Raw genomic sequence first — 72,089 nt, 5'->3', positions numbered from 1 at the left:
ATTAAACTCGGTTTCGATCAATATTTTAGAGGATAACACCGGTTAAGTCTGGATTAAGTCTGGGTTATGCCCGCATCTGGCTCATTATTTTGCCTTCTTCGGATAGTTGTTGGCCAGACCCTGGGTTTTTTCGGGTTTGAATCACGTAGTAATGTGGTACAACACAGTAACAGTCAATTAAACCTGGATTCGGTCAGTATTTTTGTCGGTAACACCGGTTAGGTCTGGGTTAAGACAGGGTTATGCCCGCATCTGCCTCATTATTTTGCCTTCTTCGGATACTTGTTGGCCAGATCCTGGGTTTTTTCGGGTTTGAATCACGTAGTAGTGTGGAACCACACAGTAACAGGCAATTAAACCTGGATTCGGTCAGTATTTTAGTCGGTAACACCGGTTAGGTCTGGGTTAAGTCTGGGTTATGCCCGCATCTGGCTCATGATTATGGCTCCTTCGGATACTTCTTGGCCAGATCCTGGGTTTTTTCGGGTTTGAATCACGTAGTAATGTGGTACCACATGGAAACAGTCAACTAAACCTGGTTTCGATCCACATTTTAGAGGAAAACAACGGTTAGGTCTGAGTTAGGTCTGGGTTATGCCCGCGTCTGGCTCATGATTTTGCCTTTACGCATTCTTGTTGGCCAGATCCTGGGTTTCTTCAGGTTTGAATCACGTAGTAATGTGGTACAACACAGTAACAGTCAATTAAACCTGGATTCGGTCAGTATTTTAGTCGGTAACACCGGTTAGGTCTGGGTTAAGACAGGGTTATGCCCGCATCTGGCTCATGGTTTTGCCTTCTTCGGATACTTCTTGGCCAGATCCTGGGTTTTTTCGGGTTTGAATCACGTAGTAATGTGGTACCACATGGAAACAGTCAACTAAACCTGGTTTCGATCCACATTTTACAGGTTAACACCGGTTAGGTCTGGGTTAGGTCTGGGTTATGCCCGCATCTGGCTCATGATTTTGCCATCTTCGCATACTTGTTGGCCAGATCCTGGGGTTTTTCGGGTTTGAATCACGTAGCAATGTGGTACCACACAGTAACAGTCAATGAAACCTGGATTAGGTCAGTATTATAGTCGGTAACACCGGTTAGGTCTGGGTTAAGACAGGATTATGCCCGCATCTGGCTCATGATTTTGCCTTCTTCGGATACTTCTTGGCCAGATCCTGGGTTTTTTCGGGTTTGAATCACGTAGTAATGTGGTACCACATGGAAACAGTCAACTAAACCTGGTTTCGATCCACATTTTACAGGTTAACACCGGTTAGGTCTGGGTTAGGTCTGGGTTATGCCCGCATCTGGCTCATGATTTTGTCTTTACGCATTCTTGTTGGCCAGATCCTGGGTTTTTTCGGGTTTGAATCACGTAGCAATGTGGTACCACACAGTAACAGTCAATGAAACCTGGATTCGGTCAGTATTTTTGTCGGTAACACCGGTTAGGTCTGGGTTAAGACAGGGTTATGCCCGCATCTGCCTCATTATTTTGCCTTCTTCGGATACTTGTTGGCCAGATCTTGGGTTTTTTCGGGTTTGAATCACGTAGTAGTGTGGAACCACACAGTAACAGGCAATTAAACCTGGATTCGGTCAGTATTTTAGTCGGTAACACCGGTTAGGTCTGGGTTAAGTCTGGGTTATGCCCGCATCTGGCTCATGATTATGCCTCCTTCGGATACTTCTTGGCCAGATCCTGGGTTTTTTCGGGTTTGAATCACGTAGTAATGTGGTACCACATGGAAACAGTCAACTAAACCTGGTTTCGATCCACATTTTAGAGGAAAACAACGGTTAGGTCTGAGTTAGGTCTGGGTTATGCCCGCGTCTGGCTCATGATTTTGCCTTTACGCATTCTTGTTGGCCAGATCCTGGGTTTCTTCAGGTTTGAATCACGTAGTAATGTGGTACAACACAGTAACAGTCAATTAAACCTGGATTCGGTCAGTATTTTAGTCGGTAACACCGGTTAGGTCTGGGTTAAGACAGGGTTATGCCCGCATCTGGCTCATGGTTTTGCCTTCTTCGGATACTTCTTGGCCAGATCCTGGGTTTTTTCGGGTTTGAATCACGTAGTAATGTGGTACCACATGGAAACAGTCAACTAAACCTGGTTTCGATCCACATTTTACAGGTTAACACCGGTTAGGTCTGGGTTAGGTCTGGGTTATGCCCGCATCTGGCTCATGATTTTGCCATCTTCGCATACTTGTTGGCCAGATCCTGGGGTTCTTCGGGTTTGAATCACGTAGCAATGTGGTACCACACAGTAACAGTCAATGAAACCTGGATTAGGTCAGTATTTTAGTCGGTAACACCGGTTAGGTCTGGGTTAAGACAGGATTATGCCCGCATCTGGCTCATGATTTTGCCTTCTTCGGATACTTCTTGGCCAGATCCTGGGTTTTTTTCGGGTTTGAATCACGTAGTAATGTGGTACCACATGGAAACAGTCAACTAAACCTGGTTTCGATCCACATTTTACAGGTTAACACCGGTTAGGTCTGGGTTAGGTCTGGGTTAGGTCTGGGTTATGCCCGCATCTGGCTCATGATTTTGTCTTTACGCATTCTTGTTGGCCAGATCCTGGGTTTTTTCGGGTTTGAATAACGTAGCAATGTGGTACCACACAGTAACAGTCAATGAAACCTGGATTCGGTCAGTATTTTTGTCGGTAACACCGGTTAGGTCTGGGTTAAGACAGGGTTATGCCCGCATCTGGCTCATGATTTTGCCTTCTTCGGATACTTGTTGGCCAGATCCTGTGTTTTTTCGGGTTTGAATCACGTAGTGATGTGGTACCACAGTGAATCAGACAATTAAACCTGGATTCGGTCAGTATTTTAGTCGGTAACACCGGTTAGGTCTGGGTTACGTCTGGGTTATGCCCGCATCTGGCTCATGATTTTGCCTTCTTCGCATACTTGTTGGCGAGATCCTGGGTTTTTTCGGGTTTGAATCACGTACTAGTGACGTAACACACAGAAACAGTCAATTAAACCTGGTTTCGGTCCACATTATAGAGGAAAACAACGGTTAGGTCTGAGTTAGGTCTGGGTTATGCCCGCGTCTGGCTCATGATTTTGCCTTTACGCATTCTTGTTTGCCAGATCCTGGGTTTCTTCGGGTTTGAATCACGTAGTAATGTGGTACAACACAGTAACAGTCAATTAAACCTGGATTCGGTCAGTATTTTAGTCGGTAACACCGGTTAGGTCTGGGTTAAGACAGGATTATGCCCGCATCTGGCTCATGATTTTGCCTTCTTCGGATACTTCTTGGCCAGATCCTGGGTTTTTTCGGGTTTGAATCACGTAGTAATGTGGTACCACATGGAAACAGTCAACTAAACCTGGTTTCGATCCATATTTTACAGGTTAACACCGGTTAGGTCTGGGTTAGGTCTGGGTTATGCCCGCATCTGGCTCATGATTTTGTCTTTACGCATTCTTGTTGGCCAGATCCTGGGTTTTTTCGGGTTTGAATCACGTAGCAATGTGGTACCACACAGTAACAGTCAATGAAACCTGGATTCGGTCAGTATTTTTGTCGGTAACACCGGTTAGGTCTGGGTTAAGACAGGGTTATGCCCGCATCTGCCTCATTATTTTGCCTTCTTCGGATACTTGTTGGCCAGATCCTGGGTTTTTTCGGGTTTGAATCACGTAGTAGTGTGGAACCACACAGTAACAGGCAATTAAACCTGGATTCGGTCAGTATTTTAGTCGGTAACAACGGTTAGGTCTGGGTTAAGTCTGGGTTATGCCCGCATCTGGCTCATGATTATGCCTTCTTCGGATACTTCTTGGCCAGATCCTGGGTTTTTTCGGGTTTGAATCACGTAGTAATGTGGTACCACATGGAAACAGTCAACTAAACCTGGTTTCGATCCACATTTTAGAGGAAAACAACGGTTAGGTCTGAGTTAGGTCTGGGTTATGCCCGCGTCTGGCTCATGATTTTGCCTTTACGCATTCTTGTTGGCCAGATCCTGGGTTTCTTCAGGTTTGAATCACGTAGTAATGTGGTACAACACAGTAACAGTCAATTAAACCTGGATTCGGTCAGTATTTTAGTCGGTAACACCGGTTAGGTCTGGGTTAAGACAGGGTTATGCCCGCATCTGGCTCATGATTTTGCCTTCTTCGGATACTTCTTGGCCAGATCCTGGGTTTTTTCGGGTTTGAATCACGTAGTAATGTGGTACCACATGGAAACAGTCAACTAAACCTGGTTTCGATCCACATTTTACAGGTTAACACCGGTTAGGTCTGGGTTAGGTCTGGGTTATGCCCGCATCTGGCTCATGATTTTGCCATCTTCGCATACTTGTTGGCCAGATCCTGGGGTTTTTCGGGTTTGAATCACGTAGCAATGTGGTACCACACAGTAACAGTCAATGAAACCTGGATTAGGTCAGTATTTTAGTCGGTAACACCGGTTGGGTCTGGGTTAAGTCTGGGTTATGCCCGCATCTGGTTCATGATTATGCCTTCTTCGCAAACTTGTTGGCCAGATCCTCGGTTTTTTCGGGTTTGAATCACGTAGTAATGTGGTACCACATGGAAACAGTCAACTAAACCTGGTTTCGATCCACATTTTACAGGTTAACACCGGTTAGGTCTGGGTTAGGTCTGGGTTATGCCCGCATCTGGCTCATGATTTTGTCTTTACGCATTCTTGTTGGCCAGATCCTGGGTTTTTTCGGGTTTGAATAACGTAGCAATGTGGTACCACACAGTAACAGTCAATGAAACCTGGATTCGGTCAGTATTTTTGTCGGTAACACCGGTTAGGTCTGGGTTAAGACAGGGTTATGCCCGCATCTGGCTCATGATTTTGCCTTCTTCGGATACTTGTTGGCCAGATCCTGTGTTTTTTCGGGTTTGAATCACGTAGTGATGTGGTACCACAGTGAATCAGACAATTAAACCTGGATTCGGTCAGTATTTTAGTCGGTAACACCGGTTAGGTCTGGGTTACGTCTGGGTTATGCCCGCATCTGGCTCATGATTTTGCCTTCTTCGCATACTTGTTGGCGAGATCCTGGGTTTTTTCGGGTTTGAATCACGTACTAGTGACGTAACACACAGAAACAGTCAATTAAACCTGGTTTCGGTCCACATTATAGAGGAAAACAACGGTTAGGTCTGAGTTAGGTCTGGGTTATGCCCGCGTCTGGCTCATGATTTTGCCTTTACGCATTCTTGTTTGCCAGATCCTGGGTTTCTTCGGTTTTGAATCACGTAGTAATGTGGTACAACACAGTAACAGTCAATTAAACCTGGATTCGGTCAGTATTTTAGTCGGTAACACCGGTTAGGTCTGGGTTAAGACAGGATTATGCCCGCATCTGGCTCATGATTTTGCCTTCTTCGGATACTTCTTGGCCAGATCCTGGGTTTTTTCGGGTTTGAATCACGTAGTAATGTGGTACCACATGGAAACAGTCAACTAAACCTGGTTTCGATCCATATTTTACAGGTTAACACCGGTTAGGTCTGGGTTAGGTCTGGGTTATGCCCGCATCTGGCTCATGATTTTGTCTTTACGCATTCTTGTTGGCCAGATCCTGGGTTTTTTCGGGTTTGAATCACGTAGCAATGTGGTACCACACAGTAACAGTCAATGAAACCTGGATTCGGTCAGTATTTTTGTCGGTAACACCGGTTAGGTCTGGGTTAAGACAGGGTTATGCCCGCATCTGCCTCATTATTTTGCCTTCTTCGAATACTTGTTGGCCAGATCCTGGGTTTTTTCGGGTTTGAATCACGTAGTAGTGTGGAACCACACAGTAACAGGCAATTAAACCTGGATTCGGTCAGTATTTTAGTCGGTAACAACGGTTAGGTCTGGGTTAAGTCTGGGTTATGCCCGCATCTGGCTCATGATTATGCCTTCTTCGGATACTTCTTGGCCAGATCCTGGGTTTTTTCGGGTTTGAATCACGTAGTAATGTGGTACCACATGGAAACAGTCAACTAAACCTGGTTTCGATCCACATTTTAGAGGAAAACAACGGTTAGGTCTGAGTTAGGTCTGGGTTATGCCCGCGTCTGGCTCATGATTTTGCCTTTACGCATTCTTGTTGGCCAGATCCTGGGTTTCTTCAGGTTTGAATCACGTAGTAATGTGGTACAACACAGTAACAGTCAATTAAACCTGGATTCGGTCAGTATTTTAGTCGGTAACACCGGTTAGGTCTGGGTTAAGACAGGGTTATGCCCGCATCTGGCTCATGATTTTGCCTTCTTCGGATACTTCTTGGCCAGATCCTGGGTTTTTTCGGGTTTGAATCACGTAGTAATGTGGTACCACATGGAAACAGTCAACTAAACCTGGTTTCGATCCACATTTTACAGGTTAACACCGGTTAGGTCTGGGTTAGGTCTGGGTTATGCCCGCATCTGGCTCATGATTTTGCCATCTTCGCATACTTGTTGGCCAGATCCTGGGGTTTTTCGGGTTTGAATCACGTAGCAATGTGGTACCACACAGTAACAGTCAATGAAACCTGGATTAGGTCAGTATTTTAGTCGGTAACACCGGTTGGGTCTGGGTTAAGTCTGGGTTATGCCCGCATCTGGTTCATGATTATGCCTTCTTCGCAAACTTGTTGGCCAGATCCTCGGTTTTTTCGGGTTTGAATCACGTACTAGTGACGTAACACACAGAAACAGTCCATTAAACTTGGTTTCGATCAATATCTTAGAGGATAACACCGGCTAGGTCTGGGTTAAGACAGGGTTATGCCCGCATCTGGCTCATGATTTTGCCTTCTTCGCATACTTGTTGGCGAGATCCTGGGTTTTTTCGGGTTTGAATCACGTACTAGTGACGTAACACACAGAAACAGTCAATTAAACCTGGTTTCGATCCACATTATAGAGGAAAACAACGGTTAGGTCTGAGTTAGGTCTGGGTAATGCCCGCGTCTGGCTCATGATTTTGCCTTTACGCATTCTTGTTTGCCAGATCCTGGGTTTCTTCGGGTTTGAATCACGTAGTAATGTGGTACAACACAGTAACAGTCAATTAAACCTGGATTCGGTCAGTATTTTAGTCGGTAACACCGGTTAGGTCTGGGTTAAGACAGGGCTATGCCCGCATCTGGCTCATGATTTTGCCTTCTTCGGATACTTGTTGGCCAGATCCTGTGTTTTTTCGGGTTTGAATCACGTAGTGATGTGGTACCACAGTGAATCAGACAATTAAACCTGGATTCGGTCAGTATTTTAGTCGGTAACACCGGTTAGGTCTGGGTTACGTCTGGGTTATGCCCGCATCTGGCTCATGATTTTGCCTTCTTCGGATACTTCTTGGCCAGATCCTGGGTTTTTTCGGGTTTGAATCACGTAGTAATGTGGTACCACATGGAAACAGTCAACTAAACCTGGTTTCGATCCATATTTTACAGGTTAACACCGGTTAGGTCTGGGTTAGGTCTGGGTTATGCCCGCATCTGGCTCATGATTTTGTCTTTACGCATTCTTGTTGGCCAGATCCTGGGTTTTTTCGGGTTTGAATCACGTAGCAATGTGGTACCACACAGTAACAGTCAATGAAACCTGGATTCGGTCAGTATTTTTGTCGGTAACACCGGTTAGGTCTGGGTTAAGACAGGGTTATGCCCGCATCTGCCTCATTATTTTGCCTTCTTCGAATACTTGTTGGCCAGATCCTGGGTTTTTTCGGGTTTGAATCACGTAGTAGTGTGGAACCACACAGTAACAGGCAATTAAACCTGGATTCGGTCAGTATTTTAGTCGGTAACAACGGTTAGGTCTGGGTTAAGTCTGGGTTATGCCCGCATCTGGCTCATGATTATGCCTTCTTCGGATACTTCTTGGCCAGATCCTGGGTTTTTTCGGGTTTGAATCACGTAGTAATGTGGTACCACATGGAAACAGTCAACTAAACCTGGTTTCGATCCACATTTTAGAGGAAAACAACGGTTAGGTCTGAGTTAGGTCTGGGTTATGCCCGCGTCTGGCTCATGATTTTGCCTTTACGCATTCTTGTTGGCCAGATCCTGGGTTTCTTCAGGTTTGAATCACGTAGTAATGTGGTACAACACAGTAACAGTCAATTAAACCTGGATTCGGTCAGTATTTTAGTCGGTAACACCGGTTAGGTCTGGGTTAAGACAGGGTTATGCCCGCATCTGGCTCATGATTTTGCCTTCTTCGGATACTTCTTGGCCAGATCCTGGGTTTTTTCGGGTTTGAATCACGTAGTAATGTGGTACCACATGGAAACAGTCAACTAAACCTGGTTTCGATCCACATTTTACAGGTTAACACCGGTTAGGTCTGGGTTAGGTCTGGGTTATGCCCGCATCTGGCTCATGATTTTGCCATCTTCGCATACTTGTTGGCCAGATCCTGGGGTTTTTCGGGTTTGAATCACGTAGCAATGTGGTACCACACAGTAACAGTCAATGAAACCTGGATTAGGTCAGTATTTTAGTCGGTAACACCGGTTGGGTCTGGGTTAAGTCTGGGTTATGCCCGCATCTGGTTCATGATTATGCCTTCTTCGCAAACTTGTTGGCCAGATCCTCGGTTTTTTCGGGTTTGAATCACGTACTAGTGACGTAACACACAGAAACAGTCCATTAAACTTGGTTTCGATCAATATCTTAGAGGATAACACCGGCTAGGTCTGGGTTAAGACAGGGTTATGCCCGCATCTGGCTCATGATTTTGCCTTCTTCGCATACTTGTTGGCGAGATCCTGGGTTTTTTCGGGTTTGAATCACGTACTAGTGACGTAACACACAGAAACAGTCAATTAAACCTGGTTTCGATCCACATTATAGAGGAAAACAACGGTTAGGTCTGAGTTAGGTCTGGGTAATGCCCGCGTCTGGCTCATGATTTTGCCTTTACGCATTCTTGTTTGCCAGATCCTGGGTTTCTTCGGGTTTGAATCACGTAGTAATGTGGTACAACACAGTAACAGTCAATTAAACCTGGATTCGGTCAGTATTTTAGTCGGTAACACCGGTTAGGTCTGGGTTAAGACAGGGCTATGCCCGCATCTGGCTCATGATTTTGCCTTCTTCGGATACTTGTTGGCCAGATCCTGTGTTTTTTCGGGTTTGAATCACGTAGTGATGTGGTACCACAGTGAATCAGACAATTAAACCTGGATTCGGTCAGTATTTTAGTCGGTAACACCGGTTAGGTCTGGGTTACGTCTGGGTTATGCCCGCATCTGGCTCATGATTTTGCCTTCTTCGCATACTTGTTGGCGAGATCCTGGGTTTTTTCGGGTTTGAATCACGTACTAGTGACGTAACACACAGAAACAGTCAATTAAACCTGGTTTCGATCCACATTATAGAGGAAAACAACGGTTAGGTCTGAGTTAGGTCTGGGTTATGCCCGCGTCTGGCTCATGATTTTGCCTTTACGCATTCTTGTTTGCCAGATCCTGGGTTTCTTCGGGTTTGAATCACGTAGTAATGTGGTACAACACAGTAACAGTCAATTAAACCTGGATTCGGTCAGTATTTTAGTCGGTAACCCCGGTTAGGTCTGGGTTAAGACAGGATTATGCCCGCATCTGGCTCATGATTTTGCCTTCTTCGGATACTTCTTGGCCAGATCCTGGGTTTTTTCGGGTTTGAATCACGTAGCAATGTGGTACCACACAGTAACAGTCAATGAAACCTGGATTAGGTCAGTATTTTAGTCGGTAACACCGGTTAGGTCTGGGTTAAGTCTGGGTTATGCCCGTATCTGGCTCATGATTATGCCCTCTTCGCAAACTTGTTGGGCAGATCCTGGGTTTTTTCGAATTTGAATCACGTAGTAATGTGGTACGACACAGTAACAGTCAATTAAACCTGGTTTCGATCCACATTTTAGAGGAAAACACCGGTTAGGTCTGGGTTATGCCCGCATCTGGCACATGATTTTGCATTTTCGGCATTCTTGTTCGCCAGATCCTGAGTTTTTTCGGGTTTGAATCACGTAGTAATGTGGTACCACACAGAAACAGTCCATTAAACTCGGTTTCGATCAATATTTTAGAGGATAACACCGGTTAAGTCTGGATTAAGTCTGGGTTATGCCCGCATCTGGCTCATGTTCTTGCCTTCTTCGCATACTTGTTGGCCAGATCCTGGGTTTTTTCGGGTTTGAATCACGTTCTAATGACGTACCACACAGAAACAGTCCATTAAACTTGGTATCGATCAATATTTTAGAGGATAACACCGGTTAGCTCTGGGTTAGGTATGGGTTATGCCCGCATCTGGCTCATGATTTTGCCTTCTTCGCATACTTGTTGGCCAGATCCTGGGTTTTTTCGGGTTTGAATCACGTAGCAATGTGGTACCACACAGTAACAGTCAATGAAACCTGGATTAGGTCAGTATTTTAGTCGGTAACACCGGTTAGGTCTGGGTTAAGTCTGGATTATGCCCGTATCTGGCTCATGATTATGCCTTCTTCGCAAACTTGTTGGCCAGATCCTGGGTTTTTTCGAATTTGAATCACGTAGTAATGTGGTACGACACAGTAACAGTCAATTAAACCTGGTTTCGATTCACATTTTAGAGGAAAACACCGGTTATGTCTGGGTTATGCCCGCATCTGGCACATGATTTTGCATTTTCGGCATTCTTGTTCGCCAGATCCTGAGTTTTTTGGGGTTTGAATCACGTAGTAATGTGGTACCACACAGAAACAGTCCATTAAACTCGGTTTCGATCAATATTTTAGAGGATAACACCGGTTAAGTCTGGATTAAGTCTGGGTTATGCCCGCATCTGGCTCATGATTTTGCCTTCTTCGCATACTTGTTGGCCAGATCCTGGGTTTTTTCGGGTTTGAATCACGTTCTAATGACGTACCACACAGAAATTGTCCATTAAACTTGGTATCGATCAATATTTTAGAGGATAACACCGGTTAGCTCTGGGTTAGGTATGGGTTATGCCCGCATCTGGCTCATGATTTTGCCTTCTTCGCATACTTGTTGGCCAGATCCTGGGTTTTTTCGGGCTTGAATCACGTAGTAGTGTGGAACCACACAGTAACAGGCAATTAAACCTGGATTCGGTCAGTATTTTAGTCGGTGACACCGGTTAGGTCTGGGTTACATCTGGCTCATGATTTTGCCTTCTTCGCATACTTGTTGGCCAGATCCTGGGTTTTTTCGGGTTTGAATCACATACTAGTGACGTACCACACAGAAACAGTCCATTAAACTTGGTATCGATCAATATTTTAGGGGATAACACCGGTTAGCTCTGGGTTAGGTATGGGTTATGCCCGCATCTGGCTCATGATTTTGCCTTCTTTGGATACTTGTTGGCCAGATCCTGGGTATTTTCGGGTTTGAATCACGTAGTAAAGTGGAACCACACAGTAACAGGCAATTAAACCTGGATTCGGTCAGTATTTTAGTCGGTGACACCGGTTAGAACTGGGTTACATCTGGCTCATGATTTTGCCTTCTTCGCAAACTTGTTGGCCAGATCCTGGGTTTTTTCGGGTTTGAATCACATACTAGTGACGTACCACACAGAAACAGTCCATTAAACTTGGTATCGATCAATATCTTAGAGGATAACACCGGTTAGGTCTGGGTTAAGACAGGTTTATGCCCGCATCTGGCTCATGATTTTGCCTTCTTCGGATACTTCCTGGCCAGATCCTGGGTTTTTTCGGGTTTGAATCACGTAGTAATGTGGTACCACACTGATACAGTCAATTAAACTTAGTTTTGATCCACATTTTAGAGGATAAAACCGGTTAGGCCTGGGTTAAGACAGGGTTATGACAGCATCTGGCTCACGATTTTGCCTTCTTCGCATACTTGTTGGCCAGATCCTGGGGTTCTTCGGGTTTGAATCACGTTCTAATGACGTACCACACAGAAACAGTCCATTAAACTTGGTGTCGATCAATATTTTAGGGGATAACACCGGTTAGCTCTGGGTTAGGTATGGGTTATGCCCGCATCTGGCTCATGATTTTGCCTTCTTTGGATACTTGTTGGCCAGATCCTGGGTATTTTCGGGTTTGAATCACGTAGTAAAGTGGTACCACACAGTAACAGTCAATTAAACCTGGATTCGGTGAGTATTTTAGTCGGTAACACCGGTTAGGTCAGGGTGAAGACAGGGTTATGCCCGCATCTGGCTCATGATTTTGCCTTCTTCGCATACTTGTTGGCCAGATCCTGGGTTTTTTCGGTTTTGAGTCACGCAGTAATGTGGTAACGCACTGAAACAGACAATAAAACTTAGTTTCGATCCACATTTTAGAGGATAAAACCGGTTAGCTCTGGATTTGGTCTGGGTTATGCCCGCATCTGGCTCATGATTTTGCCTTCTTCGGATGCTTGTTGGCCAGACCCTGGGTTTTATCAGGTTTGAATCACGTAGTATTGTGGTACAACACAGTGACAGTCAATTAAACCTGGATTCGGTGAGTATTTTAGTCGGTAACACCGGTTAGGTCAGGGTTAAGACAGGGTTATGCCCGCATCTGGCTCATGATTTTGCCTTCTTCGCATACTTGTTGGCCAGATCCTGGGTTTTTTCGGTTTTGAGTCACGCAGTAATGTGGTACCGCACTGAAGCAGACAATTAAACTTAGTTTCGATCCACATTTTAGGGGATAAAACCGGTTAGGTCTGGGTTAAGACAGGGTTATGGCCGCATCTGGCTCACGATTTTGCCTTCTTCGCATACTTGTTGGCCAGATCCTGGGTTTCTTCGGATTTGAATCACGTACTAATGACGTACCACATAGGAACAGTCCATTAAACTTGGTATCGATCAATATTTTTGAGGATAACACCGGTTAGGTCTGGGTTAAGACAGGGTTATGCCCGCATCTGGCTCATGATTTTGCCTACTTCGGATACTTGTTGGCCAGATCCTGTGTTTTTTCGGGTTTGAATCACGTAGTGATGTGGTACCACAGTGAATCAGACAATTAAACCTGGATTCGGTCAGTATTTTAGTTGGTAACACCGGTTAGGTCTGCGTACGTCTGGGTTATGCCCGCATCTGGCTCATGATTTTGCCTTCTTCGCATACTTGTTGGCCAGATCTTGGGTTGAATCACGTAGTAATGTGGTACCACACAGAAACAGTCCATTAAACTTGTTATCGTTCAATATTTTAGAGGATAACACCGGTTAGGTCTGGGTTAGATCTGGGTTATGCCCGCATCTGGCTCATGATTTTGCCTTCTTCGGATACTTCTTGGCCAGATCCTGGGTTTTTTCGGGTTTGAATCACGTAGTAATGTGGTACCACACTGATACAGTCAATTAAACCTGGTTCCGATCCACGTTATAGAGGATAACACCGGTTAGGTCTGGGTTATGTCTGGCTTATGCCCGCATCTTGCTCATGATTTTGCCTTCTTCGCATACTTGTTGGCCAGATCCAGGGTTTCTTCGGGTTTGAATCACGTACTAATGACGTACCACACAGAAACAGTCCATTAAACTTGGTATCGATCAATATTTTAGAGGATAACACCGGTTAGCTCTGGGTTAGGTATGGGTTATGCCCGCATCTGGCTCATGATTTTGCCTACTTCGGATACTTGTTGGCCAGATCCTGTGTTTTTTCGGGTTTGAATCACGTAGTGATGTGGTACCACAGTGAATCAGACAATTAAACCTGGATTCGGTTAGTATTTTAGTCGGTAACACCGGTTAGGTCTGGGTTATGTCTGGGTTATGCCCGCATCTGGCTCATGATTTTGCCTTCTGCAGATACTTCTTGGCCAGATCCTGGGTTTTTTCGGGTTTGAATCACGTAGTAATGTGGTACCACATGGAAACAGTCAACTAAACCTGGTTTCGATCCACATTTTACAGGTTAACACCGGTTAGGTCTGGGTTAGGTCTGGGTTATGCCCGCATCTGGCTCATGATTTTGTCTTTACGCATTCTTGTTGGCCAGATCCTGGGTTTTTTCGGGTTTGAATCACGTAGCATTGTGGTACCACACAGTAACAGTCAATGAAGCCTGGATTAGGTCAGTAGTTTAGTCGGTAACACCGGTTAGGTCTGGGTTAAGTCTGGGATATGCACGTATCTGGCTCATGATTATGCCTTCTTCGCAAACTTGTTGGCCAGATCCTGGGTTTTTTCGAATTTGAATCACGTAGTAATGTGGTACGACACAGTAACAGTCAATTAAACCTGGTTTCGATCCACATTTTAGAGGAAAACACCGGTTAGGTCTGGGTTATGCCCGCATCTGGCACATGATTTTGCATTTTCGGCATTCTTGTTGGCCAGATCCTGAGTTTTTTCGGGTTTGAATCACGTAGTAATGTGGTACCACACAGAAACAGTCCATTAAACTCGGTTTCGATCAATATTTTAGAGGATAGGGCGGTTAAGTCTGGATTAAGTCTGGGTTATGCCCGCATCTGGCTCATGATTATGCCTTCTTCGCATACTTGTTGGCCAGATCCTGGGTTTTTTCGGGTTTCAATCACGTAGTAATGTGGTACAACACAGTAACGGTCAATTAAACCTGGATTCGGTGAGTATTTTAGTCGGTAACACCGCTTAGGTCAGGGTTAAGACAGGGTTATGCTCGCATCTGGCTCATGATTTTGCCTTCTTCGCATACTTGTTGGCCAGATCCTGGGTTTTTTCGGTTTTGAGTCACGTAGTAATGTGGTACCGCACTGAAACAGACAATTAAACTTAGTTTCGATCCACATCTTAGAGGATAAAACCTGTTAGCTCTGGGTTTGGTCTGGGTTATGCCCGCATCTGGCTCATGATTTTGCCTTCTTCGGATGCTTGTTGGCCAGATCCTGGGTTTTTTCAGGTTTGAATCACGTAGTAATGTGGTACCACACAGAAACAGTCCATTAAACTCGGTTTCGATCAATATTTTAGAGGATAACACCGGTTAAGTCTGGATTAAGTCTGGGTTATGCCCGCATCTGGCTCATGATTTTGTCTTTACGCATTCTTGTTGGCCAGATCCTGGGTTTTTTCGGGTTTGAATCACGTAGCAATGTGGTACCACACAGTAACAGTCAATGAAACCTGGATTAGGTGAGTATTTTAGTCGGTAACACCGGTTAGGTCAGGGTTAAGACAGGGTTATGCCCGCATCTGGCTCATGATTTTGCCTTCTTCGCATACTTGTTGGCCAGATCCTGGGTTTTTTCGGTTTTGAGTCACGCAGTAATGTGGTACCGCACTGAAGCAGACAATTCCACTTAGTTTCGATCCACATTTTAGGGGATAAAACCGGTTAGGTCTGGGTTAAGACAGGGTTATGGCCGCATCTGGCTCACGATTTTGCCTTCTTCGCATACTTGTTGGCCAGATCCTGGGTTTCTTCGGATTTGAATCACGTACTAATGACGTACCACATAGGAACAGTCCATTAAACTTGGTATCGATCAATATTTTTGAGGATAACACCGGTTAGGTCTGGGTTAAGACAGGGTTATGCCCGCATCTGGCTCATGATTTTGCCTACTTGGGATACTTGTTGGCCAGATCCTGTGTTTTTTCGGGTTTGAATCACGTAGTGATGTGGTACCACAGTGAATCAGACAATTAAACCTGGATTCGGTCAGTATTTTAGTCGGTAACACTGGTTAGGTCTGCGTACGTCTGGGTTATGCCCGCATCTGGCTCATGATTTTGCCTTCTTCGCATACTTGTTGGCCAGATCCTGGGTTTTTTCGGGTTTGAATGACGTACTAGTGACGTACCACACAGAAACAGTCCATTAAACATGGTATCGATCAATATCTTAGAGGATAACACCGGTTAGGTCTGGGTTAAGACAGGGTTATGCCCGCATCTGGCTCATGATTTTGCCTTCTTCGCATACTTGTTGGCCAGATCTTGGGTTGAATCACGTAGTAATGTGGTACCACACAGAAACAGTCCATTAAACTTGTTATCGTTGAATATTTTACAGGATAACACCGGTTAGGTCTGGGTTAGATCTGGGTTATGCCCGCATCTGGCTCATGATTTTGCCTTCTTCGGATACTTCTTGGCCAGATCCTGGGTTTTTTCGGGTTTGAATCACGTAGTAATGTGGTACCACACTGATACAGTCAATTAAACCTGGTTCCGATCCACGTTATAGAGGATAACACCGGTTAGGTCTGGGTTATGTCTGGCTTATGCCCGCATCTTGCTCATGATTTTGCCTTCTTCGCATACTTGTTGGCCAGATCCAGGGTTTCTTCGGGTTTGAATCACGTACTAATGACGTACCACACAGAAACAGTCCATTAAACTTGGTATCGATCAATATTTTAGAGGATAACACCGGTTAGCTCTGGGTTAGGTATGGGTTATGCCCGCATCTGGCTCATGATTTTGCCTACTTCGGATACTTGTTGGCCAGATCCTGTGTTTTTTCGGGTTTGAATCACGTAGTGATGTGGTACCACAGTGAATCAGACAATTAAACCTGGATTCGGTTAGTATTTTAGTCGGTAACACCGGTTAGGTCTGGGTTATGTCTGGGTTATGCCCGCATCTGGCTCATGATTTTGCCTTCTGCAGATACTTCTTGGCCAGATCCTGGGTTTTTTCGGGTTTGAATCACGTAGTAATGTGGTACCACATGGAAACAGTCAACTAAACCTGGTTTCGATCCACATTTTACAGGTTAACACCGGTTAGGTCTGGGTTAGGTCTGGGTTATGCCCGCATCTGGCTCATGATTTTGTCTTTACGCATTCTTGTTGGCCAGATCCTGGGTTTTTTCGGGTTTGAATCACGTAGCAATGTGGTACCACACAGTAACAGTCAATGAAACCTGGATTAGGTGAGTATTTTAGTCGGTAACACCGGTTAGGTCAGGGTTAAGACAGGGTTATGCCCGCATCTGGCTCATGATTTTGCCTTCTTCGCATACTTGTTGGCCAGATCCTGGGTTTTTTCGGTTTTGAGTCACGCAGTAATGTGGTACCGCACTGAAGCAGACAATTCCACTTAGTTTCGATCCACATTTTAGGGGATAAAACCGGTTAGGTCTGGGTTAAGACAGGGTTATGGCCGCATCTGGCTCACGATTTTGCCTTCTTCGCATACTTGTTGGCCAGATCCTGGGTTTCTTCGGATTTGAATCACGTACTAATGACGTACCACATAGGAACAGTCCATTAAACTTGGTATCGATCAATATTTTTGAGGATAACACCGGTTAGGTCTGGGTTAAGACAGGGTTATGCCCGCATCTGGCTCATGATTTTGCCTACTTGGGATACTTGTTGGCCAGATCCTGTGTTTTTTCGGGTTTGAATCACGTAGTGATGTGGTACCACAGTGAATCAGACAATTAAACCTGGATTCGGTCAGTATTTTAGTCGGTAACACTGGTTAGGTCTGCGTACGTCTGGGTTATGCCCGCATCTGGCTCATGATTTTGCCTTCTTCGCATACTTGTTGGCCAGATCCAGGGTTTCTTCGGGTTTGAATCACGTACTAATGACGTACCACACAGAAGCAGTCCATTAAACTTGGTATCGATCAATATTTTAGAGGATAACACCGGTTAAGTCTGGATTAAGTCTGGGTTATGACCGCATCTGGCTCATGATTATGCCTTCTTCGCATACTTGTTGGCCTGATCCTGGGTTTTTTCGGGTTTCAATCACGTAGTAATGTGGTACAACACAGTAACAGTCAATTAAACCTGGATTCGGTGAGTATTTTAGTCGGTAACACCGGTTAGGTCAGGGTTAAGACAGGGTTATGCTCGCATCTGGCTCATGATTTTGCCTTCTTCGCATACTTGTTGGCCAGATCCTGGGTTTTTTCGGTTTTGAGTCACGTAGTAATGTGGTACCGCACTGAAACAGACAATTAAACTTAGTTTCGATCCACATCTTAGAGGACAAAACCGGTTAGCTCTGGGTTTGGTCTGGGTTATGCCCGCATCTGGCTCATGATTTTGCCTTCTTCGGATGCTTGTTGGCCAGATCCTGGGTTTTTTCAGGTTTGAATCACGTAGTAATGTGGTACCACACAGAAACAGTCCATTAAACTCGGTTTCGATCAATATTTTAGAGGATAACACCGGTTAAGTCTGGATTAAGTCTGGGTTATGCCCGCATCTGGCTCATGATTTTGCCATCTTCGCATACTTGTTGGCCAGATCCTGGGTTTTTTCGGGTTTGAATCACGTTCTAATGACGTACCACACAGAAATAGTCCATTAAACTTGGTATCGATCAATATTTTAGAGGATAACACCGGTTAGCTCTGGGTTAGGTATGGGTTATGCCCGCATCTGGCTCATGATTTTGCCTTCTTCGCATACTTGTTGGCCAGATCCTGGGTTTTTTCGGGCTTGAATCACGTAGTAGTGTGGAACCACACAGTAACAGGCAATTAAACCTGGATTCGGTCAGTATTTTAGTCGGTGACACCGGTTAGGTCTGGGTTACATCTGGCTCATGATTTTGCCTTCTTCGCATACTTGTTGGCCAGATCCTGGGTTTTTTCGGGTTTGAATCACATACTAGTGACGTACCACACAGAAACAGTCCATTAAATTTGGTATCGATCAATATCTTAGAGGATAACACCGGTTAGGTCTGGGTTAAGACAGGTTTATGCCCGCATCTGGCTCATGATTTTGCCTTCTTCGGATACTTCCTGGCCAGATCCTGGGTTTTTTCGGGTTTGAATCACGTAGTAATGTGGTACCACATGGAAACAGTCAACTAAACCTGGTTTCGATCCACATTTTACAGGTTAACACCGGTTAGGTCTGGGTTAGGTCTGGGTTATGCCCGCATGTGGCTCATGATTTTGTCTTTACGCATTCTTGTTGGCCAGATCCTGGGTTTTTTCGGGTTTGAATCACGTAGCAATGTGGTACCACACAGTAACAGTCAATGAAACCTGGATTAGGTGAGTATTTTAGTCGGTAACACCGGTTAGGTCAGGGTTAAGACAGGGTTATGCCCGCATCTGGCTCATGATTTTGCCTTCTTCGCATACTTGTTGGCCAGATCCTGGGTTTCTTCGGATTTGAATCACGTACTAATGACGTACCACACAGGAACAGTCCATTAACCTTGGTATCGATCAATATTTTAGAGGATAACACCGGTTAGGTCTGGGTTAAGACAGGGTTATGCCCGCATCTGGCTCATGATTTTGCCTACTTCGGATACTTGTTGGCCAGATCCTGTGTTTTTTCGGGTTTGAATCACGTAGTGATGTGGTACCACAGTGAATCAGACAATTAAACCTGGATTCGGTCAGTATTTTAGTCGGTAACACCGGTCAGGTCTGCGTACGTCTGGGTTATGCCCGCATCTGGCTCATGATTTTGCCTTCTTCGCATACTTGTTGGCCAGATCCTGGGTTTTTTCGGGTTTGAATGACGTACTAGTGACGTACCACACAGAAACAGTCCATTAAACATGGTATCGATCAATATCTTAGAGGATAACACCGGTTAGGTCTGGGTTAGATCTGGGTTATGCCCGCATCTGGCTCATGATTTTGCCTTCTTCGGATACTTCTTGGCCAGATCCTGGGTTTTTTCGGGTTTGAATCACGTAGTAATGTGGTACCACACTGATACAGTCAATTAAACCTGGTTCCGATCCACGTTATAGAGGATAACACCGGTTAGGGGTGGGTTATGTCTGGCTTATGCCCGCATCTTGCTCATGATTTTGCCTTCTTCGCATACTTGTTGGCCAGATCCAGGGTTTTTTCGGGTTTGTATGACGTAGTAATATGGTACCACACAGTAACAGGCAATTAAACTTAGTTTCGATCCACATTTTAGAGGATAAAACCGGTTGGCTCTGGATTTGGTCTGGGTTATGCCCGCATCTGGCTCATGATTTTGCCTTCTTCGGATGCTTGTTGGCCAGACCCTGGGTTTTTTCGGGTTTGAATGACGTAGTAATATGGTACCACACAGTAACAGGCAATTAAACTTAGTTTCGATCCACATTTTAGAGGATAAAACCGGTTGGCTCTGGATTTGGTCTGGGTTATGCCCGCATCTGGCTCATGATTTTGCCTTCTTCGGATGCTTGTTGGCCAGACCCTGGGTTTTATCGGGTTTGAATCACGTAGTATTGTGGTACGACACAGTAACAGTCAATTAATCCTGGATTCGGTGAGTATTTTAGTCGGTAACACCGGTTAGGTCAGGGTTAAGACAGGGTTATGCCCGCATCTGGCTCATGATTTTGCCTTCTTCGCATACTTGTTGGCCAGACCCTGGGTTTTATCGGGTTGGAATCACGTAGTAATGTGGTATAACACAGTAACAGCCAATTAATCCTGGATTCGGTCAGTATTTTAGTCGGTAACACCAGTTAGATCTGGGATAGGTATGGGTTATGCCCGCATCTGGCTCATGGTTTTGCCTTTACGCATTCTTGTTGGCCAGATCCTGGGTTTTTTTCGGGTTTGAATCACGTAGTAATGTGATAGAACAAAGTAACAGTCAATTAAACCTGGATTCGGTCAGTATTTTCGTCGGTAACACCGGTTAGGCCTGGGTTAAGACTGGGTTATGCCCGCATCTGGCTCATGATTTTGCCTTCTTCGCATACTTGTTGGCCAGATCCTGGGTTTTTTCGGGTTTGAATCACGTAGTAATGTGGTACCACACTGATGCAGTCAATTAGACCTGGTTCCGATCCACGTTATAGAGGATAACACCGGTTAGGTCTGGGTTATGTCTGGGTTATGCCCGCATCTTGCTCATGATTTTGCCTTCTTCGCATACTTGTTGGCCAGATCCAGGGTTTTTTCGGGTTTGAATCACGTAGTAATGTGGTACCACACAGTAACAGGCAATTAAACCTGGATTCGGTCAGCATTTTAGTCGGTAACACCGGTTAGGTCTGGGTTAGGTCTGGGTTATGCCCGCATCTGGCTCATGATTTTGCCTTCTTCGCATACTTGTTGGCCAGATCCTGGGTTTTTTCGGGTTTCAATCACGTAGTAATGTGGTACAACACAGTAACAGTCAATTAAACCTGGATTCGGTGAGTATTTTAGTCGGTAACACCGGTGTGGTCAGGGTTAAGACAGGGTTATGCCCGCATCTGGCTCATGATTTTGCCTTCTTCGCATACTTGTTGGCCAGATCCTGGGTTTTTTCGGTTTTGAGTCACGTAGTAATGTGGTACCGCACTGAAACAGACAATTAAACTTAGTTTCGATCCACATTTTATAGGATAAAACCGGTTAGCTCTGGGTATGGTCTGGGTTATGCCCGCATCTGGTTCATGATTTTGCCTTCATCGGATGCTTGTAGGCCAGACCCTTGGTTTTATCGGGTTTGAATCACGTACTATTGTGGTACGACACAGTAACAGTCAATTAATCCTTGATTCGGTCAGTATTTTAGTCGGTAACACCGGTTGGGTCTGGGTAAGGTCTGGGTTATGCCCGCATCTGGCTCATGATTTTGCCTTCTTCGGATACTTGTTGGCCAGATGCTGGGTTTTTTCGGTTTTGAGTCACGTAGTAATGTGGTACCACATGGAAACAGTCTATTAAATCTGGTTTCGATCCACATTTTAGAGTATAAGACCGGTTAGGTCTGAGTTAGGTCTGGGTTATGCCCGCGTCTGGCTCATGATTTTGCCTTTACGCATTCTAGTTGGCCAGATTCTGGGTTTTTTCGGGTTTGAATCACGTACTAATGACGTACCACACAGAAACAGACCATTAAACTTGGTATCGATCAATATTTTAGAGGATAACACCGGTTAGCTCTGGGTTATGTCTGGATTATGCCCGCATCTGGCTCATGATTTTGCCTTCTTCGCATACCTGTTGGCCAGATCCTGGGTTTTTTCGGGTATGAATCACGTAGTAATATGGTACAACACAGTAACGGTCAATTAAACCTGGATTCGGTCAGTATTATAGTCGGTAACACCGGTTAGGTCTGGGTTAAGACAGGGTTATGCCCGCATCTGGCTCATGATTTTGCCTTCTTCGGATACTTGTTGGCCAGACCCTGGGTTGTATCGGGTTTGAATCACCTAGTAATGTGGTACGACACAGTAACAGCCAATTAATCCTGGATTCGGTCAGCATTTTAGTCGGTAACACCGGTTAGGTCTGGGTTAGGTCTGGGTTATGCCCGCATCTGGTTCATGATTTTGCCTTCTTCGGATGCTTGTTGGCCAGACCCTGGGTTTTATCGGGTTTGAATCACGTAGTATTGTGGTACGACACAGTAACAGTCAATTAATCCTTGATTCGGTCAGTATTTTAGTCGGTAACACCGGTTGGGTCTGGGTAAGGTCTGGGTTATGCCCGCATCTGGCTCATGATTTTGCCTTCTTCGGATACTTGTTGGCCAGATGCTGGGTTTTTTCGGTCTTGAGTCACGTAGTAATGTGGTACCACATGGAAACAGTCTATTAAACCTGGTTTCGATCCACATTTTAGAGTATAAGACCGGTTAGGTCTGAGTTAGGTCTGGGTTATGCCCGCGTCTGGCTCATGATTTTGCCTTTACGCATTCTAGTTGGCCAGATTCTGGGTTTTTTCGGGTTTGAATCACGTACTAATGACGTACCACACAGAAACAGCCCATTAAACTTGGTATCGATCAATATTTTAGAGGATAACACCGGTTAGCTCTGGGTTATGTCTGGATTATGCCCGCATCTGGCACATGATTTTGCCTTCTTCGCATACCTGTTGGCCAGATCCTGGGTTTTTTCGGGTTTGAATCACGTAGTAATGTGGTACAACACAGTAACAGTCAATTAAACCTGGATTCGGTCAGTATTATAGTCGGTAACACCGGTTAGGTCTGGGTTAAGACAGGGTTATGCCCGCATCTGGCTCATGATTTTGCCTTCTTCGGATACTTGTTGGCCAGACCCTGGGTTGTATCGGGTTTGAATCACCTAGTAATGTGGTACGACACAGTAACAGCCAATTAATCCTGGATTCGGTCAGTCTTTTTGTCGGTAACACCGGTTAGATCTGGGATAGGTATGGGTTATGCCCGCATCTGGCTCATGATTTTGCCTTTACGCATTCTTGTTGGCCAGATCCTGGGTTTTTTTCGGGTTTGAATAACGTAGTAATGTGATAGAACAAAGTAACAGTCAATTAAACCTGGATTCGGTCAGTATTTTCGTCGGTAACACCGGTTAGGTCTGGGTTAAGACTGGGTTATGCCCGCATCTGGCTCATGATTTTGCCTTCTTCGCATACTTGTTGGCCAGCTCCTGGGTTTATTCGGGTTTGAATCACGTACTAATGACGTACCACACAGAAACAGTCTATTAAACCTGGATTCGGTCAGTATTTTAGTCGGTATCACCGGTTAGGTCTGGGTTAGGTCTCGTTTATGCCCGCATCTGGCTCATGATTTTGCCTTCATCAGATACTTGTTGGCCAGATCCTGGGTTTTTTCGGGTTTGAATCACGTAGTAATGTGGTACCACACAGAAACAGTCCATTAAACCTGGATTCGGTCAGTATTTTAGTCGGTAACACCGGTTAGGTCTGGGTTAAGTCTGGGTTATGCCCGCATCTGGCTCATGATAATGCCTTCTTCCCAAACTTGTTGGCCAGATCCTGGGTTTTGTCGTTTTTGAGTCACGTAGTAATGTGGTACCACACTGAAACAGACAATTAAACCTGGTTTCGATCCACATTTTAGGGGATAAATCCGGTTAGGTCTGGGTTACGTCTGGGTTATGCCCGCATCTGGCTGATGATTATGCATTCTTCGCATACTTGTTGGTCAGATCCTGGGTTTTTTCGGGTTTGAATCACGTACTAATGTGGTACAACACAGTAACAGTCAATTAAACCTGGATTCGGTCAGTGTTTTAGTCGGTAACACCGGTTAGGTCTGGGTTAAGACAGGGTTATGCCCGCATCTGGCACATGATTTTGCCTTCTTCGGAGACTTGTTGGCAAGATCCTGGGTTTTTTCGGGTTTAAATCACGTAGTAATGTGGTACAACACAGTAACAGTCAATTAAACCTGGATTCGGTCAGTATCTTAGTCGGCAACACCGGTTAGGTCTGGGTTAGGTCTGGGTTATGCCCGCATCTCGCACATGATTTTACCTTCTTCGCATATTTGTTGGCCAGATCCTGGGTTTTTTCTGGTTTGAATCACGTAGTAATGTGGTACCACACAGAAATGGTACATTAAACTTGGTTTCGATCAATATCTTACACGATAAATCCGGTTAGGTCTGGGTTAGGTCTGGGTTATGCCCGCATCTGGCACATGATTTTGCCTTCTTCGCATACTTGCTGGACAGAACCAGGGTTTTTTCGGGTTTGAATGACGTAGTAATGTGGTACCACACAGAAGCAGTCCATTAAACTTGGTTTCGATCAATATTTTAGAGGATGAAACCGGTTGGGTCTGGGTAAGGTCTGGGTTATGCCCGCATCTGGCTCTTGGTTTTGCCTTCTTCGGATACTTCTTGGCCAGATCCTGGGTTTGTTCGGGTTTGAATCACGTAGTAATGTGATACCACATGGAAATAGTCAATTAAACCTGGTTTCGATCCACACTTTAGAGGATAACATTGTTAGATCTGGGTTAGGTCTGGGTTATGCCCGCATCTGGCTCATGATTTTGCCTTTTCCGCATTCTTGTTGGACAGATCCTGGGATTTTTCGGGTTTGAATCACGTAGTAATGTGGTACCACACAGTAGCAGTCAATTAAACCTGGATTCGGTCAGTATTTTAGTCGGTAACACCGGTTAGGTCTGGGTTAAGTCTGGGTTATGCCCTCATCTGGCTCATGATTTTGCCTTCTTCGCATACCTGTTGGACAGAACCTGGGTTTTATCGGGTCTGAATCACGCAGTTATGTGGTACCACACAGTAACAGTCAATTAAACCTGGATTCGGTCAGTATCTTAGTCGGCAACACCGGTTAGGTCTGGGTTAAGTCTGGGTTATGCCCTCATCTGGCTCATGATTTTGCATTCTTCGCATACTTGTTGGACAGAACCTGGGTTTTTTCGGGTTTGAAACACGTAGTAATGAGGTACCACACAGTAACAGTCAATTAAACCTGGTTTCGATACAGATTTTACAGGATAACACCGGTTAGGTCTGAGTTAGGTCTGGGTTATGCCCGCATCTGGCTCATGATTTTGCCTTTACGCATTCTTGTTGGCCAGATCCTGGGTTTTTTCTGGTTTGAATCACGTAGTAATGTGGTACCACACAGAAATGGTACATTAAACTTGGTTTCGAACAATATCTTACACGATAAATCCGGTTAGGTCTGGGTTAGGTCTCGGTTATACCCGCATCTGGCTCATGATTTTGCCTTCTTCGCATACTTGCTGGACAGAACCAGGGTTTTTTCGGGTTTGAATCACGTAGTAATGTGGTACCACAAAGAAATAGTCCATTAAACTTGGTTTCGATGAATATTTTACACGATAAATCCGGTTAGGTCTGGGTTAAGTCTGGGTTATGCCCGCATCTGGCTCTTGATTTTGCCTTCATCAGATACTTCTTGGCCAGATCCTGGGTTTTTTCGGGTTTCAATCACGTAGCAATGTGGTATCACACAGTAGCAGTCCATTAAACTTGGTTTCGATGAATTTTTTAGAGGATAAGACCGGTTTGGTCTGGGTAAGGTCTGGGTTATCCCCGCATCTGGCTTATGATTTTGCCTTCTTCGCATTCTTGTTGGCCAGATCCAGGGTTTTTTCGGGTTTGAATCAAGTAGTAATGTGGACCACACTGTAGCAGTCAATTAAACCTGGATTCGGTCAGTATTTTAGTCGGTAACACCGGTTAGGTCTGGGTTAAGTCTGGGTTATGCCCTCATCTGGCTCATGATTTTGCCTTCTTCGGATACCTGTTGTCCAGATCCTGGGTTTTTTCGGGTTTGAATCACGTAGTAATATGGTACCGCAATGAAACAGTCAATTAAACCTGGTTTCGATACAGATTTTAGAGGATAACACCGGTTAGGACTGAGTTAGGTCTGGGTTATGCCCGCATCTGGCTCATGATTTTACCTTTACGCATTCTTGTTGGCCAGATCCTGGGTTTTTTCGGGTTTGAATCACGTAGTAATGTGGTACAACACAGTAACAGTCAATTAAACCTGGATTCGGTCAGTATTTTAGTCGGTAACACCGGCTAGGTCTGGGTTAAGACAGGGTTATGCCCGCATCTGGCACATGATTTTGCCTTCTTCGGATACTTGTTGGCCAGATCCTGGGTTTTTTCGGGTTTGAATCACGTAGTAATGTGGTACGACACAGTAACAGTCAATTAAACCTGGTTTCGATCCACATTTTAGAGGAAAACACCGGTTAGGTCTGTGATAGGTCTGGGTTATGGCCGCATCTCGCTCATGATTTTACCTTTTCCGCATTCTTGTTGGCCAGATCCTGGGTTTTTTCGGGTTTGAATCACGTAGCAATGTGGTACAACACAGTAACAGCCAATTAATCCTGGATTCGGTCAGTATTTTAGTCGGTAACACCGGTTAGGTCTGGGTTAGGTCTTGCTTATGCCCGCATCTGGCTCATGATTTTGCCTTCATCAGATACTTGTTGGCCAGATCCCGGGTTTTTTCAAGTTTGAATGGCGTAGTAATGTGGTACCACACAGAAGCAGTCCAATAAACTTGGTTTCGATCAATATTTTAGAGGATAACACCGAATAGGTCTGGGTTAGGTCTGGGTTATGGCCGCATCTCGCTCATGATTTTACCTTTTCCGCATTCTTGTTGGCCAGATCCTGGGATTTTTCGGGTTTGAATCACGTAGTAATGTGGTACCACACAGTAACAGTCAATTAAACCTGGATTCGGTCAGTATTTTAGTCGATAACACCGGTTAGGTCTGGGTTAAGTCTGGGTTACGCCCGCATCTGGCTCATGATAATGCCTTCTTCCCAAACTTGTTGGCCAGATCCCGGGTTTTTTCGGGTTTGAATGACGTAGTAATGTGGTACCACACAGAAGCAGTCCATTAAACTTGGTTTCGATCAATATTTTAGAGGATGAAACCGGTTGGGTCTGGGTAAGGTCTGGGTTATGCCCGCATCTGGCTCATGGTTTTGCCTTCTTCGGATACTTCTTGGCCAGATCCTGGGTGTGTTCGGGTTTGAATCACGTAGTAATGTGATACCACATGGAAATAGTCAATTAAACCTGGTTTCGATCCACACTTTAGAGGATAACACGGTTAGATCTGGGTTAGGTCTGGGTTATGCCCGCACCTGGCTCATGATTTTGCCTTTTCCGCATTCTTGTTGGACAGATCCTAGGATTTTTCGGGTTTGAATCACGTAGTAATGTGGTACCTCACAGTAACAGTCAATTAAACCTGGATTCGGTCAGTATGTTAGTCGGTAACACCGGTTAGGTCTGGGTTAAGTCTGGGTTATGCCCGCATCTGGCTCATGATAATGCCTTCTTCCCAAACTTGTTGGCCAGATCCTGGGTTTTTTCGGTTTTGAGTCACGCAGTAATGTGGTACCACACTGAAACAGACAATTAAACCTGGTTTCGATCCACATTTTAGGGGATAAATCCGGTTAGGTCTGGGTTACGTCTGGGTTATGCCCGCATCTGGCTCATGATTTTGCCTTCTTCGCATACTTGTTGGCCAGATCCTGGGTTTTTTCGGGTTTGAATCACGTAGTAATGTGGTACCGCAATGAAACAGTCAATTAAACCTGGTTTCGAGACAGATTTTAGAGGATAACACCGGTTAGGTCTGAGTTAGGTCTGGGTTATGCCCGCATCTGGCTCATGATTTTGCCTTTACGCATTCTTGTTGGCCAGATCCTGGGTTTTTTCGGGTTTGAATCACGTAGTAATGTGGTACAACACAGTAACAGTCAATTAAACCTGGATTCGGTCAGTATTTTAGTCGGTAACACCGGTTAGGTCTGGGTTAAGTCTGGGTTATGCCCGCATCTGGCTCATGATAATGCCTTCTTCCCAAACTTGTTGGCCAGATCCTGGGTTTTGTCGTTTTTGAGTCACGTAGTAATGTGGTACCACACTGAAACAGACAATTAAACCTGGATTCGATCCACATTTTAGGGGATAAATCCGGTTAGGTCTGGGTTACGTCTGGGTTATGCCCGCATCTGGCTCATGATTATGCATTCTTCGCATACTTGTTGGTCAGATCCTGGGTTTTTTCGGGTTTGAATCACGTACTAATGTGGTACAACACAGTAACAGTCAATTAAACCTGGATTCGGTCAGTATTTTAGTCGGTAACACCGGTTAGGTCTGGGTTAAGACAGGCTTATGCCCGCATCTGGCACATGATTTTGCCTTCTTCGGAGACTTGTTGGCAAGATCCTGGGTTTTTTCGGGTTTAAATCACGTAGTAATGTGGTACAACACAGTAACAGTCAATTAAACCTGGATTCGGTCAGTATCTTAGTCGGCAACACCGGTTAGGTCTGGGTTAGGTCTGGGTTATGCCCGCATCTGGCTCATGGTTTTGCCTTCTTCGGATACTTCTTGGCCAGATCCTGGGTGTGTTCGGGTTTGAATCACGTAGTAATGTGATACCACATGGAAATAGTCAATTAAACCTGGTTTCGATCCACACTTTAGAGGATAACACGGTTAGATCTGGGTTAGGTCTGGGTTATGCCCGCACCTGGCTCATGATTTTGCCTTTTCCGCATTCTTGTTGGACAGATCCTAGGATTTTTCGGGTTTGAATCACGTAGTAATGTGGTACCTCACAGTAACAGTCAATTAAACCTGGATTCGGTCAGTATGTTAGTCGGTAACACCGGTTAGGTCTGGGTTAAGTCTGGGTTATGCCCGCATCTGGCTCATGATAATGCCTTCTTCCCAAACTTGTTGGCCAGATCCTGGGTTTTTTCGGTTTTGAGTCACGCAGTAATGTGGTACCACACTGAAACAGACAATTAAACCTGGTTTCGATCCACATTTTAGGGGATAAATCCGGTTAGGTCTGGGTTACGTCTGGGTTATGCCCGCATCTGGCTCATGATTTTGCCTTCTTCGCATACTTGTTGGCCAGATCCTGGGTTTTTTCGGGTTTGAATCACGTAGTAATGTGGTACCGCAATGAAACAGTCAATTAAACCTGGTTTCGAGACAGATTTTAGAGGATAACACCGGTTAGGTCTGAGTTAGGTCTGGGTTATGCCCGCATCTGGCTCATGATTTTGCCTTTACGCATTCTTGTTGGCCAGATCCTGGGTTTTTTCGGGTTTGAATCACGTAGTAATGTGGTACAACACAGTAACAGTCAATTAAACCTGGATTCGGTCAGTATTTTAGTCGGTAACACCGGTTAGGTCTGGGTTAAGTCTGGGTTATGCCCGCATCTGGCTCATGATAATGCCTTCTTCCCAAACTTGTTGGCCAGATCCTGGGTTTTGTCGTTTTTGAGTCACGTAGTAATGTGGTACCACACTGAAACAGACAATTAAACCTGGATTCGATCCACATTTTAGGGGATAAATCCGGTTAGGTCTGGGTTACGTCTGGGTTATGCCCGCATCTGGCTCATGATTATGCATTCTTCGCATACATGTTGGTCAGATCCTGGGTTTTTTCGGGTTTGAATCACGTACTAATGTGGTACAACACAGTAACAGTCAATTAAACCTGGATTCGGTCAGTATTTTAGTCGGTAACACCGGTTAGGTCTGGGTTAAGACAGGGTTATGCCCGCATCTGGCACATGATTTTGCCTTCTTCGGAGACTTGTTGGCAAGATCCTGGGTTTTTTCGGGTTTAAATCACGTAGTAATGTGGTACAACACAGTAACAGTCAATTAAACCTGGATTCGGTCAGTATCTTAGTCGGCAACACCGGTTAGGTCTGGGTTAGGTCTGGGTTATGCCCGCATCTCGCACATGATTTTACCTTCTTCGCATATTTGTTGGCCAGATCCTGGGTTTTTTCTGGTTTGAATCACGTAGTAATGTGGTACCACACAGAAATGGTACATTAAACTTGGTTTCGATCAATATCTTACACGATAAATCCGGTTAGGTCTGGGTTAGGTCTGGGTTATGCCCGCATCTGGCACATGATTTTGCCTTCTTCGCATACTTGCTGGACAGAACCTGGGTTTTTTCGGGTTTGAATGACGTAGTAATGTGGTACCACACAGAAGCAGTCCATTAAACTTGGTTTCGATCAATATTTTAGAGGACGAAACCGGTTGGGTCTGGGTAAGGTCTGGGTTATGCCCGCATCTGGCTCATGGTTTTGCCTTCTTCGGATACTTCTTGGCCAGATCCTGGGTTTGTTCGGGTTTGAATCACGTAGTAATGTGATACCACATGGAAATAGTCAATTAAACCTGGTTTCGATCCACACTTTAGAGGATAACACGGTTAGATCTGGGTTAGGTCTGTGTTATGCCCGCATCTGGCTCATGATTTTGCCTTTTCCGCATTCTTGTTGGACAGATCCTGGGATTTTTCGGGTTTGAATCACGTAGTAATGTGGTACCACACAGTAGCAGTCAATTAAACCTGGATTCGGTCAGTATTTTAGTCGGTAACACCGGTTAGGTCTGGGTTAAGTCTGGGTTATGCCCTCATCTGGCTCATGATTTTGCCTTCTTCGCATACCTGTTGGACAGAACCTGGGTTTTATCGGGTCTGAATCACGCAGTTATGTGGTACCACACAGTAACAGTCAATTAAACCTGGATTCGGTCAGTATCTTAGTCGGCAGCACCGGTTAGGTCTGGGTTAAGTCTGGGTTATGCCCTCATCTGGCTCATGATTTTGCCTTCTTCGCATACTTGTTGGACAGAACCTGGGTTTTTTCGGGTTTGAAACACGTAGTAATGTGGTACCACACAGTAACAGTCAATTAAACCTGGTTTCGATACAGATTTTACAGGATAACACCGGTTAGGTCTGAGTTAGGTCTGGGTTATGCCCGCATCTGGCTCATGATTTTGCCTTTACGCATTCTTGTTGGCCAGATCCTGGGTTTTTTCTGGTTTGAATCACGTAGTAATGTGGTACCACACAGAAATGGTACATTAAACTTGGTTTCGAACAATATCTTACACGATAAATCCGGTTAGGTCTGGGTTAGGTCTGGGTTATACCCGCATCTGGCTCATGATTTTGCCTTCTTCGCATACTTGCTGGACAGAACCAGGGTTTTTTCGGGTTTGAATCACGTAGTAATGTGGTACCACAAAGAAATAGTCCATTAAACTTGGTTTCGATGAATATTTTACACGATAAATCCGGTTAGGTCTGGGTTAAGTCTGGGTTATGCCCGCATCTGGCTCTTGATTTTGCCTTCATCAGATACTTCTTGGCCAGATCCTGGGTTTTTTCGGGTTTGAATCACGTAGCAATGTGGTATCACACAGTAGCAGTCCATTAAACTTGGTTTCGATGAATTTTTTAGAGGATAAGACCGGTTTGGTCTGGGTAAGGTCTGGGTTATCCCCGCATCTGGCTTATGATTTTGCCTTCTTCGCATTCTTGTTGTCCAGATCCAGGGTTTTTTCGGGTTTGAATCAAGTAGTAATGTGGACCACACTGTAGCAGTCAATTAAACCTGGATTCGGTCAGTATTTTAGTCGGTAACACCGGTTAGGTCTGGGTTAAGTCTGGGTTATGCCCTCATCTGGCTCATGATTTTGCCTTCTTCGGATACCTGTTGTCCAGATCCTGGGTTTTTTCGGGTTTGAATCACGTAGTAATATGGTACCGCAATGAAACAGTCAATTAAACCTGGTTTCGATACAGATTTTAGAGGATAACACCGGTTAGGTCTGAGTTAGGTCTGGGTTATGCCCGCATCTGGCTCATGATTTTGCCTTTACGCATTCTTGTTGGCCAGATCCTGGGTTTTTTCGGGTTTGAATCACGTAGTAATGTGGTACAACACAGTAACAGTCAATTAAACCTGGATTCGGTCAGTATTTTAGTCGGTAACACCGGCTAGGTCTGGGTTAAGACAGGGTTATGCCCGCATCTGGCACATGATTTTGCCTTCTTCGGATACTTGTTGGCCAGATCCTGGGTTTTTTCGGGTTTGAATCACGTAGTAATGTGGTACGACACAGTAACAGTCAATTAAACCTGGTTTCGATCCACATTTTAGAGGAAAACACCGGTTAGGTCTGTGATTGGTCTGGGTTATGGCCGCATCTCGCTCATGATTTTACCTTTTCCGCATTCTTGTTGGCCAGATCCTGGGTTTTTTCGGGTTTGAATCACGTAGTAATGTGGTACAACACAGTAACAGCCAATTAATCCTGGATTCGGTCAGTATTTTAGTCGGTAACACCGGTTAGGTCTGGGTTAGGTCTTGCTTATGCCCGCATCTGGCTCATGATTTTGCCTTCATCAGATACTTGTTGGCCAGATGCCGGGTTTTTTCAAGTTTGAATGGCGTAGTAATGTGGTACCACACAGAAGCAGTCCAATAAACTTGGTTTCGATCAATATCTTAGAGGATAACACCGAATAGGTCTGGGTTAGGTCTGGGTTATGGCCGCATCTCGCTCATGATTTTACCTTTTCCGCATTCTTGTTGGCCAGATCCTGGGATTTTTCGGGTTTGAATCACGTAGTAATGTGGTACAACACAGTAACAGTCAATTAAACCTGGATTCGGTCAGTATTTTAGTCGGTAACACCGGTTAGGTCTGGGTTAAGTCTGGGTTACGCCCGCATCTGGCTCATGATAATGCCTTCTTCCCAAACTTGTTGGCCAGATCCCGGGTTTTTTCGGGTTTGAATGACGTAGTAATGTGGTACCACACAGAAGCAGTCCATTAAACTTGGTTTCGATCAATATTTTAGAGGATGAAACCGGTTGGGTCTGGGTAAGGTCTGGGTTATGCCCGCGTCTGGCTCATGGTTTTGCCTTCTTCGGATACTTCTTGGCCAGATCCTGGGTGTGTTCGGGTTTGAATCACGTAGTAATGTGATACCACATGGAAATAGTCAATTAAACCTGGTTTCGATCCACACTTTAGAGGATAACACGGTTAGATCTGGGTTAGGTCTGGGTTATGCCCGCACCTGGCTCATGATTTTGCCTTTTCCGCATTCTTGTTGGACAGATCCTAGGATTTTTCGGGTTTGAATCACGTAGTAATGTGGTACCTCACAGTAACAGTCAATTAAACCTGGATTCGGTCAGTATGTTAGTCGGTAACACCGGTTAGGTCTGGGTTAAGTCTGGGTTATGCCCGCATCTGGCTCATGATAATGCCTTCTTCCCAAACTTGTTGGCCAGATCCTGGGTTTTTTCGGTTTTGAGTCACGCAGTAATGTGGTACCACACTGAAACAGACAATTAAACCTGGTTTCGATCCACATTTTAGGGGATAAATCCGGTTAGGTCTGGGTTACGTCTGGGTTATGCCAGCATCTGGCTCATGATTTTGCCTTCTTCGCATACTTGTTGGCCAGATCCTGGGTTTTTTCGGGTTTGAATCACGTAGTAATGTGGTACCGCAATGAAACAGTCAATTAAACCTGGTTTCGAGACAGATTTTAGAGGATAACACCGGTTAGGTCTGAGTTAGGTCTGGGTTATGCCCGCATCTGGCTCATGATTTTGCCTTTACGCATTCTTGTTGGCCAGATCCTGGGTTTTTTCGGGTTTGAATCACGTAGTAATGTGGTACAACACAGTAACAGTCAATTAAACCTGGATTCGGTCAGTATTTTAGTCGGTAACACCGGTTAGGTCTGGGTTAAGTCTGGGTTATGCCCGCATCTGGCTCATGATAATGCCTTCTTCCCAAACTAGTTGGCCAGTTCCTGGGTTTTGTCGTTTTTGAGTCACGTAGTAATGTGGTACCACACTGAAACAGACAATTAAACCTGGTTTCGATCCACATTTTAGGGGATAAATCCGGTTAGGTCTGGGTTACGTCTGGGTTATGCCCGCATCTGGCTCATGATTATGCATTCTTCGCATACTTGTTGGTCAGATCCTGGGTTTTTTCGGGTTTGAATCACGTACTAATGTGGTACAACACAGTAACAGTCAATTAAACCTGGATTCGGTCAGTATTTTAGTCGGTAACACCGGTTAGGTCTGGGTTAAGACAGGGTTATGCCCGCATCTGGCACATGATTTTGCCTTCTTCGGAGACTTGTTGGCATGATCCTGGGTTTTTTCGGGTTTAAATCACGTAGTAATGTGGTACAACACAGTAACAGTCAATTAAACCTGGATTCGGTCAGTATCTTAGTCGGCAACACCGGTTAGGTCTGGGTTAGGTCTGGGTTATGCCCGCATCTCGCACATGATTTTACCTTCTTCGCATATTTGTTGGCCAGATCCTGGGTTTTTTCTGGTTTGAATCACGTAGTAATGTGGTACCACACAGAAATGGTACATTAAACTTGGTTTCGATCAATATCTTACACGATAAATCCGGTTAGGTCTGGGTTAGGTCTGGGTTATGCCCGCATCTGGCACATGATTTTGCCTTTTCCGCATACTTGCTGGACAGAACCAGGGTTTTTTCGGATTTGAATCACGTAGTAATGTGGTACGACACAGTAACAGTCAATTAAACCTGGATTCGGTCAGTATTTTAGTCGGTAACACCGGCTAGGTCTGGGTTAGGTCTTGGTTATGCCCGTATCTGGCTCATGGTTTTGCCTTCTTCGGATACTTCTTGGCCAGATCCTGGGTTTGTTCGGGTTTGAATCACGTAGTAATGTGATACCACATGGAAATAGTCAATTAAACCTGGTTTCGATCCACACTTTAGAGGATAACACGGTTAGATCTGGGTTAGGTCTGGGTTATGCCCGCATCTGGCTCATGATTTTGCCTTTTCCGCATTCTTGTTGGACAGATCCTGGGATTTTTCGGGTTTGAATCACGTAGTAATGTGGTACCACACAGTAGCAGTCAATTAAACCTGGATTCGGTCAGTATTTTAGTCGGTAACACCGGTTAGGTCTGGGTTAAGTCTGGGTTATGCCCTCATCTGGCTCATGATTTTGCCTTCTTCGCATACCTTTTGGACAGAACCTGGGTTTTATCGGGTCTGAATCACGCAGTTATGTGGTACCACACAGTAACAGTCAATTAAACCTGGATTCGGTCAGTATCTTAGTCGGCAACACCGGTTAGGTCTGGGTTAAGTCTGGGTTATGCCCTCATCTGGCTCATGATTTTGCCTTCTTCGCATACTTGTTGGACAGAACCTGGGTTTTTTCGGGTTTGAAACACGTAGTAATGTGGTACGACACAGTAACAGTCAATTAAACCTGGATTCGGTCAGTATTTTAGTCGGTAACACCGGTTAGGTCTGGGTTAAGTCTGGGTTATGCCCGCATCTGGCTTATGATTTTGCCTTCTTCGCATACCTGTTGGCCAGATCCTGGGTTTTTTCGGGTTTGAATCACGTAGCAATGTGGTATCACACAGTAGCAGTCCATTAAACTTGGTTTCGATCAATTTTTTAGAGGATAAGACCGGTTTGGTCTGGGTAAGTTCTGGGTTATCCCCGCATCTGGCTTATGATTTTGCCTTCTTCGCATTCTTGTTGGCCAGATCCAGGGTTTTTTCGGGTTTGAATCAAGTAGTAATGTGGACCACACTGTAGCAGTCAATTAAACCTGGATTCGGTCAGTATTTTAGTCGGTAACACCGGTTAGGTCTGGGTTAAGTCTGGGTTATGCCCTCATCTGGCTCATGATTTTGCCTTCTTCGGATACCTGTTGTCCAGATCCTGGGTTTTTTCGGGTTTGAATCACGTAGTAATATGGTACCGCAATGAAACAGTCAATTAAACCTGGTTTCGATAAAGATTTTAGAGGATAACACCGGTTAGGTCTGAGTTAGGTCTGGGTTATGCCCGCATCTGGCTCATGATTTTGCCTTTACGCATTCTTGTTGGCCAGATCCTGGGTTTTTTCGGGTTTGAATCACGTAGTAATGTGGTACAACACAGTAACAGTCAATTAAACCTGGATTCGGTCAGTACTTTAGTCGGTAACACCGGCTAGGTCTGGGTTAAGACAGGGTTATGCCCGCATCTGGCACATGATTTTGCCTTCTTCGGATACTTGTTGGCCAGATCCTGGGTTTTTTCGGGTTTGAATCACGTAGTAATGTGGTACGACACAGTAACAGTCAATTAAACCTGGTTTCGATCCACATTTTAGAGGAAAACACCGGTTAGGTCTGTGATAGGTCTGGGTTATGGCCGCATCTCGCTCATGATTTTACCTTTTCCGCATTCTTGTTGGCCAGATCCTGGGTTTTTTCGGGTTTGAATCACGTAGCAATGTGGTACAACACAGTAACAGCCAATTAATCCTGGATTCGGTCAGTATTTTAGTCGGTAACACCGGTTAGGTCTGGGTTAGGTCTTGCTTATGCCCGCATCTGGCTCATGATTTTGCCTTCATCAGATACTTGTTGGCCAGATCCCGGGTTTTTTCAAGTTTGAATGGCGTAGGAATGTGGTACCACACAGAAGCAGTCCAATAAACTTGGTTTCGATCAATATTTTAGAGGATAACACCGAATAGGTCTGGGTTAGATCTGGGTTATGGCCGCATCTCGCTCATGATTTTACCTTTTCCGCATTCTTGTTGGCCAGATCCTGGGATTTTTCGGGTTTGAATCACGTAGTAATGTGGTACCACACAGTAACAGTCAATTAAACCTGGATTCGGTCAGTATTTTAGTCGGTAACACCGGTTAGGTCTGGGTTAAGTCTGGGTTACGCCCGCATCTGGCTCATGATAATGCCTTCTTCCCAAACTTGTTGGCCAGATCCCGGGTTTTTTCGGGTTTGAATGACGTAGTAATGTGGTACCACACAGAAGCAGTCCATTAAACTTGGTTTCGATCAATATTTTAGAGGATGAAACCGGTTGGGTCTGGGTAAGGTCTGGGTTATGCCCGCATCTGGCTCATGGTTTTGCCTTCTTCGGATACTTCTTGGCCAGATCCTGGGTGTGTTCGGGTTTGAATCACGTAGTAATGTGATACCACATGGAAATAGTCAATTAAACCTGGTTTCGATCCACACTTTAGAGGATAACACGGTTAGATCTGGGTTAGGTCTGGGTTATGCCCGCACCTGGCTCATGATTTTGCCTTTTCCGCATTCTTGTTGGACAGATCCTAGGATTTTTCGGGTTTGAATCACGTAGTAATGTGGTACCTCACAGTAACAGTCAATTAAACCTGGATTCGGTCAGTATGTTAGTCGGTAACACCGGTTAGGTCTGGGTTAAGTCTGGGTTATGCCCGCATCTGGCTCATGATAATGCCTTCTTCCCAAACTTGTTGGCCAGATCCTGGGTTTTTTCGGGTTTGAATCACGTAGTAATGTGGTACCGCAATGAAACAGTCAATTAAACCTGGTTTCGAGACAGATTTTAGAGGATAACACCGGTTAGGTCTGAGTTAGGTCTGGGTTATGCCCGCATCTGGCTCATGATTTTGCCTTTACGCATTCTTGTTGGCCAGATCCTGGGTTTTTTCGGGTTTGAATCACGTAGTAATGTGGTACAACACAGTAACAGTCAATTAAACCTGGATTCGGTCAGTATTTTAGTCGGTAACACCGGTTAGGTCTGGGTTAAGTCTGGGTTATGCCCGCATCTGGCTCATGATAATGCCTTCTTCCCAAACTTGTTGCCCAGATCCTGGGTTTTGTCGTTTTTGAGTCACGTAGTAATGTGGTACCACACTGAAACAGACAATTAAACCTGGTTTCGATCCACATTTTAGGGGATAAATCCGGTTAGGTCTGGGTTACGTCTGGGTTATGCCCGCATCTGGCTCATGATTATGCATTCTTCGCATACTTGTTGGTCAGATCCTGGGTTTTTTCGGGTTTGAATCACGTACTAATGTGGTACAACACAGTAACAGTCAATTAAACCTGGATTCGGTCAGTATTTTAGTCGGTAACACCGGTTAGGTCTGGGTTAAGACAGGGTTATGCCCGCATCTGGCACATGATTTTGCCTTCTTCGGAGACTTGTTGGCAAGATCCTGGGTTTTTTCGGGTTTAAATCACGTAGTAATGTGGTACAACACAGTAACAGTCAATTAAACCTGGATTCGGTCAGTATCTTAGTCGGCAACACCGGTTAGGTCTGGGTTAGGTCTGGGTTATGCCCGCATCTCGCACATGATTTTACCTTCTTCGCATATTTGTTGGCCAGATCCTGGGTTTTTTCTGGTTTGAATCACGTAGTAATGTGGTACCACACAGAAATGGTACATTAAACTTGGTTTCGATCAATATCTTACACGATAAATCCGGTTAGGTCTGGGTTAGGTCTGGGTTATGCCCGCATCTGGCACATGATTTTGCCTTTTCCGCATACTTGCTGGACAGAACCAGGGTTTTTTCGGATTTGAATCACGTAGTAATGTGGTACGACACAGTAACAGTCAATTAAACCTGGATTCGGTCAGTATTTTAGTCGGTAACACCGGCTAGGTCTGGGTTAGGTCTTGGTTATGCCCGCATCTGGCTCATGGTTTTGCCTTCTTCGGATACTTCTTGGCCAGATCCTGGGTTTGTTCGGGTTTGAATCACGTAGTAATGTGATACCACATGGAAATAGTCAATTAAACCTGGTTTCGATCCACACTTTAGAGGATAACAGGGTTAGATCTGGGTTAGGTCAGGGTTATGCCCGCATCTGGCTCATGATTTTGCCTTTTCCGCATTCTTGTTGGACAGATCCTGGGATTTTTCGGGTTTGAATCACGTAGTAATGTGGTACCACACAGTAGCAGTCAATTAAACCTGGATTCGGTCAGTATTTTAGTCGGTAACACCGGTTAGGTCTGGGTTAAGTCTGGGTTATGCCCTCATCTGGCTCATGATTTTGCCTTCTTCGCATACCTTTTGGACAGAACCTGGGTTTTATCGGGTCTGAATCACGCAGTTATGTGGTACCACACAGTAACAGTCAATTAAACCTGGATTCGGTCAGTATCTTAGTCGGCAACACCGGTTAGGTCTGGGTTAAGTCTGGGTTATGCCCTCATCTGGCTCATGATTTTGCCTTCTTCGCATACTTGTTGGACAGAACCTGGGTTTTTTCGGGTTTGAAACACGTAGTAATGTGGTACCACACAGTAACAGTCAATTAAACCTGGTTTCGATACAGATTTTACAGGATAACACCGGTTAGGTCTGAGTTAGGTCTGGGTTATGCCCGCATCTGGCTCATGATTTTGCCTTTACGCATTCTTGTTGGCCAGATCCTGGGTTTTTTCTGGTTTGAATCACGTAGTAATGTGGTACCACACAGAAATGGTACATTAAACTTGGTTTCGAACAATATCTTACACGATAAATCCGGTTAGGTCTGGGTTAGGTCTGGGTTATACCCGCATCTGGCTCATGATTTTGCCTTCTTCGCATACTTGCTGGACAGAACCAGGGTTTTTTCGGGTTTGAATCACGTAGTAATGTGGTACCACAAAGAAATAGTCCATTAAACTTGGTTTCGATGAATATTTTACACGATAAATCCGGTTAGGTCTGGGTTAAGTCTGGGTTATGCCCCCATCTGGCTCTTGATTTTGCCTTCATCAGATACTTCTTGGCCAGATCCTGGGTTTTTTCGGGTTTGAATCACGTAGCAATGTGGTATCACACAGTAGCAGTCCATTAAACTTGGTTTCGATGAATTTTTTAGAGGATAAGACCGGTTTGGTCTGGGTAAGTTCTGGGTTATGCCCGCATCTGGCTCATGATTTTGCCTTTACGCATTCTTGTTGGCCAGATCCTGGGTTTTTTCGGGTTTGAATCACGTAGTAATGTGGTACAACACAGTAACAGTCAATTAAACCTGGATTCGGTCAGTATTTTAGTCGGTAACACCGGCTAGGTCTGGGTTAAGACAGGGTTATGCCCGCATCTGGCACATGATTTTGCCTTCTTCGGATACTTGTTGGCCAGATCCTGGGTTTTTTCGGGTTTGAATCACGTAGTAATGTGGTACGACACAGTAACAGTCAATTAAACCTGGATTCGGTCAGTATTTTAGTCGGTAACACCGGTTAGGTCTGGGTTAGGTCTTGCTTATGCCCGCATCTGGCTCATGATTTTGCCTTCATCAGATACTTGTTGGCCAGATCCCGGGTTTTTTCAAGTTTGAATGGCGTAGTAATGTGGTACCACACAGAAGCAGTCCAATAAACTTGGTTTCGATCAATATTTTAGAGGATAACACCGAATAGGTCTGGGTTAGATCTGGGTTATGGCCGCATCTCGCTCATGATTTTACCTTTTCCGCATTCTTGTTGGCCAGATCCTGGGATTTTTCGGGTTTGAATCACGTAGTAATGTGGTACCACACAGTAACAGTCAATTAAACCTGGATTCGGTCAGTATTTTAGTCGGTAACACCGGTTAGGTCTGGGTTAAGTCTGGGTTACGCCCGCATCTGGCTCATGATAATGCCTTCTTCCCAAACTTGTTGGCCAGATCCCGGGTTTTTTCGGGTTTGAATGACGTAGTAATGTGGTACCACACAGAAGCAGTCCATTAAACTTGGTTTCGATCAATATTTTAGAGGATGAAACCGGTTGGGTCTGGGTAAGGTCTGGGTTATGCCCGCATCTGGCTCATGGTTTTGCCTTCTTCGGATACTTCTTGGCCAGATCCTGGGTGTGTTCGGGTTTGAATCACGTAGTAATGTGATACCACATGGAAATAGTCAATTAAACCTGGTTTCGATCCACACTTTAGAGGATAACACGGTTAGATCTGGGTTAGGTCTGGGTTATGCCCGCACCTGGCTCATGATTTTGCCTTTTCCGCATTCTTGTTGGACAGATCCTAGGATTTTTCGGGTTTGAATCACGTAGTAATGTGGTACAACACAGTAACAGTCAATTAAACCTGGATTCGGTCAGTATTTTAGTCGGTAACACCGGTTAGGTCTGGGTTAAGTCTGGGTTATGCCCGCATCTGGCTCATGATAATGCCTTCTTCCCAAACTTGTTGCCCAGATCCTGGGTTTTGTCGTTTTTGAGTCACGTAGTAATGTGGTACCACACTGAAACAGACAATTAAACCTGGTTTCGATCCACATTTTAGGGGATAAATCCGGTTAGGTCTGGGTTACGTCTGGGTTATGCCCGCATCTGGCTCATGATTATGCATTCTTCGCATACTTGTTGGTCAGATCCTGGGTTTTTTCGGGTTTGAATCACGTACTAATGTGGTACAACACAGTAACAGTCAATTAAACCTGGATTCGGTCAGTATTTTAGTCGGTAACACCGGTTAGGTCTGGGTTACGACAGGGTTATGCCCGCATCTGGCACATGATTTTGCCTTCTTCGGAGACTTGTTGGCAAGATCCTGGGTTTTTTCGGGTTTAAATCACGTAGTAATGTGGTACAACACAGTAACAGTCAATTAAACCTGGATTCGGTCAGTATCTTAGTCGGCAACACCGGTTAGGTCTGGGTTAGGTCTGGGTTATGCCCGCATCTCGCAAATGATTTTACCTTCTTCGCATATTTGTTGGCCAGATCCTGGGTTTTTTCTGGTTTGAATCACGTAGTAATGTGGTACCACACAGAAATGGTACATTAAACTTGGTTTCGATCAATATCTTACACGATAAATCCGGTTAGGTCTGGGTTAGGTCTGGGTTATGCCCGCATCTGGCACATGATTTTGCCTTCTTCGCATACTTGCTGGACAGAACCAGGGTTTTTTCGGATTTGAATCACGTAGTAATGTGGTACGACACAGTAACAGTCAATTAAACCTGGATTCGGTCAGTATTTTAGTCGGTAACACCGGCTAGGTCTGGGTTAGGTCTTGGTTATGCCCGCATCTGGCTCATGATTTTGCCTTTTCCGCATTCTTGTTGGCCAGATCCCGGGTTTTTTCGGGTTTGAATCACGTAGTAATGTGGTACCACACAGAAGCAGTCCATTAAACTTGGTTTCGATGAATATTTTAGAGTATGAAACCGGTTGGGTCTGGGTAAGGTCTGGGTTATGCCCGCATCTGGCTCATGATAATGCCTTCTTCCCAAACTTGTTGGCCAGATCCTGGGTGTTTTCTGGTTTGAATCACGTAGTAATGTGGTACCACACAGAAATAGTACATTAAACTTGGTTTCGATCAATATCTTACACGATAAATCCGGTTAGGTCTGGGTTAGGTCTGGGTTATGCCCGCATCTGGCTCTTGATTTTGCCTTCATGAGATACTTCTTGGCCAGATCCTGGGTTTTTTCGGGTTTGAATCACGTAGCAATGTGGTATCACACAGTAGCAGTCCATTAAACTTGGTTTCGATCAATTTTTTAGAGGATAAGACCGGTTTGGTCTGGGTAAGGTCTGGGTTATCCCCGCATCTGGCTCATGATTTTGCCTTCTCCGCATACTTGTTGGCCAGATCCAGGGTTTTTTCGAGTTTGAATCAAGTAGTAATGTGGTACCACACTGATACAGTCATTTAAACCTGGTTTCGATCCACATTTTAGAGGATAAATCCGGTTAGGTCTGGGTTACGACTGGGTTATGCCCGCATCTGGCTCATGATTTTGCCTTTACGCATTCTTGTTGTCCAGATCCTGGGTTTTTTCGGGTTTGAATCACGTAGCAATGTGGTACAACACAGTAACAGTCAATTAAACCTGGATTCGATCAGTATTTTAGTCGGTAACACCGGTTAGGTCTGGGTTAAGTCTGGGTTATGCCCACATCTGGCTCATGATTTTGCCTTGTTCGGATACCTGTTGTCCAGATCCTGGGTTTTTTCGGGTTTGAATCACGTAGCAATGTGGTACAACACAGTAACAGTCAATTAAACCTGGTTTCGATACAGATTTTAGAGGATAACACCGGGTAGGTCTGGGTTAAGTCTGGGTTATGCCCGCATCTGGCACATGATTTTGCCTTCTTCGGATACTTGTTGTCCAGATCCTGGGTTTTTTCGGTTTTGATTCACGTAGTAATGTGGTACGACACAGTAACAGCCAATTAATCCTGGATTCGGTCAGTATTTTAGTCGGTAACACCGGTTAGGTCTGGGTTAGGTCTTGGTTATGCCCGCATCTGGCTTATGATTTTGCCTTCACCAGATACTTGTTGGCCAGATCCCGGGTTTTTTCGGGTTTGAATCACGTAGTAATGTGGTACAACACAGTAACAGTCAATTAAACCTGGATTCGGTCAGTATTTTAGTCGGTAACACCGGCTAGGTCTGGGTTAAGACAGGGTTATGCCCGCATCTGGCACATGATTTTGCCTTCTTCGGAGACTTGTTGGCAAGATCCTGGGTTTTTTCGGGTTTGAATCACGTAGCAATGTGGTACAACACAGTAACAGTCAATTAAACCTGGATTCGGTCAGTATCTTAGTCGGCAACACCGGTTTGGTCTGGGTTAGGTCTGGGTTATGCCCCCATCTCGCACATGATTTTACCTTCTTCGCATACTTGTTGGCCAGATCCTGGGTTTTTTCTGGTTTGAATCACGTAGTAATGTGGTACCACACAGAAATGGTACATTAAACTTGGTTTCGATCAATATCTTACACGATAAATCCGGTTAGGTCTGGGTTAGGTCTGGGTTATGCCCGCATCTGGCTCATGATTTTGCCTTCTTCGCATACTTGCTGGACAGAACCAGGGTTTTTTCGGGTTTGAATCACGTAGTAATGTGGTACCACACAGAAATAGTCCATTAAACTTGGTTTCGATGAATATTTTACACGATAAATCCGGTTAGGTCTGGGTTAAGTCTGGGTTAAGTCTGGGTTATGCCCGCATCTGGCTCTTGATTTTGCCTTCATCAGATACTTCTTGGCCAGATCCTGGGTTTTTTCGGGTTTGAATCACGTAGCAATGTGGTATCTCACAGTAGCAGTCCATTAAACTTGGTTTCGATCAATTTTTTAGAGGATAAGACCGGTTTGGTCTGGGTAAGGTCTGGGTTATCCCCGCATCTGGCTTATGATTTTGCCTTCTTCGCATTCTTGTTGGCCAGATCCTGGGTTTTTTCGGGTTTGAATCACGTAACAATGTGATACCACATGGAAACAGTCAATTAAACCTGGTTTCGATTACATTTTAGAGGATAACACGGTTAGATCAAGGTTAGGTCTGGGTTATGCCCGCATCTGGCTTATGATTTTGCCTTTTCCGCATTCTTGTTGGCCAGATCCTGGGATTTTTCGGGTTTGAATCACGTAGTAATGTGGTACCACACAGTAACAGTCAATTAAACCTGGATTCGGTCAGTATTTTAGTCGGAAACACCGGTTAGGTCTGGGTTAAGTCTGGGTTATGCCCGCATCTGGCTCATGATAATGCCTTCCTCCCAAACTTGTTGGCCAGATCCTGGGTTTTGTCGGTTTTCAGTCACGTAGTAATGTGGTACCGCAATGAAACAGTCAATTAAACCTGGTTTCGATACAGATTTTAGAGGATAACACCGGTTAGGTCTGAGTTAGGTCTGGGTTATGCCCGCATCTGGCTCATGATTTTGCCTTTACGCATTCTTGTTGGCCAGATCCTGGGTTTTTTCGGGTTTGAATCACGTAGTAATGTGGTACAACACAGTAACAGTCAATTAAACCTGGATTCGGTCAGTATTTTAGTCGATAACACCGGTTAGGTCTGGGTTAAGACAGGGTTCTGCCCGCATCTAGCACATGATTTTGCCTTCTTCGGAGACTTGTTGGCAAGATCCTGGGTTTTTTCGGGTTTGAATCACGTAGTAATGTGGTACAACACAGTAACAGTCAATTAAACCTGGATTCGGTCAGTATTTTAGTCGGTAACACCGGCTAGGTCTGGGTTAGGTCTTGGTTATGCCCGCATCTGGCTCATGATTTTGCCTTTTCCGCATTCTTGTTGGCCAGATCCCGGGTTTTTTCGGGTTTGAATCACGTAGTAATGTGGTACCACACAGAAGCAGTCCATTAAACTTGGTTTCGATGAATATTTTAGAGTATGAAACCGGTTGGGTCTGGGTAAGGTCTGGGTTATGCCCGCATCTGGCTCATGATAATGCCTTCTTCCCAAACTTGTTGGCCAGATCCTGGGTGTTTTCTGGTTTGAATCACGTAGTAATGTGGTACCACACAGAAATAGTACATTAAACTTGGTTTCGATCAATATCTTACACGATAAATCCGGTTAGGTCTGGGTTAGGTCTGGGTTATGCCCGCATCTGGCTCTTGATTTTGCCTTCATGAGATACTTCTTGGCCAGATCCTGGGTTTTTTCGGGTTTGAATCACGTAGCAATGTGGTATCACACAGTAGCAGTCCATTAAACTTGGTTTCGATCAATTTTTTAGAGGATAAGACCGGTTTGGTCTGGGTAAGGTCTGGGTTATCCCCGCATCTGGCTCATGATTTTGCCTTCTCCGCATACTTGTTGGCCAGATCCAGGGTTTTTTCGAGTTTGAATCAAGTAGTAATGTGGTACCACACTGATACAGTCATTTAAACCTGGTTTCGATCCACATTTTAGAGGATAAATCCGGTTAGGTCTGGGTTACGACTGGGTTATGCCCGCATCTGGCTCATGATTTTGCCTTTACGCATTCTTGTTGTCCAGATCCTGGGTTTTTTCGGGTTTGAATCACGTAGTAATGTGGTACCGCAATGAAACAGTCAATTAAACCTGGTTTCGAGACAGATTTTAGAGGATAACACCGGTTAGGTCTGAGTTAGGTCTGGGTTATGCCCGCATCTGGCTCATGATTTTGCCTTTACGCATTCTTGTTGGCCAGATCCTGGGTTTTTTCGGGTTTGAATCACGTAGTAATGTGGTACAACACAGTAACAGTCAATTAAACCTGGATTCGGTCAGTATTTTAGTCGGTAACACCGGTTAGGTCTGGGTTAAGTCTGGGTTATGCCCGCATCTGGCTCATGATAATGCCTTCTTCCCAAACTTGTTGCCCAGATCCTGGGTTTTGTCGTTTTTGAGTCACGTAGTAATGTGGTACCACACTGAAACAGACAATTAAACCTGGTTTCGATCCACATTTTAGGGGATAAATCCGGTTAGGTCTGGGTTACGTCTGGGTTATGCCCGCATCTGGCTCATGATTATGCATTCTTCGCATACTTGTTGGTCAGATCCTGGGTTTTTTCGGGTTTGAATCACGTACTAATGTGGTACAACACAGTAACAGTCAATTAAACCTGGATTCGGTCAGTATTTTAGTCGGTAACACCGGTTAGGTCTGGGTTAAGACAGGGTTATGCCCGCATCTGGCACATGATTTTGCCTTCTTCGGAGACTTGTTGGCAAGATCCTGGGTTTTTTCGGGTTTAAATCACGTAGTAATGTGGTACAACACAGTAACAGTCAATTAAACCTGGATTCGGTCAGTATCTTAGTCGGCAACACCGGTTAGGTCTGGGTTAGGTCTGGGTTATGCCCGCATCTCGCACATGATTTTACCTTCTTCGCATATTTGTTGGCCAGATCCTGGGTTTTTTCTGGTTTGAATCACGTAGTAATGTGGTACCACACAGAAATGGTACATTAAACTTGGTTTCGATCAATATCTTACACGATAAATCCGGTTAGGTCTGGGTTAGGTCTGGGTTATGCCCGCATCTGGCACATGATTTTGCCTTTTCCGCATACTTGCTGGACAGAACCAGGGTTTTTTCGGATTTGAATCACGTAGTAATGTGGTACGACACAGTAACAGTCAATTAAACCTGGATTCGGTCAGTATTTTAGTCGGTAACACCGGCTAGGTCTGGGTTAGGTCTTGGTTATGCCCGCATCTGGCTCATGGTTTTGCCTTCTTCGGATACTTCTTGGCCAGATCCTGGGTTTGTTCGGGTTTGAATCACGTAGTAATGTGATACCACATGGAAATAGTCAATTAAACCTGGTTTCGATCCACACTTTAGAGGATAACAGGGTTAGATCTGGGTTAGGTCAGGGTTATGCCCGCATCTGGCTCATGATTTTGCCTTTTCCGCATTCTTGTTGGACAGATCCTGGGATTTTTCGGGTTTGAATCACGTAGTAATGTGGTACCACACAGTAGCAGTCAATTAAACCTGGATTCGGTCAGTATTTTAGTCGGTAACACCGGTTAGGTCTGGGTTAAGTCTGGGTTATGCCCTCATCTGGCTCATGATTTTGCCTTCTTCGCATACCTTTTGGACAGAACCTGGGTTTTATCGGGTCTGAATCACGCAGTTATGTGGTACCACACAGTAACAGTCAATTAAACCTGGATTCGGTCAGTATCTTAGTCGGCAACACCGGTTAGGTCTGGGTTAAGTCTGGGTTATGCCCTCATCTGGCTCATGATTTTGCCTTCTTCGCATACTTGTTGGACAGAACCTGGGTTTTTTCGGGTTTGAAACACGTAGTAATGTGGTACCACACAGTAACAGTCAATTAAACCTGGTTTCGATACAGATTTTACAGGATAACACCGGTTAGGTCTGAGTTAGGTCTGGGTTATGCCCGCATCTGGCTCATGATTTTGCCTTTACGCATTCTTGTTGGCCAGATCCTGGGTTTTTTCTGGTTTGAATCACGTAGTAATGTGGTACCACACAGAAATGGTACATTAAACTTGGTTTCGAACAATATCTTACACGATAAATCCGGTTAGGTCTGGGTTAGGTCTGGGTTATACCCGCATCTGGCTCATGATTTTGCCTTCTTCGCATACTTGCTGGACAGAACCAGGGTTTTTTCGGGTTTGAATCACGTAGTAATGTGGTACCACAAAGAAATAGTCCATTAAACTTGGTTTCGATGAATATTTTACACGATAAATCCGGTTAGGTCTGGGTTAAGTCTGGGTTATGCCCCCATCTGGCTCTTGATTTTGCCTTCATCAGATACTTCTTGGCCAGATCCTGGGTTTTTTCGGGTTTGAATCACGTAGCAATGTGGTATCACACAGTAGCAGTCCATTAAACTTGGTTTCGATGAATTTTTTAGAGGATAAGACCGGTTTGGTCTGGGTAAGTTCTGGGTTATGCCCGCATCTGGCTCATGATTTTGCCTTTACGCATTCTTGTTGGCCAGATCCTGGGTTTTTTCGGGTTTGAATCACGTAGTAATGTGGTACAACACAGTAACAGTCAATTAAACCTGGATTCGGTCAGTATTTTAGTCGGTAACACCGGCTAGGTCTGGGTTAAGACAGGGTTATGCCCGCATCTGGCACATGATTTTGCCTTCTTCGGATACTTGTTGGCCAGATCCTGGGTTTTTTCGGGTTTGAATCACGTAGTAATGTGGTACGACACAGTAACAGTCAATTAAACCTGGATTCGGTCAGTATTTTAGTCGGTAACACCGGTTAGGTCTGGGTTAGGTCTTGCTTATGCCCGCATCTGGCTCATGATTTTGCCTTCATCAGATACTTGTTGGCCAGATCCCGGGTTTTTTCAAGTTTGAATGGCGTAGTAATGTGGTACCACACAGAAGCAGTCCAATAAACTTGGTTTCGATCAATATTTTAGAGGATAACACCGAATAGGTCTGGGTTAGATCTGGGTTATGGCCGCATCTCGCTCATGATTTTACCTTTTCCGCATTCTTGTTGGCCAGATCCTGGGATTTTTCGGGTTTGAATCACGTAGTAATGTGGTACCACACAGTAACAGTCAATTAAACCTGGATTCGGTCAGTATTTTAGTCGGTAACACCGGTTAGGTCTGGGTTAAGTCTGGGTTACGCCCGCATCTGGCTCATGATAATGCCTTCTTCCCAAACTTGTTGGCCAGATCCCGGGTTTTTTCGGGTTTGAATGACGTAGTAATGTGGTACCACACAGAAGCAGTCCATTAAACTTGGTTTCGATCAATATTTTAGAGGATGAAACCGGTTGGGTCTGGGTAAGGTCTGGGTTATGCCCGCATCTGGCTCATGGTTTTGCCTTCTTCGGATACTTCTTGGCCAGATCCTGGGTGTGTTCGGGTTTGAATCACGTAGTAATGTGATACCACATGGAAATAGTCAATTAAACCTGGTTTCGATCCACACTTTAGAGGATAACACGGTTAGATCTGGGTTAGGTCTGGGTTATGCCCGCACCTGGCTCATGATTTTGCCTTTTCCGCATTCTTGTTGGACAGATCCTAGGATTTTTCGGGTTTGAATCACGTAGTAATGTGGTACAACACAGTAACAGTCAATTAAACCTGGATTCGGTCAGTATTTTAGTCGGTAACACCGGTTAGGTCTGGGTTAAGTCTGGGTTATGCCCGCATCTGGCTCATGATAATGCCTTCTTCCCAAACTTGTTGCCCAGATCCTGGGTTTTGTCGTTTTTGAGTCACGTAGTAATGTGGTACCACACTGAAACAGACAATTAAACCTGGTTTCGATCCACATTTTAGGGGATAAATCCGGTTAGGTCTGGGTTACGTCTGGGTTATGCCCGCATCTGGCTCATGATTATGCATTCTTCGCATACTTGTTGGTCAGATCCTGGGTTTTTTCGGGTTTGAATCACGTACTAATGTGGTACAACACAGTAACAGTCAATTAAACCTGGATTCGGTCAGTATTTTAGTCGGTAACACCGGTTAGGTCTGGGTTACGACAGGGTTATGCCCGCATCTGGCACATGATTTTGCCTTCTTCGGAGACTTGTTGGCAAGATCCTGGGTTTTTTCGGGTTTAAATCACGTAGTAATGTGGTACAACACAGTAACAGTCAATTAAACCTGGATTCGGTCAGTATCTTAGTCGGCAACACCGGTTAGGTCTGGGTTAGGTCTGGGTTATGCCCGCATCTCGCAAATGATTTTACCTTCTTCGCATATTTGTTGGCCAGATCCTGGGTTTTTTCTGGTTTGAATCACGTAGTAATGTGGTACCACACAGAAATGGTACATTAAACTTGGTTTCGATCAATATCTTACACGATAAATCCGGTTAGGTCTGGGTTAGGTCTGGGTTATGCCCGCATCTGGCACATGATTTTGCCTTCTTCGCATACTTGCTGGACAGAACCAGGGTTTTTTCGGATTTGAATCACGTAGTAATGTGGTACGACACAGTAACAGTCAATTAAACCTGGATTCGGTCAGTATTTTAGTCGGTAACACCGGCTAGGTCTGGGTTAGGTCTTGGTTATGCCCGCATCTGGCTCATGATTTTGCCTTTTCCGCATTCTTGTTGGCCAGATCCCGGGTTTTTTCGGGTTTGAATCACGTAGTAATGTGGTACCACACAGAAGCAGTCCATTAAACTTGGTTTCGATGAATATTTTAGAGTATGAAACCGGTTGGGTCTGGGTAAGGTCTGGGTTATGCCCGCATCTGGCTCATGATAATGCCTTCTTCCCAAACTTGTTGGCCAGATCCTGGGTGTTTTCTGGTTTGAATCACGTAGTAATGTGGTACCACACAGAAATAGTACATTAAACTTGGTTTCGATCAATATCTTACACGATAAATCCGGTTAGGTCTGGGTTAGGTCTGGGTTATGCCCGCATCTGGCTCTTGATTTTGCCTTCATGAGATACTTCTTGGCCAGATCCTGGGTTTTTTCGGGTTTGAATCACGTAGCAATGTGGTATCACACAGTAGCAGTCCATTAAACTTGGTTTCGATCAATTTTTTAGAGGATAAGACCGGTTTGGTCTGGGTAAGGTCTGGGTTATCCCCGCATCTGGCTCATGATTTTGCCTTCTCCGCATACTTGTTGGCCAGATCCAGGGTTTTTTCGAGTTTGAATCAAGTAGTAATGTGGTACCACACTGATACAGTCATTTAAACCTGGTTTCGATCCACATTTTAGAGGATAAATCCGGTTAGGTCTGGGTTACGACTGGGTTATGCCCGCATCTGGCTCATGATTTTGCCTTTACGCATTCTTGTTGTCCAGATCCTGGGTTTTTTCGGGTTTGAATCACGTAGCAATGTGGTACAACACAGTAACAGTCAATTAAACCTGGATTCGATCAGTATTTTAGTCGGTAACACCGGTTAGGTCTGGGTTAAGTCTGGGTTATGCCCACATCTGGCTCATGATTTTGCCTTGTTCGGATACCTGTTGTCCAGATCCTGGGTTTTTTCGGGTTTGAATCACGTAGCAATGTGGTACAACACAGTAACAGTCAATTAAACCTGGTTTCGATACAGATTTTAGAGGATAACACCGGGTAGGTCTGGGTTAAGTCTGGGTTATGCCCGCATCTGGCACATGATTTTGCCTTCTTCGGATACTTGTTGTCCAGATCCTGGGTTTTTTCGGTTTTGATTCACGTAGTAATGTGGTACGACACAGTAACAGCCAATTAATCCTGGATTCGGTCAGTATTTTAGTCGGTAACACCGGTTAGGTCTGGGTTAGGTCTTGGTTATGCCCGCATCTGGCTTATGATTTTGCCTTCACCAGATACTTGTTGGCCAGATCCCGGGTTTTTTCGGGTTTGAATCACGTAGTAATGTGGTACAACACAGTAACAGTCAATTAAACCTGGATTCGGTCAGTATTTTAGTCGGTAACACCGGCTAGGTCTGGGTTAAGACAGGGTTATGCCCGCATCTGGCACATGATTTTGCCTTCTTCGGAGACTTGTTGGCAAGATCCTGGGTTTTTTCGGGTTTGAATCACGTAGCAATGTGGTACAACACAGTAACAGTCAATTAAACCTGGATTCGGTCAGTATCTTAGTCGGCAACACCGGTTTGGTCTGGGTTAGGTCTGGGTTATGCCCCCATCTCGCACATGATTTTACCTTCTTCGCATACTTGTTGGCCAGATCCTGGGTTTTTTCTGGTTTGAATCACGTAGTAATGTGGTACCACACAGAAATGGTACATTAAACTTGGTTTCGATCAATATCTTACACGATAAATCCGGTTAGGTCTGGGTTAGGTCTGGGTTATGCCCGCATCTGGCTCATGATTTTGCCTTCTTCGCATACTTGCTGGACAGAACCAGGGTTTTTTCGGGTTTGAATCACGTAGTAATGTGGTACCACACAGAAATAGTCCATTAAACTTGGTTTCGATGAATATTTTACACGATAAATCCGGTTAGGTCTGGGTTAAGTCTGGGTTAAGTCTGGGTTATGCCCGCATCTGGCTCTTGATTTTGCCTTCATCAGATACTTCTTGGCCAGATCCTGGGTTTTTTCGGGTTTGAATCACGTAGCAATGTGGTATCTCACAGTAGCAGTCCATTAAACTTGGTTTCGATCAATTTTTTAGAGGATAAGACCGGTTTGGTCTGGGTAAGGTCTGGGTTATCCCCGCATCTGGCTTATGATTTTGCCTTCTTCGCATTCTTGTTGGCCAGATCCTGGGTTTTTTCGGGTTTGAATCACGTAACAATGTGATACCACATGGAAACAGTCAATTAAACCTGGTTTCGATTACATTTTAGAGGATAACACGGTTAGATCAAGGTTAGGTCTGGGTTATGCCCGCATCTGGCTTATGATTTTGCCTTTTCCGCATTCTTGTTGGCCAGATCCTGGGATTTTTCGGGTTTGAATCACGTAGTAATGTGGTACCACACAGTAACAGTCAATTAAACCTGGATTCGGTCAGTATTTTAGTCGGAAACACCGGTTAGGTCTGGGTTAAGTCTGGGTTATGCCCGCATCTGGCTCATGATAATGCCTTCCTCCCAAACTTGTTGGCCAGATCCTGGGTTTTGTCGGTTTTCAGTCACGTAGTAATGTGGTACCGCAATGAAACAGTCAATTAAACCTGGTTTCGATACAGATTTTAGAGGATAACACCGGTTAGGTCTGAGTTAGGTCTGGGTTATGCCCGCATCTGGCTCATGATTTTGCCTTTACGCATTCTTGTTGGCCAGATCCTGGGTTTTTTCGGGTTTGAATCACGTAGTAATGTGGTACAACACAGTAACAGTCAATTAAACCTGGATTCGGTCAGTATTTTAGTCGATAACACCGGTTAGGTCTGGGTTAAGACAGGGTTCTGCCCGCATCTAGCACATGATTTTGCCTTCTTCGGAGACTTGTTGGCAAGATCCTGGGTTTTTTCGGGTTTGAATCACGTAGTAATGTGGTACAACACAGTAACAGTCAATTAAACCTGGATTCGGTCAGTATTTTAGTCGGTAACACCGGCTAGGTCTGGGTTAGGTCTTGGTTATGCCCGCATCTGGCTCATGATTTTGCCTTTTCCGCATTCTTGTTGGCCAGATCCCGGGTTTTTTCGGGTTTGAATCACGTAGTAATGTGGTACCACACAGAAGCAGTCCATTAAACTTGGTTTCGATGAATATTTTAGAGTATGAAACCGGTTGGGTCTGGGTAAGGTCTGGGTTATGCCCGCATCTGGCTCATGATAATGCCTTCTTCCCAAACTTGTTGGCCAGATCCTGGGTGTTTTCTGGTTTGAATCACGTAGTAATGTGGTACCACACAGAAATAGTACATTAAACTTGGTTTCGATCAATATCTTACACGATAAATCCGGTTAGGTCTGGGTTAGGTCTGGGTTATGCCCGCATCTGGCTCTTGATTTTGCCTTCATGAGATACTTCTTGGCCAGATCCTGGGTTTTTTCGGGTTTGAATCACGTAGCAATGTGGTATCACACAGTAGCAGTCCATTAAACTTGGTTTCGATCAATTTTTTAGAGGATAAGACCGGTTTGGTCTGGGTAAGGTCTGGGTTATCCCCGCATCTGGCTCATGATTTTGCCTTCTCCGCATACTTGTTGGCCAGATCCAGGGTTTTTTCGAGTTTGAATCAAGTAGTAATGTGGTACCACACTGATACAGTCATTTAAACCTGGTTTCGATCCACATTTTAGAGGATAAATCCGGTTAGGTCTGGGTTACGACTGGGTTATGCCCGCATCTGGCTCATGATTTTGCCTTTACGCATTCTTGTTGTCCAGATCCTGGGTTTTTTCGGGTTTGAATCACGTAGCAATGTGGTACAACACAGTAACAGTCAATTAAACCTGGATTCGATCAGTATTTTAGTCGGTAACACCGGTTAGGTCTGGGTTAAGTCTGGGTTATGCCCACATCTGGCTCATGATTTTGCCTTGTTCGGATACCTGTTGTCCAGATCCTGGGTTTTTTCGGGTTTGAATCACGTAGCAATGTGGTACAACACAGTAACAGTCAATTAAACCTGGTTTCGATACAGATTTTAGAGGATAACACCGGGTAGGTCTGGGTTAAGTCTGGGTTATGCCCGCATCTGGCACATGATTTTGCCTTCTTCGGATACTTGTTGTCCAGATCCTGGGTTTTTTCGGTTTTGATTCACGTAGTAATGTGGTACGACACAGTAACAGCCAATTAATCCTGGATTCGGTCAGTATTTTAGTCGGTAACACCGGTTAGGTCTGGGTTAGGTCTTGGTTATGCCCGCATCTGGCTTATGATTTTGCCTTCACCAGATACTTGTTGGCCAGATCCCGGGTTTTTTCGGGTTTGAATCACGTAGTAATGTGGTACAACACAGTAACAGTCAATTAAACCTGGATTCGGTCAGTATTTTAGTCGGTAACACCGGCTAGGTCTGGGTTAAGACAGGGTTATGCCCGCATCTGGCACATGATTTTGCCTTCTTCGGAGACTTGTTGGCAAGATCCTGGGTTTTTTCGGGTTTGAATCACGTAGCAATGTGGTACAACACAGTAACAGTCAATTAAACCTGGATTCGGTCAGTATCTTAGTCGGCAACACCGGTTTGGTCTGGGTTAGGTCTGGGTTATGCCCCCATCTCGCACATGATTTTACCTTCTTCGCATACTTGTTGGCCAGATCCTGGGTTTTTTCTGGTTTGAATCACGTAGTAATGTGGTACCACACAGAAATGGTACATTAAACTTGGTTTCGATCAATATCTTACACGATAAATCCGGTTAGGTCTGGGTTAGGTCTGGGTTATGCCCGCATCTGGCTCATGATTTTGCCTTCTTCGCATACTTGCTGGACAGAACCAGGGTTTTTTCGGGTTTGAATCACGTAGTAATGTGGTACCACACAGAAATAGTCCATTAAACTTGGTTTCGATGAATATTTTACACGATAAATCCGGTTAGGTCTGGGTTAAGTCTGGGTTAAGTCTGGGTTATGCCCGCATCTGGCTCTTGATTTTGCCTTCATCAGATACTTCTTGGCCAGATCCTGGGTTTTTTCGGGTTTGAATCACGTAGCAATGTGGTATCTCACAGTAGCAGTCCATTAAACTTGGTTTCGATCAATTTTTTAGAGGATAAGACCGGTTTGGTCTGGGTAAGGTCTGGGTTATCCCCGCATCTGGCTTATGATTTTGCCTTCTTCGCATTCTTGTTGGCCAGATCCTGGGTTTTTTCGGGTTTGAATCACGTAACAATGTGATACCACATGGAAACAGTCAATTAAACCTGGTTTCGATTACATTTTAGAGGATAACACGGTTAGATCAAGGTTAGGTCTGGGTTATGCCCGCATCTGGCTTATGATTTTGCCTTTTCCGCATTCTTGTTGGCCAGATCCTGGGATTTTTCGGGTTTGAATCACGTAGTAATGTGGTACCACACAGTAACAGTCAATTAAACCTGGATTCGGTCAGTATTTTAGTCGGAAACACCGGTTAGGTCTGGGTTAAGTCTGGGTTATGCCCGCATCTGGCTCATGATAATGCCTTCCTCCCAAACTTGTTGGCCAGATCCTGGGTTTTGTCGGTTTTCAGTCACGTAGTAATGTGGTACCGCAATGAAACAGTCAATTAAACCTGGTTTCGATACAGATTTTAGAGGATAACACCGGTTAGGTCTGAGTTAGGTCTGGGTTATGCCCGCATCTGGCTCATGATTTTGCCTTTACGCATTCTTGTTGGCCAGATCCTGGGTTTTTTCGGGTTTGAATCACGTAGTAATGTGGTACAACACAGTAACAGTCAATTAAACCTGGATTCGGTCAGTATTTTAGTCGATAACACCGGTTAGGTCTGGGTTAAGACAGGGTTCTGCCCGCATCTAGCACATGATTTTGCCTTCTTCGGAGACTTGTTGGCAAGATCCTGGGTTTTTTCGGGTTTGAATCACGTAGTAATGTGGTACAACACAGTAACAGTCAATTAAACCTGGATTCGGTCAGTATTTTAGTCGGTAACACCGGTTAGGTCTGGGTTAAGTCTGGGTTATGCCCTCATCTGGCTCATGATTTAGCCTTCTTCGCATACCTGTTGGACAGAACCTGGGTTTTTTCGGGTTTGAATCACGCAGTTATGTGGTACCACACAGTAACAGTCAATTAAACCTGGATTCGGTCAGTATCTTAGTCGGCAACACCGGTTAGGTCTGGGTTAGGTCTTGCTTATGCCCGCATCTGGCTCATGATTTTGCCTTCATCAGATACTTGTTGGCCATCTCCCGGGTTTTTTCAAGTTTGAATGACGTAGTAATGTGGTACCATACAGAAGCAGTCCAATAAACTTGGTTTCGATCAATATTTTACACGATAAATCCGGTTAGGTCTGGGTTAAGTCTGGGTTATGCCCGCATCTGGCTCTTGATTTTGCCTTCATCAGATACTTCTTGGCCAGATCCTGGGTTTTTTCGGGTTTGAATCACGTAGCAATGTGGTATCACACAGTAGCAGTCCATTAAACTTGGTTTCGATCAATTTTTTAGAGGATAAGACCGGTTTGGTCTGGGTAAGGTCTGGGTTATCCCCGCATCTGGCATATGATTTTGCCTTCTTCGCATTCTTGTTGGCCAGATCCTGGGTTTTTTCGGGTTTGAATCACGTAGCAATGTGATACCACATGGAAACAGTCAATTAAACCTGGTTTCGATCCACATTTTAGAGGATAACACGGTTAGATCAAGGTTAGGTCTGGGTTATGCCCGCATCTGGCTTATGATTTTGCCTTTTCCGCATTCTTGTTGGCCAGATCCTGGGATTTTTCGGGTTTGAATCACGTAGTAATGTGGTACCACACAGTAACAGTCAATTAAACCTGGATTCGGTCAGTATTTTAGTCGGAAACACCGGTTAGGTCTGGGTTAAGTCTGGGTTATGCCCGCATCTGGCTCATGATAATGCCTTCCTCCCAAACTTGTTGGCCAGATCCTGGGTTTTGTCGGTTTTCAGTCACGTAGTAATGTGGTACAACACAGTAACAGTCAATTAAACCTGGATTCGGTCAGTATTTTAGTCGATAACACCGGTTAGGTCTGGGTTAAGACAGGGTTCTGCCCGCATCTGCCACATGATTTTGCCTTCTTCGGAGACTTGTTGGCAAGATCCTGGGTTTTTTCAGGTTTGAATCACGTAGTAATGTGGTACAACACAGTAACAGTCAATTAAACCTGGATTCGGTCAGTATTTTAGTCGGTAACACCGGTTAGGTCTGGGTTAAGTCTGGGTTATGCCCTCATCTGGCTCATGATTTAGCCTTCTTCGCATACCTGTTGGACAGAACCTGGGTTTTTTCGGGTTTGAATCACGCAGTTATGTGGTACCACACAGTAACAGTCAATTAAACCTGGATTCGGTCAGTATCTTAGTCGGCAACACCGGTTAGGTCTGGGTTAGGTCTTGCTTATGCCCGCATCTGGCTCATGATTTTGCCTTCATCAGATACTTGTTGGCAATCTCCCGGGTTTTTTCAAGTTTGAATGACGTAGTAATGTGGTACCATACAGAAGCAGTCCAATAAACTTGGTTTCGATCAATATTTTAGAGGATAACACCGAATAGGTCTGGGTTAGGACTGGGTTATGCCCGCATCTGGCTCATGATTTTGCATTTTCCGCATTCTTGTTGGCCAGATCCTGGGATTTTTCGGGTTTGAATCACGTAGTAATGTGGTACCACACAGAAATAGTACATTAAACTTGGTTTCGATCAATATTTTAGAGGATAACACCGAATAGGTCTGAGTTAGGTCTGGGTTATGCCCGCATCTGGCTCATGATAATGCCTTCTTCCCAAACTTGTTGGCCAGATCCTGGGTGTTTTCTGGTTTGAATCACGTAGTACTGTGGTACCACACAGAAATAGTACATTAAACTTGGTTTCGATCAATTTTTTAGAGGATAAGACCGGTTTGGTCTGGGTAAGGTCTGGGTTATCCCCGCATCTGGCTCATGATTTTGCCTTCTCCGCATACTTGTTGGCCAGATCCAGGGTTTTTTCGAGTTTGAATCAAGTAGTAATGTGGTACCACACTGATACAGTCATTTAAACCTGGTTTCGATCCACATTTTAGAGGATAAATCCGTTTAGGTCTGGGTTACGACTGGGTTATGCCCGCATCTGGCTCATGATTTTGCCTTCTTCGCATACTTGTTGGCCAGATCCTGGGTTTGTTCGGGTTTGAATCACGTACTAATGTGGTACGACACAGTAACAGCCAATTAAACCTGGATTCGGTCAGTATCTTAGTCGGTAACACCGGTTAGGTCTGGGATAAGTCTGGGTTATGCCCTCATCTGGCTCATGATTTTGCCTTCTTCGGATACCTGTTGTCCAGATCCTGGGTTTTTTCGGGTTTGAATCACGTAGTAATGTGGTACCGCAATGAAACAGTCAATTAAACCTGGTTTCGATACAGATTTTAGAGGATAACACCGGTTAGGTCTGAGTTAGGTCTGGGTTATGCCCGCATCTGGCTCATGATTTTGCCTTCTCCGCATTCTTGTTGGACAGATCCTGGGATTTTTTGGGTTTGAATCACGTAGTAATGTGGTACCACACAGTAACAGTCAATTAAACCTGGATTCGGTCAGTATGTTAATCGGTAACACCGGTTAGGTCTGGGTTAAGTCTGGGTTATCCCCGCATCTGGCTCATGATTTTGCCTTCTTCGCATTCTTGTTGGCCAGATCCAGGGTTTTTTCGGGTTTGAATCAAGTAGTAATGTGGTACCACACTGATACAGTCATTTAAACCTGGTTTCGATCCACATTTTAGAGGATAAATCTGGTTAGGTCTGGGTTACGACTGGGTTATGCCCGCATCTGGCTCATGATTTTGCCTTTACGCATACTTGTTGGCCAGATCCTGGGTTTTTTGGGGTTTGTATCACGTAGTAATGTGGTACCACACAGCAGCAGTCAATTAAACCGGATTCGGTCAGTATTTTAGTCGGTAACACCGGTTAGGTCTGGGTTAAGTCTGGGTTATGCCCTCATCTGGCTCATGATTTTGCCTTCTTCGGATACCTGTTGTCCAGATCCTGGGTCTTTTCGGGTTTGAATCACGTCGTAATGTGGTACCGCAATGAAACAGTCAATTAAACCTGGTTTCGATACAGATTTTAGAGGATAACACCGGTTAGGTCTGAGTTAGGTCTGGGTTATGCCCGCATCTGGCTCATGATTTTGCCTTCTTCGCATTCTTGTTGGCCAGATCCAGGGTTTTTTCGGGTTTGAATCAAGTAGTAATGTGGTACCGCAATGAAACAGTCAATTAAACCTGGTTTCGATACAGATTTTAGAGGATAACACCGGTTAGGTCTGGGTTAAGTCTGGGTTATGCCCGCATCTGGCACATGATTTTGCCTTCTTCGGATACTTGTTGTCCAGATCCTGGGTTTTTTCGGTTTTGATTCACGTAGTAATGTGGTACGACACAGTAACAGCCAATTAATCCTGGATTCGGTCAGTATTTTAGTCGGTAACACCGGTTAGGTCTGGGTTAGGTCTTGGTTATGCCCGCATCTGGCTTATGATTTTGCCTTCACCAGATACTTGTTGGCCAGATCCCGGGTTTTTACGGGTTTGAATCACGTAGTAATGTGGTACAACACAGTAACAGTCAATTAAACCTGGATTCGGTCAGTATTTTAGTCGGTAACACCGGCTAGGTCTGGGTTAAGACAGGGTTATGCCCGCATCTGGCACATGATTTTGCCTTCTTCGGAGACTTGTTGGCAAGATCCTGGGTTTTTTCGGGTTTGAATCACGTAGCAATGTGGTACAACACAGTAACAGTCAATTAAACCTGGATTCGATCAGTATTTTAGTCGGTAACACCGGTTAGGTCTGGGATAAGTCTGGGTTATGCCCGCATCTGGCTTATGATTTTGCCTTCTTCGCATACCTGTTGGCCAGATCCTGGGTTTTTTCGGGTTTGAATCACGTAGCAATGTGGTATCACACAGTAGCAGTCCATTAAACTTGGTTTCGATCAATTTTTTAGAGGATAAGACCGGTTTGGTCTGGGTAAGGTCTGGGTTATCCCCGCATCTGGCTTTTGATTTTGCCTTCTTCGCATTCTTGTTTGCCAGATCCTGGGTTTTTTCGGGTTTAAATCACGTAGCAATGTGATACCACATGGAAACAGTCAATTAAACCTGGTTTCGATCCACATTTTAGAGGATAACACGGTTAGATCAAGGTTAGGTCTGGGTTATGCCCGCATCTGGCTTATGATTTTGCCTTTTCCGCATTCTTGTTGGCCAGATCCTGGGATTTTTCGGGTTTGAATCACGTAGTAATGTGGTACCACACAGTAACAGTCAATTAAACCTGGATTCGGTCAGTATTTTAGTCGGAAACACCGGTTAGGTCTGGGTTAAGTCTGGGTTATGCCCGCATCTGGCTCATGATAATGCCTTCCTCCCAAACTTGTTGGCCAGATCCTGGGTTTTGTCGGTTTTCAGTCACGTAGTAATGTGGTACCGCAATGAAACAGTCAATTAAACCTGGTTTCGATACAGATTTTAGAGGATAACACCGGTTAGGTCTGAGTTAGGTCTGGGTTATGCCCGCATCTGGCTCATGATTTTGCCTTTACGCATTCTTGTTGGCCAGATCCTGGGTTTTTTCGGGTTTGAATCACGTAGTAATGTGGTACAACACAGTAACAGTCAATTAAACCTGGATTCGGTCAGTATTTTAGTCGATAACACCGGTTAGGTCTGGGTTAAGTCTGGGTTATGCCCTCATCTGGCTCATGATTTAGCCTTCTTCGCATACCTGTTGGACAGAACCTGGGTTTTTTCGGGTTTGAATCACGCAGTTATGTGGTACCACACAGTAACAGTCAATTAAACCTGGATTCGGTCAGTATCTTAGTCGGCAACACCGGTTAGGTCTGGGTTAGGTCTTGCTTATGCCCGCATCTGGCTCATGATTTTGCCTTCATCAGATACTTGTTGGCCAGATCCCGGGTTTTTTCAAGTTTGAATGACGTAGTAATGTGGTACCATACAGAAGCAGTCCAATAAACTTGGTTTCGATCAATATTTTAGAGGATAACACCGAATAGGTCTGGGTTAGGACTGGGTTATGCCCGCATCTGGCTCATGATTTTGCATTTTCCGCATTCTTGTTGGCCAGACCCTGGGATTTTTCGCGTTTGAATCACGTAGTAATGTGGTACCACACAGAAGCAGTCCATTAAACTTGGTTTCGATCAATATTTTAGAGGATGAAACCGGTTGGGTCTGGGTAAGGTCTGGGTTATGCCCGCATCTGGCTCATGGTTTTGCCTTCTTCGGATACTTCTTGGCCAGATCCTGGGTTTGTTCGGGTTTGAATCACGTAGTAATGTGATACCACATGGAAATAGTCAATTAAACCTGGTTACGATCCACACTTTAGAGGATAACACGGTTAGATCTGGGTTAGGTCTGGGTTATGCCCGCATCTGGCTCATGATTTTGCCTTTTCCACATTCTTGTAGGACAGATCCTGGGATTTTTCGGGTTTGAATCATGTAGTAATGTGGTACCACACAGTAACAGTCAATTAAACCTGGATTCGGTCAGTATGTTAGTCGGTAACACCGGTTAGGTCTGGGTTATGTCTGGGTTATGCCCGCATCTGGCTCATGGTAATGCCTTCTTCCCAAACTTGTTGGCCAGATCCTGGGTTTTTTCGGTTTTGAGTCACGTAGTACTGTTGTACCACACTGAAACAGACAATTAAACCTGGTTTCGATCCTCATTTTAGGGGATAAATCCGGTTAGGTCTGGGTTACGTCTGGGTTATGCCCTCATCTGGCTCATGATTTTGCCTTCTTCGCATACCTGTTGGACAGAACCTGGGTTTTTTCGGGTTTGAATCACGTAGTAATGTGGTACAACACAGTAACAGTCAATTAAACCTGGATTCGGTCAGTATTTTAGTCGGTAACACCGGCTAGGTCTGGGTTAAGACAGGGTTATGCCCGCATCTGGCACATGATTTTGCCTTTTTCGGATACTTGTTGGCCAGATCCTGGGTTTTTTCGGTTTTGATTCACGTAGTAATGTGGTACGACACAGTAACAGCCAATTAATCCTGGATTCGGTCAGTATTTTAGTCGGTAACACCGGTTAGGTCTGGGTTAGGTCTTGGTTATGCCCGCATCTGGCTTATGATTTTGCCTTCACCAGATACTTGTTGGCCAGATCCCGGGTTTTTTCGGGTTTGAATCACGTAGTAATGTGGTACCACACAGAAGCAGTCCATTAAACTTGGTTTCGATCAATATTTTAGAGGATGAAACCGGTTGGGTCTGGGTAAGGTCTGGGTTATGCCCGCATCTGGCTCATGGTTTTGCCTTCTTCGGATACTTCTTGGCCAGATCCTGGGTTTGTTCGGGTTTGAATCACGTAGTAATGTGATACCACATGGAAACAGTCAATTAAACCTGGTTTCGATCCACATTTTTGAGGATAACACGGTTAGATCTGGGTTAGGTCTGGGTTATGCCCGCATCTGGCTTATGATTTTGCCTTTTCCGCATTCTTGTTAGCCAGATCCTGGGTTTTTTCGGGTTTGAATCATGTAGTAATGTGGTACCACACAGTAACAGTCAATTAAACCTGGATTCGGTCAGTATGTTAGTCGCTAACACCGGTTAGGTCTGGGTTAAGTCTGGGTTATGCCCGCATCAGGCTCATGATAATGCCTTCTTCCCAAACTTGTTGGCCAGATCCTGGGTTTTTTCTGGTTTGAATCACGTAGTAATGTGGTACCACACAGAAATAGTACATGAAACTTGGTTTCGATCAATATCTTACACGATAAATCCGGTTAGGTCTGGGTTAGGTCTGGGTTATGCCCGCATCTGGCTCTTGATTTTGCCTTCATCAGATACTTCTTGGCCAGATCCTGGGTTTTTTCGGGTTTGAATCACGTAGCAATGTGGTATCACACAGTAGCAGTCCATTAAACTTGGTTTCGATCAACTTTTTAGAGGATAAGACCGGTTTGGTCTGGGTAAGGTCTGGGTTATCCCCGCATCTGGCTCATGATTTTGCCTTCCCCGCATACTTGTTGGCCAGATCCAGGGTTTTTTCGAGTTTGAATGAAGTAGTAATGTGGTACCACACTGATACAGTCATTTAAACCTGGTTTCGATCCACATTTTAGAGGATAAATCCGGATAGGTCTGGGTTACGACTGGGTTATGCCCGCATCTGGCTCATGATTTTGCCTTCTTCGCATACTTGTTGGCCAGATCCTGGGTTTGTTCGGGTTTGAATCACGTACTAATGTGGTACGACACAGTAACAGCCAATTAAACCTGGATTCGGTCAGTATTTTAGTCGGTAACACCGGTTAGGTCTGGGTTAAGTCTGGGTTATGCCCTCATCTGTCTCATGATTTTGCCTTCTTCGGATACCTGTTGTCCAGATCCGGGGTTTTTTCGGGTTTGAATCACGTAGTAATGTGGTACCGCAATGAAACAGTCAATTAAACCTGGTTTCGATACAGATTTTAGAGGATAACACCGGTTAGGTCTGAGTTAGGTCTGGGTTATGCCCGCATCTGGCTCATGATTTTGCCTTTACGCATTCTTGTTGGAAAGATCCTGGGTTTTTTCGGGTTTGAATCACGTAGTAATGTGGTACAACACAGTAACAGTAAATTAAACCTGGATTCGGTCAGTATTTTAGTCGGTAACACCGTCTAGGTCTGTGTTAAGACAGGGTTATGCCCGCATCTGGCACATGATTTTGCCTTCTTCGGATACTTGTTGGCCAGATCCTGGGTTTTTTCGGTTTTGATTCACGTAGTAATGTTGTACGACACAGTAACAGCCAATTAATCCTGGATTCGGTCAGTATTTTTGCCGGTAACACCGGTTAGGTCTGGGTTAGGTCTTGGTTATGCCCGCATCTGGCTTATGATTTTGCCTTCACCAGATACTTGTTGGCCAGATCCCGGGTTTTTTCGGGTTTGAATGACGTAGTAATATGGTACCACACAGAAGCAGTCCATTAAACTTGGTTTCGATCAATATTTTAGAGGATGAAACCGGTTGGGTCTGGGTAAGGTCTGGGTTATGCCCGCATCTGGCTCATGGTTTTGCCTTCTTCGGATACTTCTTGGCCAGATCCTGGGTTTGGTCGGGTTTGAATCACGTAGTAATGTGATACCACATGGAAACAGTCAATTAAACCTGGTTTCGATCCACATTTTTGAGGATAACACGGTTAGATCTGGGTTAGGTCTGGGTTATGCCCGCATCTGGCTCATGATTTTGCCTTTCCGCATTCTTGTTGGCCAGATCCTGGGTTTTTTCGGGTTTGAATGACGTAGTAATGTGGTACCACACAGTAACAGTCAATTAAACCAGGATTCGGTCAGTATTTTAGTCGGTAACACCGGCTAGGTCTGGGTTAATACAGGGTTATGCCCGCATCTGGCACATGATTTTGCCTTCTTCGGATACTTGTTGGCCAGATCCTGGGTTTTTTCAAGTTTGAATGACGTAGTAATGTGGTACCACACAGAAGCAGTCCAATAAACTTGGTTTCGATCAATATTTTAGAGGATAACACCGAATAGGTCTGGGTTAGGTCTGGGTTATGCCCGCATCTGGCTCATGATTTTGCCTTCTTCGGATACTTCTTGGCCAAATCCTGGGTTTTTTCGGGTTTGAATCACGTAGTAATGTGATACCACATGGAAACAGTCAATTAAACCTGGTTTCGATCCACATTTTAGAGGATAACACGGTTAGATCTGGGTTAGGTCTGGGTTATGCCCGCATCTGTCTCATGATTTTGCCTTTTCCGCATTCTTGTTGGCCAGATCCTGGGTTTTCTCGGGTTTGAATCACGCAGTAATGTGGTACCACACAGAAACAGTCAATTAAACCTGGTTTCGATCCACATTTTAGAGGATAACACGGTTAGATCTGGATTAGGTCTGGGTTATGCCCGCATCTGGCTCATGATTTTGCATTTTCCGCATTCTTGTTGGCCAGATCCTGGGATTTTTCGGGTTTGAATCACGTAGTAATGTGGTACCACACAGTAACAGTCAACTAAACCTGGATTCGGTCAGTATTTTAGTCGGTAACACCGGTTAGGTCTGGGTTAAGTCTGGGTTACGCCCGCATCTGGCTCATGATAATGCCTTCTTCCCAAACTTGTTGGCCAGATCCTGGGTTTTTTCGAGTTTGAATCAAGTAGTAATGTGGTACCACACAGAAGCAGTCCATTAAACTTGGTTTCGATCAATATTTTAGAGGATGAAACCGGTTGGGTCTGGGTAAGGTCTGGGTTATGCCCGCATCTGGCTCATGGTTTTGCCTTCTTCGGATACTTCTTGGCCAGATCCTGGGTTTGTTCGGGTTTGAATCACGTAGTAATGTGATACCACATGGAAATAGTCAATTAAACCTGGTTTCGATCCACACTTTAGAGGATAACACGGTTAGATCTGGGTTAGGTCTGGGTTATGCCCGCATCTGTCTCATGATTTTGCCTTTTCCGCATTCTTGTTGGACAGATCCTGGGATTTTTCGGGTTTGAATCACGTAGTAATGTGGTACCACACAGTAACAGTCAATTAAACCTGGATTCGGTCAGTATTTTAGTCGGAAACACCGGTTAGGTCTGGGTTAAGTCTGGGTTATGCCCGCATCTGGCTCATGATAATGCCTTCTTCCCAAACTTGTTGGCCAGATCCTGGGTTTTTTCGGGTTTGAATGACGTAGCAATGTGGTATCACACAGTAGCAGTCCATTAAACTTGGTTTCGATCAATTTTTTAGAGGATAAGACCGGTTTGGTCTGGGTAAGGTCTGGGTTATCCCCGCATCTGGCTTATGATTTTGCCTTCTTCGCATTCTTGTTGGCCAGATCCTGGGTTTTTTCGGGTTTGAATCACGTAGCAATGTGATACCACATGGAAACAGTCAATTAAACCTGGTTTCGATCCACATTTTAGAGGATAACACGGTTAGATCAAGGTTAGGTCTGGGTTATGCCCGCATCTGGCTTATGATTTTGCCTTTTCCGCATTCTTGTTGGCCAGATCCTGGGATTTTTCGGGTTTGAATCACGTAGTAATGTGGTACCACACAGTAACAGTCAATTAAACCTGGATTCGGTCAGTATGTTAGTCGGAAACACCGGTTAGGTCTGGGTTATGTCTGGGTTATGCCCGCATCTGGCACATGATTTTGCCTTCTTCGGAGACTTGTTGGCAAGATCCTGGGTTTTTTCGGGTTTGAATCACGTAGTAATGTGGTACAACACAGTAACAGTCAATTAAACCTGGATTCGGTCAGTATTTTAGTCGGTAACACCGGTTAGGTCTGGGTTAAGTCTGGGTTATGCCCTCATCTGGCTCATGATTTTGCCTTCTTCGCATACCTGTTGGACAGAACCTGGGTTTTTTCGGGTTTGAATCACGCAGTTATGTGGTACCACTCAGTAACAGTCAATTAAACCTGGATTCGGTCAGTATCTTAGTCGGCAACACCGGTTAGGTCTGGGTTAGGTCTTGCTTATGCCCGCATCTGGCTCATGATTTTGCCTTCTTCGGATACTTCTTGGCCAGATCCTGGGTTTGTTCGGGTTTGAATCACGTAGTAATGTGATACCACATGGAAATAGTCAATTAAACCTGGTTTCGATCCACACTTTAGAGGATAACACGGTTAGATCTGGGTTAGGTCTGGGTTATGCCCGCATCTGGCTCATGATTTTGCCTTTTCCGCATTCTTGTTGGACAGATCCTGGGATTTTTCGGGTTTGAATCACGTAGTAATGTGGTACCACACAGTAACAGTCAATTAAACCTGGATTCGGTCAGTATGTTAGTCGGAAACACCGGTTAGGTCTGGGTTATGTCTGGGTTATGCCCGCATCTGGCTCATGATAATGCCTTCTTCCCAAACTTGTTGGCCAGATCCTGGGTTTTTTCGGTTTTGTGTCACGTAGTACTGTGGTACCACACTGAAACAGACAATTAAACCTGGTTTCGATCCACATTTTAGGGGATAAATCCGGTTAGGTCTGGGTTACGTCTGGGTTATGCCCGCATCTGGCTCATGATTTTGCCTTCTTCGCATACTTGTTGGCCAGATCCTGGGTTTTTTCGGGTTTGAATCACGTAGTAATGTGGTACCACACAGTAGCAGTCAATTAAACCTGGATTCGGTCAGTATTTTAATCGGTAACACCGGTTAGGTCTGGGTTAAGTCTGGCTTATGCCCTCATCTGGTTCATGATTTTGCCTTCTTCGCATACCTGTTGGACAGAACCTGGGTTTTTTCGGGTTTGAATCACGCAGTTATGTGGTACCACACAGAAATAGTACATTAAACCTGGTTTCGATCAATATCTTACACGATAAATCCGGTTAGGTCTGGGTTAGGTCTGGGTTATGCCCGCATCTGGCTCATGATTTTGCCTTCTTCGCATACTTGCTGGACAGAACCAGGGTTTTTTCGGGTTTGAATCACGTAGTAATGTGGTACCACACAGAAATAGTCCATTAAACTTGGTTTCGATGAATATTTTACACGATAAATCCGGTTAGGTCTGGGTTAAGTCTGGGTTATGCCCGCATCTGGCTCTTGATTTTGCCTTCATCAGATACTTCTTGGCCAGATCCTGGGTTTTTTCGGGTTTGAATCACGTAGCAATGTGGCATCACACAGTAGCAGTCCATTAAACTTGGTTTCGATCAATTTTTTAGAGGATAAGACCGGTTTGGTCTGGGTAAGGTCTGGGTTATCCCCGCATCTGGCTCATGATATAGCCTTCTTCGCATTCTTGTTGGCCAGATCCAGGGTTTTTTCGGGTTTGAATCAAGTAGTAATGTGGTACCAAACTGATACAGTCATTTAAACCTGGTTTCGATCCACATTTTAGAGGATAAATCCGGTTAGGTCTGGGTTACGACTGGGTTATGCCCGCATCTGGCTCATGATTTTGCCTTTACGCATACTTGTTGGCCAGATCCTGGGTTTTTTCGGGTTTGAATCACGTAGTAATGTGGTACCACACAGTAGCAGTCAATTAAACCGGATTGGGTTAGTATTTTAGTCGGTAACACCGGTTAGGTCTGGGTTAAGTCTGGGATATGCCCTCATCTGGCTCATGATTTTGCCTTCTTCGGATACCTGTTGTCCAGATCCTGGGTTTCTTCGGGTTTGAATCACGTAGTAATGTGGTACCGCAATGAAACAGTCAATTAAACCTGGTTTCGAGACAGATTTTAGAGGATAACACCGGTTAGGTCTGGGTTAGGTCTTGCTTATGCCCGCATCTGGCTCATGATTTTGCCTTCTTCGGATACTTCTTGGCCAGATCCTGGGTTTGTTCGGGTTTGAATCACGTAGTAATGTGATACCACATGGAAATAGTCAATTAAACCTGGTTTCGATCCACACTTTAGAGGATAACACGGTTAGATCTGGGTTAGGTCTGGGTTATGCCCGCATCTGGCTCATGATTTTGCCTTTTCCGCATTCTTGTTGGACAGATCCTGGGATTTTTCGGGTTTGAATCACGTAGTAATGTGGTACCACACAGTAGCAGTCAATTAAACCTGGATTCGGTCAGTATTTTAATCGGTAACACCGGTTAGGTCTGGGTTAAGTCTGGCTTATGCCCTCATCTGGCTCATGATTTTGCCTTCTTCGCATACCTGTTGGACAGAACCTGGGTTTTTTCGGGTTTGAATCACGCAGTTATGTGGTACCACACAGTAGCAGTCAATTAAACCTGGATTCGGTCAGTATTTTAATCGGTAACACCGGTTAGGTCTGGGTTATGTCTGGGTTATGCCCGCATCTGGCTCATGATAATGCCTTCTTCCCAAACTTGTTGGCCAGATCCTGGGTTTTTTCGGTTTTGAGTCACGTAGTACTGTGGTACCACACTGAAACAGACAATTAAACCTTGTTTCGATCCACATTTTAGGGGATAAATCCGGTTAGGTCTGGGTTACGTCTGGGTTATGCCCGCATCTGGCTCATGATTTTGCCTTCTTCGCATACTTGTTGGCCAGATCCTGGGTTTTTTCGGGTTTGAATGACGTAGTAATGTGGTACCACACAGTAGCAGTCAATTAAACCTGGATTCGGTCAGTATTTTAATCGGTAACACCGGTTACGTCTGGGTTAAGTCTGGCTTATGCCCTCATCTGGCTCATGATTTTGCCTTCTTCGCATACCTGTTGGACAGAACCTGGGTTTTTTCGGGTTTGAATCACGCAGTTATGTGGTACCACACAGTAACAGTCAATTAAACCTGGATTCGGGCAGTATCTTAGTCGGCAACACCGGTTAGGTCTGGGATAGGTCTGGGTTATGCCCGCATCTCGCACATGATTTTACCTTCTTCGCATACTTGTTGGCCAGATCCTGGGTTTTTTCTGGTTTGAATCACGTAGTAATGTGGTACCACACAGAAATAGTACATTAAACCTGGTTTCGATCAATATCTTACACGATAAATCCGGTTAGGTCTGGGTTAGGTCTGGGTTATGCCCGCATCTGGCTCATGATTTTGCCTTCTTCGCATACTTGCTGGACAGAACCAGGGTTTTTTCGGGTTTGAAACACGTAGTAATGTGGTACCACACAGAAATAGTCCATTAAACTTGGTTTCGATGAATATTTTACACGATAAATCCGGTTAGGTCTGGGTTAAGTCTGGGTTATGCCCGCATCTGGCTCTTGATTTTGCCTTCATCAGATACTTCTTGGCCAGATCCTGGGTTTTTTCGTGTTTGAATCACGTAGTAATGTGGTACCACACAGTAGCAGTCAATTAAACCGGATTGGGTCAGTATTTTAGTCGGTAACACCGGCTAGGTCTGGGTTAAGACAGGGTTATGCCCGCATCTGGCACATGATTTTGCCTTCTTCGGATACCTGTTGTCCAGATCCTGGGTTTCTTCGGGTTTGAATCACGTAGTAATGTGGTACCGCAATGAAACAGTCAATTAAACCTGGTTTCGAGACAGATTTTAGAGGATAACACCGGTTAGGTCTGAGTTAGGTCTGGGTTATGCCCGCATCTGTCTCATGATTTTGCCTTTACGCATTCTTGTTGGCCAGATCCTGGGTTTTTTCGGGTTTGAATCACGTAGTAATGTGGTACAACACAGTAACAGTCAATTAAACCTGGATTCGGTCAGTATTTTAGTCGGTAACACCGGCTAGGTCTGGGTTAAGACAGGGTTATGCCCGCATCTGGCACATGATTTTGCCTTCTTCGGATACTTGTTGGCCAGATCCTGGGTTTTTTCGGTTTCGATTCACGTAGTAATGTGGTACGACACAGTAACAGCCAATTAATCCTGGATTCGGTCAGTATTTTAGTCGGTAACACCGGTTAGGTCTGGGTTAGGTCTTGGTTATGCCCGCATCTGGCTTATGATTTTGCCTTCACCAGATACTTGTTGGCCAGATCCCGGGTTTTTTCGGGTTTGAATCACGTAGTAATGTGGTACCACACAGAAGCAGTCCATTAAACTTGGTTTCGATCAATATTTTAGAGGATGAAACCGGTTGGGTCTGGGTAAGGTCTGGGTTATGCCCGCATCTGGCTCATGGTTTTGCCTTCTTCGGATACTTCTTGGCCAGATCCTGGGTTTGTTCGGGTTTGAATCACGTAGTAATGTGATACCACATGGAAACAGTCAATTAAACCTGGTTCCGATCCACATTTTTGAGGATAACACGGTTAGATCTGGGTTAGGTCTGGGTTATGCCCGCATCTGGCTCATGATTTTGCCTTTTCCGCATTCTTGCTGGCCAGATCCTGGGTTTTTTCGGGTTTGAATCACGTAGTAATGTGGTACCACACAGTAACAGTCAATTAAACCTGGATTCGGTCAGTATGTTAGTCGGTAACACCGGTTAGGTCTGGGTTAAGTCTGAGTTATGCCCGCATCTGGCTCATGATAATGCCTTCTTCCCAAACTTGTTGGCCAGATCCTGGGTTTTTTCTGGTTTGAATCACGTAGTAATGTGGTACCACACAGAAATAGTACATTAAACTTGGTTTCGATCAATATCTTACACGATAAATCCGGTTAGGTCTGGGTTAGGTCTGGGTTATGCCCGCATCTGGCTCTTGATTTTGCCTTCATCAGATACTTCTTGGCCAGATCCTGGGTTTTTTCGGGTTTGAATCACGTAGCAATGTGGTATCACACAGTAGCAGTCCATTAAACTTGGTTTCGATCAATTTTTTAGAGGATAAGACCGGTTTGGTCTGGGTAAGGTCTGCGTTATCCCTGCATCTGGGTCATGATTTTGCCTTCTTCGCATACTTGTTGGCCAGATCCAGGGTTTTTTCGAGTTTGAATCAAGTAGTAATGTGGTACCACACTGATACAGTCATTTAAACGTGGTTTCGATCCACATTTTAGAGGATAAATCCGGTTAGGTCTGGGTCACGACTGGGTTATGCCCGCATCTGGCTCATGATTTTGCCTTCTTCGCATACTTGTTGGCCAGATCCTGGGTTTGTTCGGGTTTGAATCACGTACTAATGTGGTACGACACAGTAACAGCCAATTAAACCTGGATTCGGTCAGTATTTTAGTCGGTAACACCGGTTAGGTCTGGGTTAAGTCTGGGTTATGCCCTCATCTGCCTCATGATTTTGCCTTCTTCGGATACCTGTTGTCCAGATCCTGGGTTTTTTCGGGTTTGAATCACGTAGTAATGTGGTACCGCAATGAAACAGTCAATTAAACCTGGTTTCGATACAGATTTTAGAGGATAACACCGGTTAGGTCTGAGTTAGGTCTGGGTTATGCCCGCATCTGGCACATGATTTTGCCTTCTTCGGATACTTGTTGGCCAGATCCTGGGTTTTTTCGGTTTTGATTCACGTAGTAATGTGGTACGACACAGTAACAGCCAATTAATCCTGGATTCGGTCAGTATTTTAGTCGGTAACACCGGTTAGGTCTGGGTTAGTTCTTGGTTATGCCCGCATCTG

The sequence above is a fragment of the Colletes latitarsis genome, chromosome 5 (genome assembly GCF_051014445.1).
Source record: "Colletes latitarsis isolate SP2378_abdomen chromosome 5, iyColLati1, whole genome shotgun sequence".
Lineage (NCBI taxonomy): Eukaryota > Metazoa > Arthropoda > Insecta > Hymenoptera > Colletidae > Colletes > Colletes latitarsis.
The sequence above is the reverse complement of the archived record's forward strand: the minus strand, read 5'-3'. Positions refer to the sequence as shown.